The 72089-nt window shown below is 38.8% G+C and overlaps 4 protein-coding genes across 9 annotated transcripts in view; all 4 read left to right on the plus strand.

Moving 5' to 3' along the window:
* The first annotated feature begins 10398 nt into the window (after nt 1-10398).
* LOC126618037 (SPX domain-containing membrane protein At4g22990-like) lies at nt 10399-16725 on the plus strand. 3 transcript variants are annotated; one of them, XM_050286105.1, is made up of 11 exons: nt 10399-10734; nt 11751-11810; nt 12023-12143; nt 12765-13076; nt 13313-13417; nt 13551-14008; nt 14356-14657; nt 15346-15530; nt 15654-15844; nt 15960-16093; nt 16230-16725. In XM_050286105.1, the coding sequence occupies exons 2-11, from the start codon at nt 11758-11760 to the stop codon at nt 16466-16468; spliced, it is 2100 nt and encodes a 699-aa protein (XP_050142062.1). In that variant the 5' UTR covers nt 10399-10734; nt 11751-11757; the 3' UTR covers nt 16469-16725. The 3 variants fall into 3 exon arrangements, with proteins under 3 accessions (XP_050142062.1, XP_050142064.1, XP_050142063.1); XM_050286107.1 differs by lacking the exon at nt 10399-10734 and adding an exon at nt 10929-10952; XM_050286106.1 differs by lacking the exon at nt 10399-10734 and adding an exon at nt 11441-11464.
* Nucleotides 16726-27625: 10900 nt separating this feature from the next.
* Nucleotides 27626-33060, plus strand: LOC126618039 (protein HOTHEAD). 4 transcript variants are annotated; one of them, XM_050286111.1, is made up of 6 exons: nt 27626-27710; nt 28066-28330; nt 29025-29364; nt 29760-30061; nt 30804-31192; nt 31845-32617. In XM_050286111.1, the coding sequence occupies exons 2-6, from the start codon at nt 28249-28251 to the stop codon at nt 32496-32498; spliced, it is 1767 nt and encodes a 588-aa protein (XP_050142068.1). In that variant the 5' UTR covers nt 27626-27710; nt 28066-28248; the 3' UTR covers nt 32499-32617. The 4 variants fall into 4 exon arrangements, with proteins under 4 accessions (XP_050142068.1, XP_050142069.1, XP_050142067.1 ...); XM_050286112.1 differs by lacking the exon at nt 27626-27710 and adding an exon at nt 27844-27861; XM_050286113.1 differs by lacking the exon at nt 27626-27710 and adding an exon at nt 32820-33060 and having other exon boundaries at nt 27866-28330; nt 31845-32410.
* A 30712-nt stretch (nt 33061-63772) lies between these two features.
* LOC126618096 (uncharacterized mitochondrial protein AtMg00310-like) lies at nt 63773-64375 on the plus strand. Its single transcript, XM_050286193.1, has one exon. The coding sequence runs from the start codon at nt 63773-63775 to the stop codon at nt 64373-64375; it is 603 nt and encodes a 200-aa protein (XP_050142150.1).
* Nucleotides 64376-72002: 7627 nt separating this feature from the next.
* The window catches only part of LOC126618038 (uncharacterized), a 2181-nt gene continuing 2094 nt past the window's right edge, over nt 72003-72089 (plus strand). Inside the window, exon 1 of the mRNA XM_050286108.1 lies at nt 72003-72089. This exon is cut by the window's right edge and continues 2094 nt beyond it. The gene's annotated coding sequence lies outside the window, so the exon portion shown is untranslated.

Consider the following 72089-nt stretch of genomic DNA (forward strand, 5'->3'; position numbering starts at 1 on the left):
CGAGTCACACCTCAGTACAACATAAACTTGATGTTTATGCCCAAACAAATATCTATGACGAGCATCAGCGGTCACAATGGGCTTGGTGTGTGTGTTGTGTTGTGTTGAATAACTGAAAAAGGATGACTCTGAATGTAAACTTTCATATTTTCATTTTTTTTTTAAATTTTTGGAGGAAGAAAAAAAAAACCGAAAAAAAACTGAAACCGAACCGAAAAAACCAAACCGAAAAAAAAACCGAACCGAAAAAAAATTGGACCAAACCAAACCGAACCGAACCGAAATTTCGGTTTGGTTTCGGTTTTGACAAAAAACCGAACCGATCAGAACCGAACCCAGCCATAATTTAAATCATCCAAATTAACCACCAAAATATATCCCATTCAACCCTAAAAATAGGCAATGGCCGGCCACCTCCCTTTCTTCCTAACTTTTTTCATTTTTCTCCATTTTATTACCCCATTTACACAAATAATCAATTTTGTAACCAACAATTTATTCTTTAGGGTTTAATTAGCCAATAAATTGACTAATTAAACCAAAATCATAACCACAAAATCCCTTCAAAGTGTTCATTCGTGGCTAAGCCCGCAAGGAGCATCCTCCAACTCATATTGGAGTAGGCAACACGACGAACGGAGAGAAGCAGTCACTCAATCCAGCTCAAGTTCAACCAGCAGCTTGCGAAGAACTCGCTCGCCTGCTAGGAATGCATCATATGCACTGCTGCGACACAAACGAGCCAAACACATGGAAGAGCTGCCTAGACCAGCAAGTCATGGCTGGGGGCAGCCGAGAGTTCCGTTACCCCCAACAAAGGTAAATTCAAGAAGAAGTAGAAAGACTCTTGACCAAGCGATTGCACGATTTCTAATGTAACAAGGTTACTGATGAAGCACTACGACGGAACATGACCAACATAAGTAGGTCACCCTTCACGGACAAGATCGAGTAGGCAGAGCCTCCACGTGAGTTCAGCATGCCACATTTCACATCTTTCAAAGGGGATGAAGACCAGGAGAGACACTTAAAGCACTACCGAAGTGCAATGATCCTTTATCAAAACAACGAAGACCTCATGTGCAAGATATTCACCACTACTTTACAAGGCGAGGCGCAAGATTGGTTCTACATCCTGCTTCCACAATCCATCCGGAATTTCTACGAACTTTCTTTGGTTTTCACCAGAGAATATTCATCTTATCGCTCGATAAAAAAGAAGTCCAACCATTTGTTTGACATCAAGAAGAACCCAAATGAGTCACTTCATGACTATGTGAGGAGATTCAAAGCAGATAAGGCAAGAATAGTCGAAGGCAGCGACTCGATAGCTAGAGCAGCCTTCCAAAAAGGCCTTCCAGCAGACCACCCGCTATTCGAAAAATTAATCATGAAATAAGATCTAACTATGGCAGACTCTTTTGCTTTGGCAGAAAAGCATGCACTTTGGGACGAGGCTCGCCAATGCACATTCAAGGACTTGAAGAAGTACCCGACATCCCTCCCTAGAAGCAGTGGAAGACTTATTCGCATGTTTGATGGTATCAAAAGTAGCAATAAGCTCTACCATCATGCGAGAAGAGTTGGGGGCCCAACTACCCGTATTCTACAGTTACCTGTATTCTACAGTTCAAAAGCTCTCCTCGATGCTATTAAAAATTCAAAAGCTAACTTTGGCGATAGTTGTTGTAACCTAAAAGCTTAAGTTTTACCTTCAAACGCACGCAGTCATCATCATGACACACTATTATGCCGAATCCAAACCCACGACGATAAAGGCGTAGACCCTAGCAGATGTAAAGCTTTTTTACAAACGCAACAACTCGGCCCAAAAGACACGTTAAGGGCAGACGAACACTAAAAGGAACACTCAAAAGCAAGTTTTGTCCTCGTCACCCCAGAAGATTCTACGTAAAAGCAACATGTACTGGCAGTCAAGCACTACCTTCTGTTGCGCATCACATGGCCCTAGCCGACCCTTGCTCCATTATTCAACTCTAGAGTGGCCCAATATCGGCAGTTGAGCATCTCCTACCACATGTAACATGGCCCTAGTTCCACGGCTCCCTACCGCGCCTTCACGCTTAGCCTTGACAACGTAACAGAGCGGCCCAATGAAGCCCCGAAGGTAGCTGAGCACACTTCAACCGCGCCTGCTCCACTCAATGGATACTTCTGGCATTTGCATGTCAACAGCGCATCCAACTACAAAGGTTCAGGAGCAGACGTGGTCCTTGTCACCCCAGGCGGTTAGATGCCCAAGTAGGCGATCATTCTAGGTTTCAAAGCATCTAACAACGAAGTAGAGTACGAAGCCCCACTAACAGGCATTCGAATGACAAAAGACTTGGCAGTGAAAAAGCTTTTAATTCATTCCGATTCCCAGCTAATCACCAGCCAAACTACCAGAGGCAAATGCATGATGATCGTGGCAACTGACTACTTCACCAAATAGGTAGAAGTAGAGCCCATGGCAACCACGATTCAGACGGACATAGAGTGCTTCATATGAAAGAATATCATTTACCGATTTGGCATCCCTTAATCCATCGTCACCGACAACAGCCTGCAACTCATGGGCAAAGATTTGGCGAAGTTCTTCCAAAAATATGGCATCAAGTAGCACATGTCTACGCCAAGATATTCTCAAGGTAATAGGCGGGCCAAAGTATCCACTAAGATGATCCTCTACTACCATAAGAAATCCCTCACTAATAAGAAAAGAAAATGGCCAGACAAACTCCTTGGATGTCTATGGGCATATCGCACCACCAAAAGACGAGCAACCGAAATGAGATGGCCACAAGCTTAAATCTGGCAGAGGAGAAGTGCGAGCAGACTATCACCTGCTTCGCAGCTTACCAGCAGCAATTCCTTTCCAGCTACAACAAAAGGGCCTAGATCCGGCAGTTCCAGCCCAAAGATATAGTCCTAAGAAAAGCCTTTGTCATTGCCCACAAAAAAGGCTTCAAAAAGATGGATCTCATCTGGGAAGGTCCGTACAAGACCAACAGAATAGGCGGCAAGAGTAATTACACCCTTGCCACCATGAAATGATAAAAAGATCAAAAAGTAGTGGAGTGCCTACAATCTGAAGAAGTACCATGTGTGACCTCCCACTACATCAAAGCCCGAAGACTCAAGAAGCTCGACGGGCACCATCTCATAAGTCGACGACTATCTAGTTGTTATGCAGTTCCTACCTTACAGCTAAGCTCTCGTTCGTTTCACTCATTTTTCAATAAGGAATTCAGAAGTAATCATAACTCGACTTGGCTGCATGCTTACAACAACTGATCACTCCAGCACTTCAAAAGAAGACTGCACCCTTCTTAAGGACCTATTGCAGGAATTGCGCCTCCCGAGGGACCAACCATGCTCTCCAGTGTGAGAGGGTAAACTAATTGCTTGCCAGTGCAAGAGGGTAAACCAATTTCCCGACACCTATATGGGTTAGCTTTCCAAGACGAGAGGATAAACTTTACACTCCGAATATCCAGATGTGGATGAGCTTGGCTGCCCTAGTATAACTAGATGCATGATGGCTTACGTCGAGATTCCTAGAATTAGCCACAATGGTCTTTTTCAAGGTTTAGCTAACTGAAGGATTTTGGGTCTCTTGGCCTAATCTGCAGGGATCCGGGTCCTAGAGACGGAAAGGGCACATTACGTAGTACGCCCTATAGACAGCTGCCCTGGAACCCTAAAGCTGCTACCGAATGCACTAAGGTAGCCTACGGATTCTGGAAGACTGCCTACGGCTTGCCCTTTGAGCAGTAAAGTCGTGCTCGACTTATACAACCGCACATTCTTGTGAAAGGTTAAGCAAGCTAGCGCATATATACGAAGTTTTATCCACTGCCGACATGCTACGTAGTCGATAAGCTTCACCTTTGCCAAGCGCGGAACAACCTACACCAAGTCCTAAAGTGTTGTGATATTTGCTACCCAACCTACGGAATTAGAGAAAGTCAAGGTTAACAGCCTAGTGGTTACGCGGACTTGTCTGCTTCTGTAAGTAAGGCATTCGGCTGCCAACCCAATGACTAACAACTTTGCAAAGTTCTACACCAACACCTACGGCTGCATAGGCTATGCGAGCTTGTCTACTTATAAAAAAATAGCATGCCTACCACTGGTCTATCAAGTCTAAAGGTTAGGGCATGAACAAAAGAAGCGAAGATGAAGAAAAGCAAAGGAAAACATGTTTATAAACAACTAGCAAAGGCCGAAGGAGTTCAAGCAAAACAAGAGCTACAAGGAAAAACAAAGAAAATCCTAAAGGCTACCTAAAATACTACATTACAGTAGCTTGGACATCCTACGACTACTCAGTCGCCACACCTTCAGCAGCCGTAATGCTCTTAGCAGCGGCCTCATCCAGCGCTTCACCCCTACCTGCCCCAGCCTGGGCACTAACGTCTCCAACTACTTCACCAATTGAAGCTTCAAAAGTAAAAGCAAGCAAGTCTTCTGGAGAAATAGTGAAGGTCTTGAAACCTCAAGCCCATCATTCTCACCCTTCAGCTGCTCATACTTCTCAAGCAGACTAACACGAACGCGCTGTAGCTCATCCACTCCCTTCAAAGCAACAAGCTCATAATCCAACCTCTTGATCTCCTCGGCTAAGGAATAAGCTTCAACTGCCATAATCTTCGCCACATTCTTGACAATCTTGCTATATATGCATCATAGCAAGCAGAGTGGTCATTCTATATTGGGTTGTATATTTCACAAAGGAACTTGGGCAAACAATCTTTCTACCGCTATCAACAAACTTGGCACAAACGTCCATGACTTCAAGTAGATCTAGTTTTAAAAGCACATAGATCTCAGCAGCTTCCCCAGAAGCAGGTTTAGTGGATTTCTCATAGTTGCCCACGCAAGCAGTAGCTTCCTTCCTAGCAGGTGAATCAGTCTCAGCAGCAAAGGGAGTGGGCCTTGGCGCCACTTTAGCAGTATAGTTCACCTTACCACTCTTCATAAAAGCAAGTCTCTCCAAAGGTGAACCAGACTTGGCTCCCAACGAACATCCTGGTACAGACTTTGGCACCGGGGGCATGATAAAACCTTTACGCTGAGCAATTTTATCAACAATTGTACTAGCCACTCTCAACATGGAAGATGCCACATGCTCAGATCTCGCAGCCTCATTTTTCTTCCTATTAGAAGAAGTCATGCCAATCACAAGCCTCTCGATAACAAACAGATAATCGTGAGCAGCAGTGGAAAAGTCTTCAGTTTTCTCTTAACCATCATCTCTTTAGCAGGCGGGGAAGATCTCTTCTTTCCACCTTCATTCATAGTAAGCTCTACGACAGCGATCAGACGAGCCAATGCATTCGCCTTGATCTTCTTTACCTCATTTTTCGGGGGCAGCCTACCCTTCTCCCGACAAAGAGAACTAAGTAGCCAACGACATTCATGGTATTCAGCAGAAGAGCTCAACCCAGCATTCTAGCAGGTAGGAGGCCTGCATTCCCAGCATTACAACAATCCATGAGGCCCACGACCTTCTCATTTCTTTTAGCCGCCAGCCTGGCCCGAATAAGGTCCAAGAGCCCAAAGGACATGAGCCATGTGGCTCGCCTAGCATTGCGCCCCATCGCCACAATCCGCAACCCCAGCCGCATAAGCTGCCCTTGGCTCTAGCCAAACTGATCAGCCTAAAGCCGTAGTCCCTGCCACAACACATCATCGGCCTATGCCGAGCCGACTCCAGGCTCCTGCCAACTGACGTGCTGCACCATCTGGACGGTTACTCCGTGACAACACTATCCAAGAAGAAGACAAGAAAAAATTAAATTTTTCTTACATCGGTACGGCACATAGAAGACAAAGAAATCAACGAAAAACGGTCCTTTGCAGGGGTAAGATGTAGAAGATTGCTAGAGGAGGGGGAACAAATATCCTCTAAGCTCTATCTCTCTCTTGTAGGGTAGAATAAATCGTTCTCCAAAGTTGATTTAATAGCCCACTTAAGGTGGACTTAAATAGGCTTTAAGAGAAATTTATTTCCCTTTCCTAGAAGGACCTAATTTCCTATTAAAGAGAGAATCTACATCAAAATAGGAAGCAGTCCTACGTTTCCTAAAGCAAGGTGATCTCTACACATACTGCCCTTTTCTGGGAGCAACCCAACATGTGTGGGGGCATTTGTGGAGCAAAAAATATTCACTAGGCGACATGTGAATTTTGGACAAAAGAGGACAAAAATACCCTTGAAAAATACTGGGATTCCTACGCATGAGCAACGGGCAATCATCCTCAACCAAGTAAAAAATGCTCCAAAAAAGGGGTAAACAATTCAAAGTCTATCTAATCAAATCCCTTTTTGCAAGATAACCTCCAAAATAATGTTAATTGGTTCATTAATGGATTAATTACCCAATTAATCCATAAATATCAATTAAATCATCCAAATTAACCACCAAAATATATCCCATTCAACCCTAAAAATAGGCAATGGCCGGCCACCTCCCTTTCTTCCTAACTTTTTTCATTTTTCTCCATTTTATTACCCCATTTATACAAATAATCAATTTTGTAACCACCAATTTATTCTTTAGGGTTTAATTAGCCAATAAATTGACTAATTAAACCAAAATCATAACCACAAAATCCCTTCAAGGCCGGTCACACCTTGAGGGAAAAGAGACAAGCCTAATCCTATAAATAGGCTCCTATTTTCACCTAAAATTTATTCCAATACTTTGGCAAAAACCCCAAAATTCTCTAAACACTCTTTCTCTCTAAATTCTAACTTTGGCATCGGAGGTTCTTTGGCCAAAGCCCCTCCCATTCATCGTGAGCGCGTGAGGCTCTTGGCCTTAACCGAAGGTGTTAATTGTTTTGTAGGTGCAAAATTGTCCAAGATCAAGGAGGAAGAAATTTGCATCTACAATGTGGGATTTTTTTTTCTTTTTATTTATATAGTCTGGCTGCTTGACGATTAGTCAAAATAACTTTTAGATTCACCTTGGATATCATGTTTTTTAAGAACTTATGTTTTGATCAAAGTTTAATTCAAATAGTATTATCTATAGTTCTTAATTATATTTGATAGAGATTTACTTTCTTGAAAATAGAAACTTACTATATGAAAAAATTGACTCCATAATCTGGAGTGTGCACTTTTGTATTCATGTCACATGATCAAAGCAACTATTGTATAAAGAAAGAAAAGAAACTTACAGATTCTTGGTTGCTTTCCATGATAGAATTGTAGTGGGTGCATAACTTTTGTTTTGTTTTTTTTTTTAAATAAAGAAACTAAACTGAGAAAGAAAGAAAGGGGAGGGAGTACTGAAACCTAAGACCTACGGCAAAACAAAGTGGGGGGGGGGAGGGAAGAAATAAAACATAACATATATTAATTAGTTGAAAAAAAGGGATTATCGTCAACAAAATTTGAATCTAGACCTTGACCTAACGAAAAGAACGATTCTTATCAACTCAACAAACATTCGTTATTATCTCAGTTTTTTGGGTGTTATAGTTGAACTAAAAAATTAAATGATATTAGAAGAAAAATAAGACTTTTGTAATTGAATATATGTCCATTTAATATGCGCCACTGGGGTTCTTGGTTTATGACATGATGTGCATATGTGCGGTAAACCGACCAGAGTACTATGTCTACCTAAGCTTAATCTCTCTTTATAGAATGTAGTACTACTTTCGAATATCGCACCATAAGTTTGAATGAGCACGTGCCAATTATATTAGAAGAGAAATGTTAAGTAGATTCTCTTGAAAGTATGATTCTTTATGAATTATCTGTCACTTCATATTTTTGGCACAATATTTTATAATAGTAATACAAGATTAATGTTAAATTATGAGGTAGTAAAAAATTCATGGAGAATCCCAATTTTGAGATAATCTTATTAGCATTTCTCATTTTAGAATATTACTTGAATCTTGAGAATGCACATATCCTACTCTATGAATAATGTATTTTAACTATATAAATTTTATAATCGAAACCATTTAATTTCTTAATTTTTGTTCGAAGATTATTCCACAAAGAAAAAAAATTATTCAAATCAAATATTTCTAGTCATGCAAATATATTAAAAAAATGAAAAGTTCATCCTAAATCTGTTATTTGGTGCTCGCACTGTCTATTTATTTTATAAAATTTACACACAATTTGTAATAAGTTAAATATGTGCATTCCACTATGAAAATGCAAGTATTATCCAACATATTTTAACGATTTTAAAGTTAATAACATGAAATGTTTTCGGGTTCAAGGGAAATGAATACAAAAATAGCAAGTGACTTGTAACTCAATTGATTAATACTATCTTCAACTAAAAGGACTAAATATAGTCCCATCCAGAATTATAGCCCTACAACAAATTATTTTTAAATGAACAATGTTAGGTCATACTCATATACCATTCCAACCGAAATGGCTAAATATAGACCCCTCAATAATTTATTAGTTTTAAGTTTAGACTTCAAATTTATTGCTCAATTTAATTAAACTACTGTTTGATGTTTTCAAATATATCTGTTAAATTTGAATCACTTATTGCAAGTGAAGAGCTAAGCCCCATAAGAAAAGGGCTAAGAAAAGGGCTAAGAGGGGCTACGTTTAGCAAGCTGATACCCTTTGGCCAAATAATAGCCTAGTGGGCTCCATAGAATTATAACCCAGCCATGGGTTGGAGATGGATTTTTTGGCAAATCAGGTCATTTTTTGGCTTTTGGACCTTTAGCCTCTCTATTAGAGATGTCCTAAGATCCTTCGCCCTTACCCTCGAAATTATGTGTTCGAATTTCCTTCTCCTTAATGTAGACAAGGTTTTAAAATGCGCTAAACACTAGTCGGGCGGCTAGGCGGATTTGTATAAATTTATTTTATATCTTGTAAATAAGAGCCTATTTATACTTAAAAAAAAGGGTGAAGTGCCAATTTAATCCCTAAACTATCACCCCAGTGAAAATTAGGTCCCTGAATTATTTTTTCGGTAAAATAAGTCCCTAAATTCATTACAAATTGCTAATTTCATCCCTACTATTATATTCGAAGTTATTTTATCCAATTTTTCGTCAACTTAAGTCACTTGACACACTTTAGAGTGTAATACCATCATTTTCTTGTCTATAAGCCCTTAACATTTCATATAGGTTGCGAATTTAATGTTTAATTTACCCTTAAAAGTTAACTTACACTATTTCTTTATGAAAAACTATCAATTTATCCTCCAAAGTTAACTCCATACACTATTTTTTTATATGAAAAACTATCAATCTACCCTCCAATGTGTATCACATGCAAGTAACGTGACTTAAATTGACGAAAAATTGAATATAGTAGTTTCGAATATAACATTAGGGATGTAATTGGCAGATTTTTATAATTGAGGGACTAATTTTTCTGAAAAAATAGTTTAAAGACCTAATTTTCACTAAAGTGATAATTCATGGACTAAATTGGTTGTTTACCCTAAAAAAATATAATTGTATGGATAATAAAAGAATAATAAAATGCAAAAACGAAAGTAGAAGAATACATAAAGTAAATGTATTCAACAACTTCAATATTTAAAAAACATTAAGCATATAATCATAATGACGAGTATTATTGGATGATAGACTAAATTCTTCTTGTTCATGATCCTTGCATTGAATTGTACATAGACTAAATTATTTAACCTTGTTGTATCTGGTCTGTTCATTTTCTTTGTATGTATCCCCTCCAAAGTGCTCAAATTCCTCTCACAATCGGATGAACTCATGGTCAATGAGAGAATCTTTATAACCATCATTTGCAAATTAGGCACACAATTTTCACAAGTATACAACCATGAAACTAAAGAAGAAAAAAGCACACAATTAATAAAAAAATAAAAAATCCAAACAGCCGAGCTCCGCCTAGCCGCCTATCATCAGACCAATTTTTCGAAAAAATTTTCACTAAATCGTGGAGCTTAGGCGGCTGTTTAAGCCGATTTTTAGAACATTTTATGTTATCTTGTCATTTGTTAATAAATAAATAAATAAAAAATAAAAATATTTTAATTTATATTTGGTTGGAGACGAAAAGGTTAATATAAACTTTTAAAACGAATCCCGAATGAGTCAGTCTCCAATAATTGGAATAAAGTAAAAAAGAAATGTTACTAGTAAATGATTTGGCCTCTTCTAAATTACCTCAAAAAAGGTACACTCAATTCCACCGTGCCGCAGTCTACATTTCTCACAATTGGAAGAGGATCCTCTCCTCCTCAAGATGAGATCCTCGTGACCAACTTATCTGGACCGTTTAAATTTAATTTAATGATTGAAATTATTATAATTTTTAGAAGATTTTCTGTTTAGAATCGTGGGATTAAATTTAAACGATGATCAGAGGACCCATCCTAAGCCAGGAGAGGATCCTCTTCCCTCACAATTCTCATTCCGTACCCCAAGTGTCATAAAGATCCGATCTTTCTGTGTACACCACCATACACGACTCTCGGCCTCTCTCTCTCTCTCTCTCTCTCTCTCTCTCTCTCTCTCTCTCTAAGCTTCTTGTTCCGAGCTTTCGCCATCTCCTCCGTCGTCTTCGCATATACGTTTGTGATTCAAAACGTTTCCGTTGATTAGTAAATTCGAAAATATCGATTTGCGCGTGAACAAAGCATAGCGCCGTCGATTTGCTCTTTCGCGGCCGTGTTCGTTGATGGTCATCTAATAAGCTTCTTCATCAAGCAGCGGCGTTCCGAATTCACTTGGGTAATTCAATTTTCTCGCAATTTTTCTTGCTTGAATGCGTGGATACACACACACACACACGTGTGTGTGTATGTATATGCAGCTGTGAATCTCTCTGTATTTTTTTGGTTAATGGATTTGTGCTCTCTGTTTGGTTCCCGAGAAAATGAGATTCGAACTCATGCGTTGTACATCGCTCGATGAATTTTATTCGGAGCATGGGACCTGAGATTGTTGGAGTTGAGTTCGAATTTTCTTTTCCGAGTATTTTTTTTTTCTGAGCAACCAAACAGAGGGGTATCGGAAGCTTTTTGAATTTTAATATTTTTGTTCAATTAATTGGTGGAATAGTTTTTCTTTGTGTTCTTCCTCATCAGATTTATTATTCTGCTAGGAGTATTATTACAAATAATTAAATATTAATCATAAATGTGTGTGAATTAATTATGTTTTGTATGTATTTATCAATTGTGATAAGACGATTTTACGTGATAGGCGTATGAGCTTATCTTTTAGGTACGGCAAGTTGACTGATGGCTTTGTTTATGTGGAGTGTGGACTTGGTCAAATTGGGCGGTTTATGATTATACAGTGAGCGTTAGGATGGTGAAATCTGGATTACTAATCAATTCAAATTACTTAAAAATCTCTAATTATGTTATTCGAAGGCGTAAACCGACTACTGATTTCTGTGATTTGTGGCATGGCCGATCTTTATTCCACTGAAAAAAACCTTTTCTTGACTCATCTGGTAAATCTTGTTTTTGAATCATGTATATAATCGATTGGCCTGAAAATGTACAATCTAAATCAACATTGCTCAGGCTCGGAGAAGAATGCTAATTGTAGAAGCAGCTTCTCTGGCAGACGAGAATAACTATAATTGTTAGCGTTTTGGTGTTTCTTGTTTCTTGCACAATGGAACAGCTTGTGGAATTATTGAACTCGGAGAAATTGCATTCGTTCTCCTTTCTACTTTGTGGTAGTTTTCACTTCATCTTCCTCTTTTGCTAATGCAAGTGTCTTTTAATTTGTAGTGAGAAAATGGTTGCCTTTGGGAAAAAGCTGAAGGAAAGACAAGTACAAGAATGGCAGGGGTATGTTTGATCTATCTCACTTATTCAAGTATGCATCATCAATATTTGGTGCATTGTGATGGACATCTTGAACCTTTTCTCTTGTGGAAGGGTAAAAGAATTAAAGAACGGCTCTGAAGATGAGATTCTTTGATGACAAATGTGTTGTGTGTTCCATTGATAAATTTATTTTTATTGAAATGATTGTGTGCTCACACCTTATTTTCATTCAGGTATTACATCAACTATAAACTTATGAAGAAAAAAGTGAAACACTATTCTCAACAAATTAAAGTTGGAGCAATAGACCGGAGGCACGTCCTAAAGGACTTTTCAAGAATGCTGGATAATCAGGTATGCAGGTCATTAATGCTCGTTCACAAATACCATATGAGAATGTTAGAAGAGAAAGTTGTGCATCTTGGCATATAGATGCATTTCCTAAGCTGTCAAGGAACTGTTAATTTTTGGGCGGTTTGTAGGGAAGTCTGATTAATTCATTTATTAAAGATAAATATGCTTAGTGCCTTTCACTTTTCCTCTTTAGTAGTCTCTTTGGGGAAGTTGTGGGAAAATTTTTAGAGCCTCATGTAGGCATATCATAAGTGAATTGATATAAGTTGCTGTGGCTTTTGTGTATATACATTTCGACCAATATATGCACCCAAGAACTCAAATTCCCATTTATAGTCAATTTCTGCATCACTTTGCTTTTGTATATTTGTGTTTGTGTGTATTGCCCACCTGCATACTCTATATGCATTCACATATACTGATGCCCATTCTTTTAGGTGTGTATATATACATATATACCTGCATAAGTGTGTGTAGTATATATATCAGAAGGAAGTTTGTAGCATATTATGGTTCTTTTGAATCTTTATTCTGGTTTCTCTGACTTTTGCTGTTATTCATGACTCATGAGAGGTGGATAACGAATGTATTTCTCTTTCTTGTTTGTTATTTCAATATCAGATTGAGACTATCGTCCTTTTCCTTTTGGAACAACAAGGACTACTTGCAAGCAGGATAGCCAAGCTTGGAGAACAGCATGAAGCTCTTCAGCAGCAACGTGATCTATCCAAAATATCTGAACTACGAGAAGCTTATAGACAAGTGGGGAGTGATCTTCTAAAGCTTCTGTTTTTTGTTGAGGTGAATGCCATAGGTCTGCGTAAGATACTGAAGAAGTTCGATAAACGCTTTGGGTATAGATTTACTGACTACTACGTCAAAACTCGTGCGAATCATCCTTACTCACAGCTGCAGCAAGTGTTTAAGCATGTGGTAATATGTTTGATCTGAGGTCTTTCCACCCTTTCTCCTTCCAAACATTTAAAACATTTCCGTTAATGTATAGTATTAATTGCAGTTATAAAATATTGGGGCAAGCATGACAGAAAACATAAAGTAGCCATTATATAACTCTGCATTTTAGTCATTATATAACTTGGCTTATTATTAGAAACTGCAGCCTTGTAATTTCAGTGTAAATGATCTATCTTGGGCAAATAATTTTCCAGGGCATAGGGGCTGTTGTAGGAGCTATATCTCGCAATCTTCATGAACTTCAGGACCGACAAGGAAGCTACTTATCAATATATGATCAGCCTGCTCTTCCCCTCCAGGTTTATTTAGTAATTTGATGCCTCAATTTTGTCGTTTCCTTATTTTCTTCCATGAACTGTGATGTTACTCTTCGAGCAGGAAGCAGTCAAATGTTGGTAGTATATAGTAATGCTTACTAGGGTTCATGTGCAGGATCCTGTCATTGACTCTGTAAAAGCAGCTGTGGACAGGTTAACCAATTCAACAAACTTTCTTAACTTTTTGGGACAACATGCACTTATTCTGCAAGAAGATGTGCTGCCTGCTCCAGTTGAGGAAGAAGTTGATGATCAGAGATACCACTTTATGTCACTTGTCTTAAACTTAGTGAACACGTTCCTTTACATGGTCAATACATATATTATTGTTCCTACAGCAGATGACTACTCGATGAGCCTTGGTGCTGCAGCAACAGTTTGTGGTGTTGTGATTGGAGCAATGGCGGTTGCACAGGTGTTTTCTTCAGTGTATTTTAGTGCATGGTCAAATCGATCATACTTCAAGCCTCTTGTATTTAGCAGTATTGTTCTTTTTGCGGGAAACACCCTGTATGCTCTGGCTTATGATCTTAGTTCGATATGGGTACTGTTGATTGGTCGTCTTTTCTGTGGGTAAGTAATTCTTCTACTTGTTCCTCTGGTTCTTCTTTTGGATATGGCAATAATATTTATTAGAAGTAGTGGTTTAGGGAGTTTTGGAACTTCTTGGCTTTGATTAAAACCTGTACAGCTATACTTGCAACTCCTTGTTTCCAAATGTATAACTTAACACTAGCTGCCTCAGTAACAAATGACAGTTGTACCAAACCGTGCTCTAAAACATTTTTGTACTGTAGGTCTGCTCTTTTGACACTGCTTTTAGTTCTTTAACTTTTCTCCTTTGGCTTCTCTGGAACTTGGAGGAATGTTGATGTCTTTCATCAAATCAATTGACAAATTTGAGCTATCTTTTGTTTCAGGCTGGGTTCTGCAAGAGCTGTTAACAGGCGTTATATTAGTGATTGTGTACCTCTGAAAATCCGCATGCAGGCATCAGCAGCTTTTGTTAGTGCTAGTGCCCTTGGAATGGCATGTGGTCCTGCTCTTGCTGGCTTACTTCAAACTAATTTCAAGATTTACAAGCTTACATTCAATCAAGACACTTTGCCTGGTTGGGTTATGGCTATAGCTTGGCTACTATACTTGATATGGGTGTGCATCTCATTCAAAGAACCTGCTCGTGAAGATGAAGTGAATCCTGTACAAGAGGGATCTAATAGCGGTATGTTTACTCATATCAGCAGCGGTTTATCTTTTGAATAATTTATGTTTTGTGTCCTCCTCATAAATCTTAAGCTTCTAATGGCACCATGGATTTAATCTAATTGGACCAAATAGTTCTCAATTTATTGCTGTGTGCATTTTTTGGCTGTATTGAGAAATTTAATTACATCCTTAAACACATCATCAAATTCAAATGTCAGTCTCATGCTAATTTATTTTGATTGCAACAAATCAAAACCAAACTACCTATTTGACATTACTGATTTCAACAAGCTTGACATGTTCAGATTAAAGAAGAAAAAAACGTTAGTAACATGTTAGTTAAGCTTGGTATCAACATGGTTTATGGCATTGATGTAGACATTGTGCTGTGTACATGCATGATGTCTGCCAATGAGTGGATCCTTAAATCCATTAATGGGAATAGACCTCTCTCAATGAGTGGGCAGTTCTTGAACTCAAGTTTGTTGATTTCAGTATCCAGATCAATGTTGGTTATTAAGACATTGAATAATAATTCTACCGTGATATAAGTGTGTGTATAATGGGTGCGTAGCCCACGTAGCCATGATTCTGAATGTGCTGTATAAGAGTGGGATTGAGCCATTTCCTGCTGCATCTCGCCAATGCAAAGCATATGGTTGCAGTTCTAGGAGCTAACAGTTATCTATTCTGGAATTTGACAGGAACAGCAGTAAATGATGCACTCGAGAAAGGTCTTCAACAACCATTACTCATTAGTGCTGAAGACAAGAATGAAGATGAAGATGGTGACCAAGATATTGATGAAAGTGAAGAAGCTCCTGAGGAATCTCGTCAACCAGCCACTTCAATTCGATCCGCATATCGACTACTTACACCCTCTGTAAAGGTATTTCATTGATTTTGAAATTCATATATGATTTTTTGACAGATAATCCAATAAATGTGCCTTTGATGTCCGTGTTAACATTACTTTTACTTAACCCTTCCAACTTCTTTATGGTTTCATCAGGTTCAACTGTTGATATATTTCATGCTCAAGTATGCTGTGGAGATTTTAATTTCAGAATCTAGTGTTGTTACCACATACTACTTTAGCTGGAATACCAGCAAAGTCGCAATTTTTCTGGCATGTCTTGGATTAACCGTTCTTCCAGTAAATATTCTTGTTGGGAGCTACATCAGCAACATGTTTGAAGACAGGTAATCCTTTAGGTTCTCTCTTTACGTGCGTGCTGTTTTATAGGTGGTCGTTGATAATATCCATATTTATTTTCACTGCTAACTGATGGATTTGATCTTGTTGACATAATTGCAGGCAAATTTTACTAGTATCCGAAATAGTGGTTTGCATAGGCATAGTTATGAGCTTCCATATGTTTAATCCGTACTCGGTGATACAATACGTCAGCTCAGGGCTCATCATGTTTGTTTCAGCTGAAGTACTTGAAGGTGAGATATTTTTATTCAGTTCAATTACTTTTTGGTTTAATAGGAATCGAAGTATATGTTAGTTTCCTAAGTAGCAGGAGACGCACGGACAATTTCTGCCTCATTCTCAACATATCTTCAACCGCCATTTGTGCAGGTGTCAACTTGTCACTTCTCTCTAGGGTCATGTCATCGAGGCTTTCCCGCGGAACATACAATGGTGGATTACTTTCAACAGAAGCTGGGACGCTCGCTCGAGTAGTAGCAGATGCCACCATAACTCTAGCCGGATACTTGGGGGAGAGTAAGCTCTTGAACGTCACCTTGCTTCCTTCCCTCGTGATCTGCATTACTTCCATTATTGCCACCTGCTACACGTACAACTCTCTCTATTGATTCATATCTATACCTAATGTATCAGAAAATGCCCGTCTCTTCCCAATTCAAGTCCCCTCAATTCTTTTCTATCGAATCACTGTTATTTTTAGCCGCAGGTTTGTATATTCGTAGCAAACTAGGTCATTGTTTTTGTCTTCAATTTATATGAATTTTCTTCTCCCGTCAAGCCTAGCCATTCTGGGAAAGAACAGGGTCACTTGTGATACACCGCTGTTTGCCGTTGGATCCTTGAGTGTTTGATATTTGCCCGTGCATTCAACAGTTCATTCTTTTAGTTGCACCAATCGATCTAACGGCTTTTGTTCCGTTGTGCATGTTAACTTAGGATAGTGCTATTCACACACTTATATTTACCTCTCACATCCCCTTGTTAATTTTTTATCATTGATCTTCTTCAATTCATTTGTCATTCGACGACCAAAATTGAGAGGGATGTGTGGGAACCAAAAATGGGTGTGTGTCGACTCGACGGCCAAAATTTCAGAGAGGTGTATGAGAAGTAAAAATGAGTGTGTGGACAGTGCTGCTCTTAAATTAATGTGCAAACTTGATAGGCAGTAGTCTAGTAAAAGCGTCTAATTATGTACCTCCGCTTGCAATATTGTTTGAAAATGTAACCGGGGTGAAAAAATTTCGAGCCATGATTTCTAATTAGTTTAGCAAGGCCCATGGATATGAAGAGCAAAATGATTTCTAATTAGTTTAAATAAGGCCCAAAGAGATGATGAGCAAAATGTGAAATGAATTCTGCCTTGTGCGTGAATAGCAACTGCCCTGGTCCTTGTGCTTGCAAAGGCAAAACGGATGGAGTTACCCTAAACACTAAATCTTGAACATTCTCCATAAAAATATATAAAAAGGGTTTCTTCTTTGTCGTCGGTCAATACAAAGTGAACACAACTAATTAATCACCGAAAAAGATGGTATATGTGTTGTAGGTCCCAAAAAATAATTTAGGGTTGGATACAAACAATTCGTGGGTGTAGGTGGGAATCTGGTAATCAAAGTGTTCCAAGATTGTGAAGATAATCCGATGTAGATCATGCAATTATGGTTTCTAAGATCATATTAATGTTTGAAAAACTAAACGTTGTCTTCTTAGGCCAACTTTCATATTTCTTCGACGAACATAAATGCGTGGACGCAAATGATTAATTTGAAACGTGAGTGATCAAATTGATGGGTAATCCAAACGTCTGTTCATGATAATAACCATGAATAAAACATATAGTTAATTATACAAAAGTTTTTTTATTGTGTAAGGACCACCTAAAACTTGTAAGTAGATAATACCACATGATCTTTTAATTTTTATTTTTTACCACCTAAACTCTCTTAATTGTTGGAATCTACCACTTACGTTACTTGCCATCTTTCGCTGTTTAAACATGCCACTTGTAGGGATATTTTAGTGAATTAACTTCTTAGGGCTGGCTAGAATCAAATTGGCTCCAAAATAATACTGCCTGAGTCAATATGGTGCCAAAATTGGAGGTTTGTACCGCCTCCGTTCGACAATTCCCTCCACAAGAGTTTGAAAAATTAATATTTGAATAAATTAAGGTGAACCACACACCCACTTGCTGACCTACAAAAAAATATCTTGAAAACTCACTATAAATGAAAGACTATATTTTTGTATAATTTTCAGTTCTTCTCCCTTTCTCTTCATGACCTGACTCCAACATTGCTACAAAAAATGCCTTTGGCCTTCGTACAAATTGATTCCAGCGAGCCCTAGGAAGTAAATTGACAAAAATATCCCTTCACGTGAAGGGCAGATGGCATGTTTTGACGGAAAATGGATGGAAAGTAACGTAGGTGATAGATTTCAACAATTAAAAGAGTTCAGGTGGTAAAAATAAAAAAAATCAAAATTGAGGTACTGATATTGGTGCACATGCTTGCAAGTTTAGATAATACATGTACAAAATCCCAAATAAAAAATCTACCGATATTATACAATGAGTAAATTGTAGCTATGGTCCATTAACTTTAACTCAATTGAAGCAATGATCCCTCAACTAAAAATCCATTACCATTGATTCCTTAACTCATCAAAATGTGTAGCTATGGTCCCTCAACTAAAAATTCATTATCGTCGGTCCCTCAACTTTAATTCAACTAGAGAAATGGTCCCTCAACTTTAACCCAGTTGTAGCAATGGTCCTTCCAACATAACTCGTTTTGACAAAAAATTTGACGTAGTTGACGAAAATGACCATAATTACACACTTTGATGAGTTGAGGGACCATAATTATATAAATGGTTATTCCAACATAACTTATTTTGACAAAATTTTGACGAAATTGATGAAAATGACTATAGCTACACATTTTGATAAATTGAGGGACCAATGGTAATGAATTTTTAGTTGAGGGACCATTTCTCCAATTTGATTAAAGTTGAGGGACCATTACTACAATTTACTCTTATATAATTACTCCTCCCTTGGAGATATACAAAGCTTTGAGTAATGAAAGCATAGGGTCCATAACCTTCCAAAAATGTTAGTAAGTGGTTAGCAATCCATAGCTCTCACCAGTCACTAGACCTTCCAAAGTTCTGCACGATTATTGAGTCTGATTCGTGCGTAACAGGTTGGCACCGTAATAACTAAGCCCGATAGACTTTTGTGCTTACTGGCGATAAGAACAAGAATGGGTCGATTGGATTCGTGTTTACTCGCAAAACACGATTTTCGCATGACAATAATTGTACTAAATTCAGATAGATTTTTGTTTTATGTACTATGTTTTTTTATTGCTGACAAGAAAAATAGAACATTTGGACACATTTGTTGTGGTCTATTTTATCTGACAAGGTTAAAGGGGGGCCGACGGCAGAATGAGAGAGAATGAGAGAGATGTGTTTGTAGAATTGTAGGGGAATGTGTGTTGTTATCCCTCCTAGTTTAAGTGTGATTGTGTAAACTAGGAATGTTTACACAATCACACTTAAACTAGGAATGTTTACAACACTCCCCCTTGAGTGTGTAAATACTCAAGGTAGATTTAGCATCATGCAGAAGTTGAGGAAGTCAACTCGTCGGCACTGATTCTAAGGAACAACTCTCATTCTCAATAAGTTAGGAACTTGCATAAGTAGTAAATCTCACTAAAAAAAACCCTAAGGCTATGGCAAAAATTCGAGGAGGGACAAAATCCCTAGTCTAAGGAAAAATGTATGAGAAATGCATAGTCAAAAGAAATGTCTACGGGACGTCATCAGGGATATGACCAGCCCAAGGTGGGTGCCTCATTAAAACCTAGTTAGGTAGCAAAAACCCAGTAGGAAAAATTCTCCTAATCATAAGGAAAAAGAGTACATTAAGATCAAGCAAGTATCTTCAGGATACTCCCCCTGAGTTTGACACGGTTCCAAAGAGAAATAGCAAAGTTACAACTCATAAAGTTTACACATACCAATTCCATGAACAAGCTTCTGAAACGTCGTTATTGGCAGTGATTTGGTGAAGAGGTCGGCTAGATTGTCTTGTGAACGGATTTGTGTGACTTCAATCTTTTGATGATCTTGTTGTTGATGTGAAAAGAAGAACTTTAGGCGTAATGTGCTTGGTGTTGTCTCTTTTGATGTAACCCTTCTTGAGCTGTTCGATGCATGTTGTGTTGTCTTTAAAGATTGTCGTTGGAACATTAATGGCGGGATAAAGATTGCATAAGCTTCGAATATGGCCCACAACTGCTCTCAACCAAAAGCATTCCCGAGTTGCTTTATGTAAGGCGAGAATTTCAGCATGGTTAGATGAAGTGGCAACTAAGATCTATTTAGTTGACCTCCAAGAGATTGTTGTGTCTCCAACGGTAAAGACATAACCCATTTGAGAATGCGCCTTGTGCAGATCAGATAAGTATCCAGAGTCGGCATAACCAATAAGGCGAGAATCGATTTTAGGAGCATAGGGACTAGCACTATTCGAGGATTCGTTGGGATAAAACAAGCTCAAATCCGTAGTACCCTTAAGGTAACGGAAGATGTCTTTCACGCTAGTCCAGTGTCTGCGTGTTGATGCATTACTGCATCTTGCCAAAAGATTAACAGCGAATGAGATATAGGGTCTAGTGAATTGAGCTAAGTACAATAAAGCGCCTATCGCACTTAGATAAGGAACTTGAGGCTCCAAAATCCTCATTCGGAAGGAAGGGATCTCGTTTTGCATCTAGCGATCGAACAACCATAGAAGTACTCGAAGGCTTCGCTTTATCCTCATTAAAGTGACGCAACACCTTCTGGGTGTAGTTCTATTGATGTACTAGGATTCCATCCGAACAATGTTCTATCTTGAGATCGAGACAGTATTGAGTCTTACCTAGATCTTTCATTCAAATTCTAACTTCAGGTGCGTGGCAGTTCTCGCAAGCTCTTTAGGAGTTCGATGGGATTCATGTCATCGACTTATACTGCAACAATCGCAAATCTAGAATGTGACTTCTTAATGAACACACAAGGGTATAGTTCGTTATTCACATATCCCTAACTAGTCAAATACTCACTTAGACGGTTATACCATATTCTTCCAAATTGTTTCAAACTGTATAGTGAATGCCTCAACCGAATTGAAAGTGTGTTCCAGGGTTTGTAAATATTTGAACTAGTCAAGGTAAGTCATTCGGGAACTTTCATATAGATTTCCGTATCAAGATCTCTACAGAGATATGCGGTTACTCCGTCCATCAGCTGCATATCCAATTTTTTGGAAACTGACAAACTAATAAGATAGCGAAAAGTAATCACATCCATAACGGGTGAATACGTTTCGTCATAGTCAATCCTGGGGCGTTACGAGAAGCCTTGTGCAACAAGACGAGCTTTGTAATGCATAATTTCGTTCTTCTCATTACGCTTTTAAACGAAAACCTACTTGTAGCCAACAGGTTTCACATGTGGAGGAGTAAGAGTTACAGGTCCAAACACCTTACGTTTCGCAAGCGAATCGAGTTCAACTTGGTTCCAGTTTGACCAATCAGTTCTACGTTGACATTCATCAATGGAACGTGGTTCAATGTCATCGCTCAACATGATCTTAGTAGCTACTGCATATACTAATGCATTGTCGACAATCATCTCATTTCTACGCCACACATCATCTGAGCTAGCATAATAGACCGAAATCTCACGATTCTCGGGATGAGGATTCGTCTCTTCAAGGACGCTTCCATAATCTAGAATTTCCTCATGAGTTGGATAAAATGAGTAAGCGATAGTCGGATTCACAGTAGGCTCTTCAAGACCTTGTGCCATGGATTTCCTCTTTCGGGGGTGTGAATCCTTTGAACGAAGGGGTCTGCCATGCTTTTATGTAGGGGCAGATGATTGGCTAGCTACTAATGTACGTGGATCACCAAAGATTGGCGTCCCGAGCCTCCATGAAGGAAGTTCGTCGTACATTTGGTACATCCATCTTTGCAGGCGTATTCGCAGCTGGAATATATGATCTTGTCACGCGCGTTAGATCGATGAAAGCATCTGGCATGCTCTGGAGATCTAATATGCGATGCACTTCAGTTTCAGACTGAGCGGTGCGGGGATCTAAAAGAGACAAAGTGGGAGTCGTCCACGATAATTCTCATCGTTCTTCAAGAACGTTATGTTCTTATCTCCCTCTCACGATGGGAATACTGTCTCATAGAAGTGACAATCCGCAAAATGAGCTATAAACAGATCACCTATCAAAGGTTCTAAGTAACGAATAATCGAAGGAGAATTATATACAACATAGATTCCCATCCTTCGCTGAGGCCATATTTTTGTACGTAAGGGCGGCGAGATCGGCACATATACCGCACAACCAAATACGCGCATATGTGATATGTCGTGTTTGTATCCGGTAACCAATTGAAGGGCACTAAATGGTTGTGTCACAACAGGCCTTAGGCGGACTAACTTTGCTGCGTGCAATATTGCATAGCCACAAGCAACGATCGGGAACTTGGTATGTATGACCAACGATCAAGCAATCATTTGTAAGCACTTAATGAAAGCCTCTGCCAGGCCGTTTAAGGTGTGAACATGGGGTATAGGATGTTCAACTTCAACCCCAACCGACATGCAATAGTCATAAAAAGTTTTGGATGTGAATTCTCCAGCATATTCCAATCGAATATATTTGATCAAATAATCAGGGTGGTGGGCCTTAAACTTGATAACCTGAGCCAACAGTTTGGAGAATGCAGCGTTCCTTGTGGACAACAAGCACACGCGTGGCCAACGTGTGGAAGTGTTAACCAAAACCATAAAGTATCTAAATGGTCCGCATGGAAGGTAAATCGGTCCAAAAATGTCCCCTTGAATCCGTTGTAGAAAAATGGAAGGATTTAAATGAATCCTGTCATAAGAAGGCTCAGCAATAAGCTTTCCCATTGAACATGTTTGACAAGCGATTCCTTGGATCGAACCTAAACTTCGGGTTAGTGGATGCCCGTGTGATGATTTGAGGATACGGCGTATCGATATTTATCTAGGATGTCCTAAACGATTATGCGAAAGTGTAATTTTGTGTGTGGTCCCAGTAGTAGGGCCGGCCACATAGTGGCATTCGATGTGGCGTATGGTCGAAGTATATAGACCACTCGGGATACGCTTCGTGTTCTCTAGAATACGCTTCTAGCCAAATTCGTATGAAGTTATACACAAAAATTCAACTCCGTTTTCTACGTGGGTTTCAGCGTGGTAATTGTTATATCTAATGTCCTTGAAACTCAACAACGTTCTTCCGGAATGTGGAGAATAAAGTGCCTCAGCAATGGTCAAGATAGTACCATTGGACAACATTATACATGCCTTACCGTATCCTTCTATCAGGTTGGATGGGCCTGAGAGGGTTGTCAGATGTGCATTCTTAGGTATGAAGTTAGTGAAATAAATGCGTTCACGCAAAACTGTGTGCGTGGTTGCACTATTTGCCAGACAACTAACTTTCCCTCTAGTCATACCTAGAATGAAAAATTAATTTGAATCGGTCACATGCATAAAAGTTCATAAAAACAAATATCAATTCAAAATAATTTCATTTATTCAAGGATTAAACTTTAATATCCAAAAACAAATCACCAACTAATAATCCAAACATAAAGGAAAAATGTTCAAAAATCAACCAAAAACAAAAGAGGGGTTCGGCCACATAGTGAAATTTGGCCCCAATTGTCTTATTTCAACTAAAAGATAAGTCTATGTCTAAGATTCTAATCTTCCATAGGGGTGGTATCCATCTGAAAGTAAAAAACCTCCATCTTTGTAGTCTCTGGTTCGTCCCCTTGCACAAAGTTTGATTCAAATTTCTTATGACGAGAATGATATTCATCTACAACCTTCTTGGGAGCTCGGCAAACAAGGGACCAATGGTCCTTTAAACCACAGTGATAACGCATATTCACGTCCTTTGTTTCAAGTGCTTTGCTTGTATTCTTGAAGTTCGGGGCCTTGGGAGTGAGATTTGGGCTCTTCTGGGCTTTGTTTCCTCTCTTGGATGGGCCTTGACTCTGTTGACCTTGGTGGGATGACTTCTGGCCGCCCCTACCATGCCTCTTTTGGCGTTTTGGGCGTTGGTTAGTGATATAGTGTGCTTCAGGCACAACAGTCGCCCTAGTAGGTCGAGCTTGGTGATTCTTCATCAACAGTTGGTTTTGCTTTTCAGCGAAAAGTAGAACAGAGATCAAATTCGTGAACTTAGTGAACCTCTAAGCTCTATATTATTGCTGCATGACAATATGAGAAGCAGAGAAGGTTAAATAGGTATTCTCTAGGAAATCCTTTTCAGTCAAAGTTTCATTACAAAACTTAAGAAGTGATCGAATTCAACAAACTTCATAATTATATTCATTCACAGACTTAAAGTCTTGGAAGCACAAGTGCTGTCAGTCGTGTATTGCTTCAGGCAAGAATATGTCATTTTGGTGATCAAAACGATCAGCCAAAGCGACCCACAGTACACGTGGATTCTCCTCAGCAAGATATTCAGTTTGCAAAGCATCATGGATATGTCTTCGGATGAAGATCATAGCAGTGGCTTTTTCAGCTTCGCCAACAGGGTTGTCCGTCTCTTCTTTAATAGTGGGACGCCAACATCTTGGACCCACTTGAGGTAGTTCCTTCCAGAGACCACCAAAGTGGTGAAGTCGAGTTTGTTCAAATTCAACATGTGCCTATCACAAAATAGATGGACAAGATGTGGTTAGTGTAATGGAGAAAAATCAATCCATTTACATAGGAGTAGAACATACAGGTTCTAATAGACATGTATTGGTTTAATTTTGCATGAAAAAACTTCGGGTTTTCATGTGTGATGTTTTTAAATGGAAACTTCAGGTTAGAAAATAATTATGAACTTCAGGTTCATAAATTCCTGCAGGCAAACACAAATATATACACAGAAAAATGCAACAAGAATATGCAAAAAAATAGGATCTTTAGGTCTATAATTATAATTGAATTTAATTATTTGGACTTCGGGCCAAATTAAAGTGTGGGTGAAAAAATATAAAACCCAAATTATTTAAAAATATTAAATAATTGAAGCTGGGTGCCTAAAAATATAGGCCAAAGCCCACGGGTGGGCTGAGCAATTTTGATCCATGTCCTAGGCCCAAAAATTGGGTTGAGGGTCTCGAGTGTAGGGTGCAGGCCTACAGGGAGGACGGGACAAGGGGGTTGGGTTGCTGTAGGCAAGCCCAGAGGTTTTTAAAAAAATTATTTTCATACGGGCCGTTTCAGGCAAGCCCAAAACATATTTGTTTTGTTTTCATTTTTTTTTTCTTTGTAGGCCGGGGAAAATTTGGGCCAAAAGAAATGTTATGGGCTGCAAAATGCAGGCCCAAAACTGATTGAGGTTTGAGGGTTAGGCCGAGAAGGGGCCCAAAGGGCTGCAGTCATACATCCTAGCCATGCTGGGTGTGCGCATCGGAGAAGAATGTCGGGGTTTTAGTCAACAGCGCTGAGTCGGGCGGTGTTTCAAGGTCAGGCAAGCCATGGTTCGTCGAAGAAACAGGTGTTTATCGACGGAGAAAAGATCTCAACGTCGAAAGAGAGAGAACCGAATGAAATCAATTGAATTCAAACGAAAAACCCATGAAATTCTTCTGGAATTTCTAGAAATCATTGGTGAAAACGATGGGTTTTGTCCAATTTGCACGAATGCCGGTCGTGTTTCGTTGGAAAAGTCGACGGGGATGACCTGGGCTTTAGGCCGTGGGTCGAGACAAGGTGCTTCAAACGCACTGTTCTAGTTCAAGCTTGCGGCTGGGATTCAATGTTTAAGCTGGGCCATTGCAGGCTGCTGGCCTGGTTGCTTGCAGCTTGCATGGTGCAAGTGCACGGGTTCGAAGAACCCTAGGTTTACCCATTTTTTTTTCAATTTTTTTCAATTCAATTTAATTATATGCATATTCAAATTAGTAATATTTTAATTCAATTTATATATAATTCAATTGGATGCATATGCAATTCAATAATTTGATGCAATTCATGACCAATATCAAATTCACATAATTCAACAATTATGATTATGAGGCATACACAATTTATGTAGAATCTAAAATTCGTAAAACGTAAAGTTGGGTTATGCATCATGGTGAATGTTCATGCTATTAGGGCTACAAAAATATCGAGATAAAAACCATTGTTTTGAAAGAACCTGATTGTGTGATGATATGGATGAGCTGGTTTGATGCAAAAAAAATTTCAATGTCAGATTCCTAAGCGCAACGGTAAGAGCGTGCTGATAACATGTTGTAGTCTATTTTATCTAACAAGGTTAAAGAGGGGCCGGCGACAAAATGAGAGAGATTGAGAGAGATGTGTTTGTAGAATTGTAGGGGAATGTGTGTTGTTATCCCTTCTACACTGTGCCTTTATTTATAGTAGTAAAAGGAGAGAAGATATTCCTTCTTCCCCAAGTAATACAAGTTGTAATACAAAAGGATAACTAGAATCAAATCTAATCTAGGATTTACGTAATCACACTTAAACTAGGAATGTTTACAACAACATTGAAATTGTTAATGAATTTTGGTTTATATGTTGGATATAGTACGTTAGTAGGTTGTGTTTGAGGTTAGGATATATAGTTTCACACGACACAAATATAACACAACATAAACACGATAAAACGCAACACCTTGCTAGATGTAGCGCTGGCTACAACAATTCTTTAAACAAACTATGCACCAAAGCAAAGTCTGGATTCCTTAACAATTCTAATCAAGAACCGTGGAATGAAGGTAATGAATGATATTTGGTTGAACACATATATTACCACACTAGTGTACAATTGTGGGGAACTTTTAAATGAGACATTGAGATGCAACTACTTGTGCTGAAGTAGTTCAACTTCTTTAAAACTCCCACGATTGGCAGCTATTGAGCCACGATTTTTTTGACAAACATCACAAAACGCTCTCGTGTCTATATGGAAAGTATGTATAAAAGTTTGAGTGAAAATTAAACATTATATGCTTAGCCCATAAAGTTACAAAACATCTTAACGATATTATCTACACTAAGAGGAGTGACTTAGCCTTATAATGGGCTATCAATAATATAGTTCAAATTCGTTTTTTACGAGAATCGAATCTAAAACCTCTCACTTACAAGTGAAAATAAATACCACTGGACCGTAATATTAAGTAGCACAAACGTTTTATTTTAAAAATATAAATTATAACGTTATTTCATAGCGCTCCCATATACAAACACAAAATAACTTTTGACACTGCCGTAACATGTATATACAGAGGGAGAGAGAGAGAGGGTGGTTTTGCTTTTTAACTAATTAGTTCTTTGTCTAAGAATATTTATCTATGTCAATTAAGATACACGTGATATTGGAGGAGGAGGAAATGAACATATGATTTGGGTGCAGAAGTATATGGTTTTGAGCTGCAACTACTTGCTGAGTGGTCTCAAGTTTAAATAGTCACTGAATAAGAAGATAAAAATAGTCTTTTTTTTACGAAGTTTTAACTTTTTACGGAGAATGGTCTAACTTAATTACTCTCACATCACATGACCAACAATTAAGTTGATAGTGATTATCCACCAGTATACCTATCTAAAGGCCCCAGAGTTTAACAAACCCCAACTGCCCTTCTCCAACTGCTCTCCTCCCTCCCTTCTCTCTCTCCCTTCTCTCTCTCCCTCTCTCTCTCTCTCTCTCTCTCTGTGTTCAAACACACACACACTACATCTAGCAGATTAAGACCGACAGTTGCTGAAATAAAAGAGGTCCAAAAAACCAAATATTTAGCAATTTTTATATAGTTCATGCATGCATTCTTTTTTGGTCTATAAATTAGCCGAGCTAATTGCTTGCTTGCCAGCTTGCTAGGACACTACATCTAGCAGATTAAGACCGACAGTTGCTGAAATAAAAGAGGTCCAAAAAACCAAATATTTAGCAATTTTTATATAGTTCATGCATGCATTCTTTTTTGGTCTATAAATTAGCCGAGCTAATTGCTTGCTTGCCAGCTTGCTAGCTTCTATATATTTGATCACATCTTATGCATTTCTTGAATCTTTTTTGGTCCAGTGCTTCATTTTCTGTACACATGACTGGCTTTGTGAGCTTTGTTTCCAGTACTTCCAGCCGCTGATATCGTTGCCTTGAAACTTATATAAGGAAGGCAGGCACTAGGGTTTGTAAAGGAAGGAAGGAATTAGGGTTTGCAAAGCAATTAAGCCGGCCATAACATCTACACACAAAACCTCTGTGTACTTGTTTGAAAGTACGTGGGATATATATATCTTGATATTATAAAAAATGGGTTTTGGGTGGTGGAGATTGTTTGTTGCTGCAGTTGTTGTAATTCTCTTCTTTCATGGTTTTTCTGGCGCTGAAAGAGGTAACACTTGATCTTCTCGCTTCCTTCTTCCTTTTCTTTTTTGCGTTTTGTGAATATGTTGAAATTAATTAAGAAATTTGTTTGCATGAAATGAGAGCAGTGAGATATATCTGCGTTTGTGATGACTGTGATAAGAAAGATCCATAAGACTCATTCGGCTACTGCTTGCATAATATCATTTATGCAAACTTGTGGTAGATATAAGTTAGAGGTTAGTTGATTACAACAGTGTGTCCACCTCTTTGTACTTGAGTATGAATCTACCTCCCGCAAAAAATTGAAGTAGTTTAAAACGTCATATTGTACTGTGAATCTGAAAAATTATAAGATCATGAGCCACCTATAGCAGCAATCCAAAGGCAGCATAAGCTAAATTAATTTTTAGTTTCATTAGCCCAAGATGTACCAACTTCCAACTATATATTATACTGACCTTTATATTATTAGTGTCTTTTACACTTTGTAGTGAATGAGTGGGGACCTGATCCATCTACCATGCATACATTGAGAAGAAATAAAGGCATAAACCTAAAAATGTTGCCTGCATTTATTTGCTTAGAAAAGTATAGTTTGATATATGTGTATTATGTGACACGTATAAAGCTCCACTAATCTAATGACAAAGTTAGCCCTATTTCCATTAATTTACATAAGATGTGTAATCTATATACTTTTATTCTTCTCTAATTTACAGCCCCAAACTTCACCTTCATGCATAACGCAACAACAGCTCCAGACATATCATACTATGACTACATTATAGTGGGTGGTGGCACTGCTGGCTGCCCCTTGGCCGCCAGTCTTTCCCAAAATTACAGCGTTTTGCTACTTGAACGCGGCGGCTCTCCCTATGGCAACCCCAACATTACAAATTTGTCTACCTTTGGCAGTGCACTCTCTGATCTCTCCCCTGCCTCCCCTTCCCAGCGCTTCATCTCTGAGGATGGTGTCATTAACGCCCGCGCCCGTGTGCTAGGTGGCGGGAGCTGTCTCAATGCCGGTTTTTACACTCGCGCTCCCCCTGACTACATTAGGTATATATTTGTTTATAATATCTACATAGGTGTAATTAATGTTTACTTGTTGTCACACATTGTTAATTGTTGAATATCAATCTATACCTTGTTTAAAAAAAATATATATGAGGATTTATATACAAGCTTCTTATTTGCAGTAAAAAGTAAACTAATTGAACACAATATATTTTGTGATAAAAAAAGAATTGGTTAGTTCAAGTGACGAAGAATGGTAGAATAATGAATTAGGATTAGGACATGTCAAAGGTTCAATTTCCTTGTTAGTATTATGACACGAATTTTCAACATTGACATGATATATCATCACGTGACTTATACGTAGTTATGTTCATTCAACATATATAATCACTAATGAGTAAAAGTATGATTAAGAATTATGCTTCTGCAATTAGGGAAGCTGGATGGGACGGGAGATTAGTTAACGAATCATACCAATGGGTAGAGCACCTTGTGGCGTTTCGGCCGCCAATTCAGGCATGGCAATCCGCGGTGCGCAATGGTTTGATGGAAGCTGGGGTGATGCCTTACAATGGCTTCACTTATGACCATATCTACGGGACGAAGGTTGGAGGAACCATTTTTGATCTGGAGGGACATAGACACACTGCTGCTGATTTATTAGAGTACGCTAACCCCACTGGACTTACTGTGCTCTTGCATGCTGCTGTGCATAAGATCTTGTTTAGAACCAAAGGTTTGTGATGTTCGAATCTTCTAAACTCATCTTTTATTCATGAACAAATCATATTCTAACCCTTATGAGATTGATGGTGATGGTGGCTCTTTACAAGTAATTATGAGTTTCCCTCTTTGTTTATAAAGTAAAGTTATATATACTTTGTAGACACGATTCGTTAAAAAATTACATAAAAATTAAGTTTTTGCATGTTCACGTATTAAAATATAAATTAACGTGATAAAAAAAAAGTTTTTTTGTTGAAAAGAAATGATTGATGTATTCACACATAGATTACGATGTGACCTAATTCCATGTTTCTAATTTCAGGAATTTTATCATCCAACGAATATATTATTTCTTCGTATCTCTCTTATCATATGATAGAGAGATATAAATAAAGAGATATATCCGTAATTGCATCCAAAATTTTCTTCCACCTTAGCTTACATATCAACTTAATTATGATTACGACATGACATTGATATGGCTCTAGAACATTTTTTTTATATATAGTTTTAATTAATATAAAAGAAAAACTAATGAAAAGGGCTTGAAAACTTTGAGTTTTAATGATAAGGACAAAATAAAGGGTAAAGTGAATAGTACCAGGATTGACTTTTTAGTGTAAAAATGTGGTTTTTCGTTAAAGTAAACAGTACCGGGTGCTTTTCGTTAAAATTATCTAATATAAAAGGATTATTTCCAAAAGACCCTATGATCATTTTAATATATTTTTTGTCCTGTGATATTTAAACAGGAAAATCAAGGCCACTGGCCCATGGGGTGACGTTCAGAGACTCCTCAGGGACCAAGCACAGAGCCTATCTAAAAAACGGGTCCAAAAACGAGATCATTATATCATCTGGTGCGCTCGGAAGCCCACAGCTTCTGATGCTGAGTGGAGTGGGCCCAGCAGAACAACTTAAGGCCCACAACATCACAGTGGTGGTGGACCAGCCCATGGTTGGGCAAGGCATGTCTGACAACCCCATGAATGCAATTTTTGTGCCCTCCCCAATCCCTGTGGAGGTCTCACTGATTCAGGTGGTAGGGATCACCCACTTTGGAAGCTACATTGAAGCTGCCAGTGGTGAAAACTTTGCTGGCGGTTCTACTACCAAAGACTTTGGAATGTTCTCTCCCAAGGTATCCCTTTAATTGAGGCCAATAAATGGTTCTAAAAAAGAATTTGATCACCACACCCAATTATATTTAATTCAAACTTTACTCCCCTTTTTTTTTTTTTGTCAAACGATAGGTTTTATTAGATTAGCCACCGATATGGTTTGAACCCACTTCGTTATGCAAGGGCTCAACACATTTTTACCATTGTGGTAAAGGGCCACTTGCAACTTAATTTACTCCTAAAAAGACATCAAATTACTAAAATGACTAAAAGATATGTAGTTTGTTCCATCGTTATAGTTCATTTTAGTCTCTATTCTATTAGAGGAAGTTATGAATTCATATTTCGTAGATAAAAGTTTGATCTGTTGTTGAGTCGACTGTGAGATGGGGAGTCCCTCATCTAGACGCTAGTCAACCATGGTCGGCTCTCTTGTTTTTAGTTTTTCTATGACTTGATTATCGTTTCAACAGAAATTATCTACAACTTTGATCTCATTTATAGACATGTTTTGTTTAGTTATCTAGGGTATATGATGGTCGTTTAGAGCTTCGTTTTAGGGTTTAAATATCCAATTTGGGATTAAACCCTCATGTTTAAGCTTAGTGATAGTACAACTAATAATAAAATTTATACTTGTAATTGTGGATTAATTTTGTTCATATTTTGCAGATTGGTCAGCTCTCCACAGTGCCACCAAAGCAAAGGACCCCAGAAGCCCTAGCCGAAGCTGTAAGATACATGGACAGTCTTGAAGACGCAGCCTTCAAAGGAGGGTTCATTCTTGAGAAAGTCATGGGTCCAATTTCCACAGGCCACATGGAGCTCCGGACCCGAAACCCGAACGACAACCCGGCGGTCACATTCAACTACTTCAAAGAGCCCCAAGACTTGGAGAGATGTGTCCAAGGCATTGAAACCATTGAGAAAATAATAGAATCAAAGGCCTTCTCTAAGTTCAGATACGAGGGTATGTCAATAGCAGCTCTGCTGAACGCTACTGCAAGTAGCCCTGTAAATTTGTTGCCTAAACATGCCAATGCGTCAAGGTCTTTGGATCAGTTTTGCAAGGACACTGTCATGACCATATGGCATTACCATGGAGGATGCCAAGTTGGTAGGGTTGTTGACCATGATTACAAGGTTCTTGGTGTCGATGCTCTTCGAGTTATTGACGGTTCGACGTTTAATTATTCCCCCGGAACCAATCCTCAAGCCACTGTTATGATGCTTGGAAGGTACGTATGTAATGTTAAGTTAATACGTCATTCTGATGCAAGTTATACATTAGGGAATGGGAAATTAAATTATGGACCTCAAGTGTAAGGGATGAATGCTCTTATTAACTGCGATACAGGCTTTGGACAGTTTTAATTAAGGGAGTTTTAACGAAAAGCCCACGGTACTGTTCATTTTAATGAAAAACCACATTTTTACACTAAAAAGTCAAACCTGGTACTATTCACTTTACTCTTTATTTTGTCCTTATCATTAAAACTCAAAGTTTTCAAGTCATTTTCGTTATTTTTCCTTTTAATTAATCCATAGTTGACTCGTAATTAGGTTACTCAAAATTTAATATTAGTTATATGTCATGGATATGTCACGTTGATGTTTAATGGTCTGTTATGATTTGTGATGGTGCAGGTACATGGGAAAAACAATATTGGATGAGAGGCTTGCTAGTGATGTATCAAATTAAGTAATTTATTATGTCTGATTGTATGAGTGCAAAGATTTGATCTTCTACTATGTATAACTACCCTGCTAAAATGATTGCAGAGATGGATGAGAGGAGTATGTATTAGGTTATATATTTCTTTAAACATACAATGAAACATTTCCTCCCCAAAATAATACTATTAGAATGATTCTCTTTTTTCAAAAAGGGTATTGTAGGATAATATCTATTAGTGCATATCGATCATAATTGGCAGCTTTCTAGCCTAAATTTTTGTGTACGATGAGTCTTAGATGTTAGGATTGGTTCTACTCAAGCTATCGAAGATCAAACCCAACTGATGATCATTGTTCTACGGTAACTAAGTCACAATCTCAAGTTTAGGATGGTAAGACTTAGAGACCTACATATACTCTTAAGTAGTTTAGATGCATACAAATGTATTTTTTTTTCTGCGTGTGTATGTTTGAAGTGTCATTTTGAGTCTTACTTGAATTAAGTTAATCAATATTAGATTTCCTTTTACGACGTAGATTTTAGTCGTGGGTTAACATAAGTGGTTGGTCTTTGTTTATTTCATTTAGAGCAGTTCCACTCTTAAAAAAATACGCCAGCACCCAACCCATTTAATCCACTCAGTGAACAGTGATAAACACCAATGAGCAGTAATAGGCCAAATGCATCTCCACCCTTAAAACTAAATAGCCTAGTTAATTTTATTAAAATATTATTAATTTTTATTATAAAATAATAATTTGACGTTTATTTTCTAACTCGGTTTCTCTCTCTGTTTCTCTTTCTCCGTTTCTTTCTCTCTCTCTCTCTCTCTCACTCGGCTCAGTCTCTCAATCTCTTTCTCCCTTGTCCGACTGTTGCATCTGCATTGCACATGCTTTTACCTCAAGGTCAAGGTAAGAAACTGCACCTTCCTATTTGAATTGGGATTAGGGGGTTGGGATTTCGAATTCAAAATCAAAGGTAAAGTTAAGGATTGTGATTTTGAATTCGAAATGGGATTAGGGATTCTAAATTGGCATTAATCAGTATATGTTATCAGTTTCAATTGGCATAGGTTTTGGCAATTTTTCAGTCGTTCATTCATCCCTTAATTATGGGATATGCTTGTACATCATGCATGCTTTCCCAAATGCTTTCGATTCGGTTTTCAAATGGCCCTTTCATTAGAAACACAATCACATAACCAGCTCCCGTCCTTCTCCCTCCGTGGCTCCTTCCCTCCCGACACCCTCTCCCACCTCGACCAGCTTTGCTCCTCAGCCTCCACAACAACTCCCTTTTTGGCGCAAAAAAAAAAAAAAAATAAATAAATAAAAAAAGGTGGTTGATGTCATGTAAGTCGGGCCATGGCTTTGTCGATTCTGGACTGGCCTGGAAACTAGCTTGGGCTGGGTGATAGCCTATCTGCTGGGCTGGAGTGGATTGGCTGGGTGCCGGCCTAAAGAGTCCCCAGTGGAACTGCTCTTAAGGCTTTCAAAATAAAGCCCATTAGACTTGACATTATGTGATAGGGTTTTGTAAAGATTCATTATAGATATGTTGACTTGTATTGCCGTAGAAGATACACACAAATAAACAAACATACAAGATGGGAAATATTGAGAAACTCACATATCATGTCGTAGAAGATATGGTCCTTGTTTGAGATCTTTCTAGTGTTTCGTCACAATTCCATATATATAGATTGTGTGTGGAAGATCATGTGGAGAAGAATCGTGAAGCGAGATTTCCGTTATGGTGAAAGATGACACATTAGTGTAAATTGTCACACCCCAATCTGGAGATACACCCAAAATTGACACGTGACAATAAAACATTATTTGTACAAAATATATTACATAGAATCATTGAGACTTAATCATACATACAATATACATCAAAACTCAGCGAAATATTTTACAATAAAAGGTAATCATCCCTACTCTCATGACCATTGTTCACACCAGTCACACAACTTAAAATCCTCTTCTCTAACTACTACCTATTACTTCACTAAACAACCCTAGGTTGTGGAAATGGTGCACCAAGCAAAGAAAAACTCGGATAAACTGTGAAGCTTGTATGAGTGACAATAATAAGAAACATTTGAAAGTAAAATCAAATTATCAGAATATAAAAGTACTGATTGCGCTCACATAGGACTTTTCTCTGAATAATTGATCACTCTATCACTTTGATCATTATCATTGATTCATTATCATTCCATCATTCTTCTTCGCATTGTGACTCACCACTCACCTTTCATCATTTTTTGAACAATCACAAAGATCCAATCGCCACTTACTTTATAATTTAATCACCGTACGCCTCATTACATACGTATATGAATGATTCTTCAATTCCGTATTTCACCAAACGTCTTTCGAGATAATAATTATTCATCACGTAAGAATGACACACCATCATAAGTACATTCACGTGTAGGAATGAGATCGGTATCTCTTTCATCATTGCATCTCTTTTTGTATCAAGTAGGAATGACTCACATCTAAATCCGTTCACTTTAGATACACTATCATGTAAATTGTTTTCAATCGTCTCTTTTTAGATTGAGCCACATATGTCTTTAGTCTCTTTTTTCATATGTGTAAAACCATTCTAGGGTTATAGAGAGACACAGTTTTGCCAAAGCCTACAATAGGTAACCAAATCAAAAGTGGAAGTGGTCCCCTAATATGGACCAACCAAGCAGAACACTCATGAGTGCAATGGTAAATAGTGATCACCCATTGAAGATTAACCAAGCATTATCACTTCTAAAGTACAAATGACCATACATAAGTAATAAGGATCACACATAGCGGATTAATCAAACACAATCCTTGGGTTGCCCAATGTGCATTAACCAAGCACAACCCTTATATAATATAGTCCCCTAATGCGGATTAGCCAAGAAGGACCATCCACGTACCACACACATATGGTGCAAACTCAACACCATATCACCCCATAGGTCTGGGTTAGCGATCCTCTATAAGCGCTCGCATTTCATAATTATTTGAAACATAGCATAAGTATACAGTAGCACACATTTTCTATAAAATCATTTGTAAATCTATGTTATATCCACATAGTATATAACAAGAGAGTTTCCATTGTAATAACCAAGGTTCTAAAAAGTGCTAGGCACTAGTCGGGCAGCAAGGAGGGGAGCCTAGGCGATTTTTTTAGTTTCAACTGAATTTATTATATGACATATATATAAATGCCTACTTATACTTAAAGAACATAATTGTATTGGGATACATAAGTTTCAAAATATAATGACCTATATAAAGTATTAGAACATATTGAAAACATGAGGAACAAACATATAATGAGTGTTCATCCAAGTATTCAACAAGTCTCTTCTAATTTATTGGAAAAATAAAATGCAAAATGAAAGTTATCTATTTTCTGTCTAAGTGAGAGTTGCAACCTAGGTGGGTGCCTACGTAGGGGATTAATCGGGCTGGTGGCCAGCTGCCTAGTGCCTAGGGGGGCCTAAGTGGCAGTAACATATCATATAATATTAAAGTCACTCACCTAGAGTCTGCGCTATAGCACCCCTAATACATGATCGAAGTGCTCAAATACGATTAACGCCTATAAACAAACACTAGTCTCGTCTTAGAACTCCATAGACAAATAATACATAATTCTAGGAAAATTGAGGTGCATATCATCCGAGATGGAACGTCATAGACCCACTAAGTCTTAACAGATCTCTAATCATTCTACTAGCATGCTTAAGCAGTTTCATGTCAATCCAACGATCGAATCTGCGCTAATCACAAAAGTCAAGTGCACGATCAATTATGAAACTATGCTCAAATGATGAAATCTTGCCAAACGAACAATGAAAATGAAATCAGGGCATAAAATTTCGCTAACGAAAACAAGCTAGGTCATCGAGTAATGCATCATCGCACATGGCAGCACATATATTGCCAGAATCAAGCCAACTCCAAAATATACCAAAACATAAATCTCAGCATAAGGATGAGATGTTTTACCTCCACCAGAGTCAAGATATGGACGAAAAATAGTGAAATTTGCCGTAAAAGGTCTAAGTGGCAGAAAAACTTATGAAGTCGTCGCTACCCTAACACCCAATCCAAAAATAAGGTTTTGTTGCCCAAATTGAGTTAAGTGTACTAGTGGTGGTGTGCGACGTTGGGTGGTCGAAAATGGAAGATTGTTGGTGAGGAAGTTGAATCAAAATGGCAAGCTTCAAACCACCTTCTGTTATGGTTAAACGAGGATAACTTTGGGTGGAAAGTGGTCGTGGTGAGGATAGAATTCGTTTCCAGGTGGTGACAAAGATCGTTACCGCAAAAAATTGTAGGAAACAGTGTCGAAAAACTCACCTAGTAACTGGTTAGATCGTGGGTTGATAAGGGTAAACGGGTCAACCCCTAGGCTAGGTTTCTAAATGAGGAAATGCTGCTCCAACTTTCTGGGACCTTCCATAAATATGAGGTGTCGAATGAAAAAAAGTGACCCTAACTTTAGTGGCTCGTAATTTTCCTTTAAAGTTATGTTTCGCCAACGTTTTCTTCTACGCATTCGTGTGATTGAGCTCTATCTAACTAACTCAAGAGTTGACCAAAACAGTTAAATAAAATTCGAAATGACCAAAATACCTCTAATTTCACTTTTTCTCAATACCGGAGAATTTAACTAACTTCAATCAAATTTCTAAAATACTTCAATAACGAAATATACCACTAAAATTCAAGCCAAGATATCACATAATTCATTAGGTGTCTTCGAGGGTGTCCTTGTTTGCTAGCCTAAGATTGCGTTATGGTGCTTGCGTAAGTTTATTGGGTGAGTCTTGTAAAGTTACTTTTCTCATATTGGATTTGATTAATTGGTTGTGTGCCTGAGGATGTTTCTGCATGGAGTTTTACCTCATCAAATCCTTGTGTTTTGTGATTTATTTTTATGCAATTTATTTATCTACACAACAGGATTGATATTTGCTTTGAATCTTGCAGTCTGATTGTTATTTGCATTCGCTCATTGACATGCCCCGATCCCAATATCCCTAATACCAGGATAGGTATGTGCTGGCCAACACCCGAGGGTGACGAAGCCATTTTTAATCATGCATACAAAGAAAAATAGGTAATTAGAAAGGAATGTATCAACACGGAAACATGTTTAGAGCATACAACTAATAAAAATAATGTGAAAGAATTACAATAAAAATGTATGAATAACGGAGTGGGTTCTACATTGGGAAAACTCGATGATACCTATCCGAAAATGCCCTGACGCCAGGATCGAATGCCTCGATTCTAACTCCTGAAGGGGGTGCAAAACAAAAGAGTGAGTGGACAAAAGTTTATATATAATACTACATATAGAAGCCCAATTTCTTTCTGAACATATTAACCCCCTGTTTTGAAAACATATAAAATACTACATATAGTAAGTTTTCTGAAAACTCTAGCATGCCATGAAATCGTTCATAAAACAAGTACGCGTAAAACAGAGCTTAATAATGGTGATGTCGTCGCCCGAAGGCAAATCCATAAATCTCATCCATATTGTACTCTCTATGGATATCATAGTTGCCCGAAGCAATGCCTATCCATCACCCAAAGGTGAAGTTGTACGACACTGAGTTACGCCAGTGAAGAAATATGGCAGGCCCCATTACCCGAATGTGAAGTTGTACGACTTTGTGTTACGCCAGAGAAGAAAATATATACATCACACACCAATACTAGCCATGGCTAGTGAAGCTGTCCGACACTGGTTTCGCCAGTGAAGTTGGGGGGTATAACATAAATATCCTCAACTGTATCCTATGGCCATAAACGTACGTACCCATGTTGTGTGGATGCGTTGTATGATAACCCACTAGATATTTACCGAAAATATATCTCAAAAACTCATGCCAAAACATCAGAGTTTAAAAGCTCAAAACCTCGTCGAATAAATTCATGCAAATCCATATTCGTAAAATCCACCAAATTTCATACGTATAAAACCAATAGTTCATAACCTCATAAAAATGTAAATTCAATAATCATAAATATTTCATAAAAGCAATCTAAATAAATCATAAATTCTCCGTAATCATAAATATGGAAATCCATAAAGCATAATATAAAACGTGTTCAAATCTTGAAATAGGAAATGCATGCTAGACTGATAGTTGTAAAATATCCAATTTAAGAAAGGGTCCATTCACAGATATTCCATTGTCTGGGAACTGCTTGAACATTTAATGAAACTCTACTAAAACGTTAGAATTTGAGAAAACGGACGGCGGATTCTGATTCGGCACGTCGAAAAACCTAAGGAGGGACATCGGGTTCCCCTATGCGCCGCCACAGGACGACGACCCGGGAGGCCATTTGCCAAGTTGGGTCGTCAAAAAAGTTGTTGGCACTGCCATGGTCGCCGTCGTAGACGGTGGTAGAACATCGACAACCCCCACAAGCGCCGACCATGAGATCTGGGTTTCATGTTCGGGTCAGGTCGGATCTGATTCGGATATGGGCTTAGGTTGCTAGGTTAGGTCTAGGTAGTGTTAATGGGCCAGGTTATTGGATTGGGTTTGGGCCTGGGGTATTGAGTTGGGCTTGGGTGAGGGTTAGGGTTAGGGTTAGGTTTAGTGGTTTTGGGTCATGGATTTGGGCCGGATATCATATTGGGTTTAGGCCGAGTTAGTTGGGTTGTGGGTCGGGTTGACCTGATTGGGCTCGCGGGTCACCGGAATTCTGGGATTTTGGCCGAGAAACTTCCCCGGCTCCAATTTAGGGTCAAATCTCAATAATTTTCAACAATTCGAAAGCCAAAATAAAGGTAGGGAGGTAAAGAGTGAGATTATACCTTCGTGGTCCCTCGCTGTGGCTGGAGTTGGGTGGAAAATAGCTCGAAGGTTGTCGGATTTCTAGCAAAAACTAGAGAAATCACCCATCTGCAATAACTTTCCTCCAGCAAGGTTATAAATGATTCCAGATCATCGTTAAAATAGAATTTGAGGAGTTCTAAGGCTTACCAAGGTCAGGACTACAAGGAATTCATTAGGAAATCCTTTGAATAGTGGCAGTGTCACTGTGAAAAGAGAGGGAAACCGTTCTGAGCTCGAGGTTCATGAGTCTAACTTCAATCGATGGGGAAGGTTAGTGAAGGTGGTGGCATGGTGATCGTTGGAGCTGCAAAGGGTGGGGCTTAGAGAGAATGAAAGAATGGTGAGATAGAGAAGGTTGCAGAGAATAGAGGTGAGGGAGAGTTCGAGAATGTCTGAGAGCTTGAGGGAGGGAAGGACACAGGGACAAAGTGGGGTGTGGGCCCCATGAGTCACCAGAAAATAATAATAAAATAATACAAATATCCCACCCCAAAATCTAGAATAGTGAATTAACCATTTTACCCATCGACTTCAAAATTTCGTAAAAAGTTCATTGTAACTCCAAATCTAATTCTGCTTGCGCCTACATGCTCGTAGTGACAAGTGCTACAAAGATACGCCAAGAAAATGAATCTTACGTAACACGACAAGGTGGTCAACAAAAGTCAATGTTTTTTCCTCGAAGGTCATTTTCGTAAATTCACGCTATAAAATTATAAAAACCGTAGTAATTGGGGACGGGTTGTTACACTCATTGCACATATTGTTCATAACCTATTCTGCTGCATGCTCAATCAACGTGATCAAGAATTAAATTTTGTGAAAATTGGATTAAGCCTATTCACCCCTACCCAGACTTTGTGTTACCGCATATTGCATTTTCAATATCCTTTCAAAATGGACTAGTTTTCAAACTTCTAAAAAGATGGTTGATTTTGCAAATCCTAAAACGTAACCTAATTCTAGCTCTACATTGGTTCAGGGAGATGATTTTAACCGTCGGAGAATTCGACTCGATACTACATGCCCAAATTGTGAGGATGCGGTGAAAACACAAGAGCATTTATTTTTCCATTTCCCATACCCTTGAGTGTTTTGGTTTGGGAGTCCAATCCAACTAGACTCTACTTTGGTTCAAGGAGATGATTTTTTGAAAAAATGGAAGTGGTTATCCAATCGGTATGAGACCGTTGAAGAAAATGGGAAAATAATGAGATGGGTGGTGTGTGGATTATGGAGACTTTGGAAATGCAGGAATTGTTTGGTTTTTAAGAAGAATATTGTTCAACCAATTGAAGCTGTTAGGATGTTACAACAACAATGGAGGGAGTCAGAAGATAGCCAAGGGGAACAAGGTGCACGATTGGTGGTGGGGCATTGGCAAGCTAGGGTGGAGAGGGTATTGTCATCGTGTTGGTAGCGGCCTCCGTTTCATACAATTAAAATTAATTGTGATGGAGCTTGGGTTAGAGAAACAGGACAAGGAGGATCTGGTTGGGTGGCACGATATTTTGCTGGAATTTTTTAAGCGGCAGGAGGTATGGGTAACATTCTTTATGAATCCAATCTTATGGCGGAGGTGAAGGCAATACGAGCAGGATTGGTGCCATGCATGGATAAAGGGTTTGATGTTGTCCAGGTGGAATAAGATTCAAAGGAACTTGTGGATATGATCAGCGGAATCACTCAACCAAGCATTGTGATTGAAGGTCTTCTATTTGATATTAACTGTATACAAATGCAAATGAGGTGAATAGATTTTATTTTTGCTCCCCGAGTCTGTAATTGGACAACAAATCTAGTGGCGTCTTTTGTCTTACTTATGGGAGGATTTCAAATATGAGATTCGTTTGAACTAGAGTGGTTGTTCAACACTTTGGCTTTTGATGTAAACGTTTCTATTCGGGTTTAATAAAATCTTACTTTCGACATTAAAAATAATAAATAATTGTTGGAACTTGAGATTGTGAGGGACTTACAGTCCCACATCGCCCAAACCTTTATTGCAAGTCACCTTTATAAGTGAGTTCACTCACTTATAGTTTGAAAAGAATTGGGCCAAAGCCATGGACCTTGGGCCTTACACTTGGAGGGTTTGGGTGTAAATATTAAATGTCAAAGATGGGCCTTGGGCCTTGGGGCTTTTGGGCTCGAATGGACGAAAAGCACAAGTTACAGTTTTGATTTTTTGGATTCAGTTTTTCTGAAAGGATAAAACTGATTGAACAGTTATGTCCGTTTTAAAACTGATAAGAATGAACAGTTACATTTGTTCAAGGTAGTCCATTATATATATGGCAATAAGATCATAAACTTAATAATCAAATTTCCTCCGCTTCCTTTTCCATATTACATAGAGAAACGCACAACCAATTCGCCAAGAATCCAAGTTCAAGTGCAAGAACTTGGATTAGATAGTTGTATCCTGCAAGATAGACGTCCATTGAACTACTGCACGGGTGTATGGGCGAATTTCTGTCTTAGGTGATTGCATTTGCACGCCTCTATCTTCAAAGAACAAGTTAGGGATTTGTGATTTTATATGCAATTTACTTAAGTGTTTATATTTTGATATTTATTGTATCTGTTGTTGAATTTTTCATTCGAAATAAACTGTGCAAATTATATATATTGTATAAGTGACATTTGATTGGTTTCTAACAATAATAAATAATAAATAAAATACATAAAAATAAATTAAAAAAAAAACCCTAATCCTAGCTCACTCACATAACCTTCCTACCTAGATAACCCGGTTCACCCAAATTTGAGGGAATGAGTTCGTGTTTGGTTACTGATTTAGTAGCATTTATCGGATAGAATATATTTTATGGCCGTATCTGATATGTTCAAATCGCATATGATAAAAAGGGGCAAGAACCATTCAAATTGTATGTAGATAACACAATAAAAAATTTCTTTATCAATCAGATAATACAAGTTATTAGAAATTATTCTCTTGCTGCAACAAGAAATTTCCGTTAATGGGTTGGCATTATTTCTTTCAATAGATTTTAAAATAAAAACCTATAAAAATCAGAAAAGAAAATCAAGTATACCAAAAGAATATGACATGGATTGGAGAAAAAAAAGAATATGACATGGGATATATCTCGCTGACCCGGTTTTTCTGCCCTCTAACAAACAAAAAAGAAGGCATCTCTCGCCTTTTTTTCTTCCTCAACCCTCCCCATCTCTCCATCTCCAAAAACATGAAAATAATGGAGAGAGAGAGAGAGAGAGAGAGAAAGAGAGAGAGAGGAAACAGAATCTAGCTAGAAAACATTAGTAACAAGAGCTTTTCAGATAAAAGGAAGCGCAGTACTGCATGGGAATGCGTAGAAAGCAGGCACACAGGAGGATATCCATCGCATATGCTATTTTTTGTGAGCTCTTATTCCATTTTCTGAGCCTGAAGGTTACAAGAGCATGCAGCTGTATATAAAGCAGTTAGTGCCTCGGCTCGGTCGTCAGAAACCAGTGTGGTGGTTAACCTTATTTAACTGGTGAGTAGATCGACGACATGATATATACGCGTAGATTGCGAAAACAATGAGCGAATTAGTTGTAGGGCTTCTCTCCAGTGGCAGGAAATATAAATGGTCATGGGGCATGGATTTTCTGTTCTCTCGTGAGCTATAACCTGCCAAAGGAGAGTTGCCCTTCGACTGCTTCTGCTTAGTTAATGTGATCATCTGAAGGCACAAAGACGGTGTTCCATACATACGAAAGGTATGATCTGAAAACAGAACGTATGTGAATTGAATTGTGTTTAATTAGTTGACTTATTATATCTGAATTCTTGCATTTTATATTTTTTTTTTCGGGTGTAATATCCACACACCCCATTTTACTTCTCACATACCTTTTTAATTTTTGGCCGTCGGATCGGATGAATTGAAGAAGATCAACAGACATAAATTTATATATATATATATATATATATATATATATTTAGGTGAACTGCTTCACGTAAACAGAGAAATAAAATGGTATGTGTGGATAACACACCTTTTTTCTTTTGGTTGGTTGGAAAGCTCTCCATTGGAAGATGTGTAAATAAAAATAAAATTTTATATATATATATATATATATATATATATATATATATATATATATATTTAGGTGAACTGCTTCACGTAAACAGAGAAAAATAAATGAGATCATAAATTTGCATCTCTTCCATTATAGTAAAATTAAATATAAATCTCATAAAACAAAATGTAAATTAAAAGAATTAATTAAGTCCCTAGTTTATGCATTTTTTTTTATTTGATTTTGAATTTTGAATCATTCCTTTGTAATTATAAAGGACATGCAATCACCCTAATGCATATATGTCAAAGTTACAAGCATACATATGATACACTTATCTATCTATGACGAAGAGACTAATTGTTAGAAATAAAAGTGAAAAATTATGGATTTGACTACAATACTTACATGCATTTAATATAATCATTATCTCAACGATCAAATGATGATTGTGTTAAATATATATATTCATATAAATTATATATGACCACTGATTGTATAAACTACATGCAAGTATTGTAGCCAATCTCAAAAATTATATATTTATGACTAAGATATAAACTATTATTTACCTATTATTGATATCATTATCTGCCTATAACAAATTATATATAAACACACTTTTGTACCTATTGCAATGAAAAAAAAAGAAAGAAGAAGAATTGGGCATTTACTAAATAGGTTGCAACGGGTAGAAATACAAGACGAAGACTTGATATGTATGTTGATACAAGATAAGGCCCGCCATCATTTGAATCAAGTTAGAAAAGAGATAAATACGAATAAGATAACCCCCTGCATATCTATTGTCGAGGTAAATACCATCAGTGGCGAAGCTACATAGGGGCGAGGAGTGGCATCCACCACTCCCCTCGCCGGAAATCAAGCCCAAGAGCGGTGGTTCCGCCCCTCTGGTCCCATCGGAAGTGATGAAATTCATCTGTGTTTGCTGGGTTTGTTCTCATTTTTGTTTTCTATAAAAACCAAGCCAGGGAGACCACTCGTCCCCCGTAGCCTTCACTATCCCAAACCCCCCCCGGGGGTTCCTTCCCACTTTCAATGTCAAACCAATCAGAGAGGAGCAACTCTCCAAATCCCAGCAACAACCAGCAACCAGCAACATCCCGTTAGCTTTCCTTGATTCCAAAGTTCAAGCCACCTCCCAACCCCCAGCTTCCAGGCCCCATCCTTTGGTTTGGTTGGCCACTTCTCTCCAAATTTTTAGATGAAATCTTTAATTTCTAAATTTATATTATATATCTTGTTTATACCATATTTAGGGCCTCGTATATTTGGGCCTTGGGCCTTGTATTTGGGCCTCACACTAAAGCCCATACTTTGTAAAAGAGGAGGAGCCCCTTATTCTATAAAAGGGGACTCATCCCCTCATTCTAGAGGAGGCAAAAGAGCCAAGCCTAAGAAGGCTAAGAGACGCTCTCATTACATTCAGGAGAGACCTCACACCACCGAGGCTCTCCTCTCCCTTCTCTTCTTTCTCTGGGGGACTTCCCCCAAACACTTGTATCCATACACTTACAGAGAAACAGAATCAACTACAGTGTGGACGTAGCCCAAACATTGGGGTGAACCACGATAAAATCCTTGTGTTCTTTGTGTTCTTCGTGTTCTTGAGCGTTTGTGCAGATTCACGGTCGGATTTACGTTGTTCCAAGACATCCGGTTTTGTGCATCAACATTTGGCGCCGTCTGTGGGAATCGATACGAAAAGCTGTCTCGGTTCTCTTTCATTTTTTCATCTCCGTCGTGAATCTGCAAAAATTTGCAAAAACCCAGAAACCAGATCTCAAAATCACTCGTCTCTCTCTCTGGAAAACACATTGAAGCTAAACAAAAACCCCACTTCTCGATACACAAACACACTTTGTCTCTCTCTCTCTCTACCATCATTTGTCAGTTACAATCACACCCATCCAATCAGCAGAGAAGAGAGAATAAGATTTTCCGAGAGACCTGGGTTTTCTCGTCGTGACTCTGGTTCCATTGATCGGCGCGGCGCTGGCCATCTCCAGCTTCTGCCAGGTGACACCTCTGTCCTCTACCCCATCGCCGATCCAGATCCAGGCCATCATCCACTACGCCACGTCGCGCCAAACCACGCAGCAGTCGCGAAAAGAGATCGGCGTGTCCTTCCAGGTCCTCAAGTCCCACGCCCCCTGCAACTTCCTGGCGTTCGGCCTCGGCTTCGACTCCCTCATGTGGGCCTCCCTGAATCCACGCGGCACGACATTATGGGGGACTCCAGTGAAACCCGAGAACACATTCTTCTCCATGAAGAGGATCATTGGGAGGAGGATGTCTGAGATGGACGAGGAGTCGAAACAGGTGGAATATTATTCAGCGATGAAAACTTGCCCACTGTCTCCACTAATTTCCGATCCCGACCAACAAGCTAAGAAGCAGAGAGAGAGGTAGAAAATCAGATCTGAGCTCCATGATCTTCACCTGCCTCTGCCTGCTCTGCCTGAGCAAGAGCATGTCGGCCACCACGTCACCAGTTCATCAAAGAGGAAGGGAGATGGTCAGAGCTATGTCCCGTAAAGAACCGAGCAAGAAAATCGACGGTAGAGTCAGCGTCATGCAGTTCGCCTCCACCGGATTAGCGACGTCGTTTAAACAGCAGCAACCCCAACGCTGCTGACGTCTCGGCCAGGAAGATTTACGTGGGGAACGTCCCGTTTGATATCTTTTCGGATAGACTGTTGTCGGCTTTCTCGGCGTATAGAGAGATTGAAGAGAGAGATAGAGGAGGACCAGGAGAGAGAAATCAGAGAAAAGATAAAGATTGGAGTTTGTGTGGTGCAAAAGCAGTAAAGGTAAAGCAGATTTTCTTTAAACACACGGCTGGAAAGTAAAGGAATTCAGACATCTAATGATGCCAAGCTGTTGCCATCCCACTACAAGGTCCCAGCATCCCCTTGTGTCAGTGCCTTGGGACGTTGGATTGACAAGACACCGAGCACCATTATTCCTAAAAAGCGCGGTCCTCCAAGAAAGCGAAAGCACAGTGAAAGCAAAAGCAAAGCAAAGTAAAAGAGCAAAGCAGAAAGCATGGCTACCCTTTCAACATGAGATTTGCGGTGGAAAAGAGCAAAGCAGAAAATATGGCTACCCACTGAGATAATTACAAAAGTAGAAAAGAAAGAGAAAAACAAAAGTAAAGAATAAACATTCTACCAGAATGATGTAATTTATTATCTTTCGGAGACATATGTATAAACCCCATCAGTGGGTAATATGTATAAACCCATCAGAGGGTAAAAAAAAAAAAAAAAAAAAAAAAAAAAAAAAAAAAAAAAAGGGAAAAGCCCAAAACAAATGGGCTGACATGTTGTGGAAGGCGAAGACCCATAAGCTTGAAATAGCACCAACCAGGTGACTAAAAGTACGCCCAGTACTCCACAATTATTCGGCAACCTGCCGCTATTACCACCAACTAGGTGATCAAAAGTACGCCTAGTACTCCAAATTATACATGAGCACTACTCATGTCATTCATACATAAACATTCATGAGCATCACTCATGACAATCATGCATAAACATTCATGACCATCATTCATGTCAACATTCATGAGCATAACTCATGTTAACATTCATGAGCATCACTCATGACAACATCCATGAGCATCACTCATGTCAATCAACATAAACATTCATGAGCATCACTCATGTCAATCAGCTTCAAAAGTTTCATTTACAAAAGCTCTAGCTTCAAAAGCTTCATTCACAAGAGCTCTAGCTTCAAAAGCTTCATTTACAGAGCTCTAGCTTCAAAAGCTTCATTTACAAGAGCTCTAGCTTCAAAGACTTCATTTACAGAGCTCTAGCTTCAAAAGCTTCATTTACAAAAGCTCTAGCTTTCAAAGACTTCATTTACAAAGCTCTAGCTTTCAAAGACTTCATTTACAGAGCTCTAGCTTCAAAAGCTTCATTTACAAGAGCTCTAGCTTCAAAGACTTCATTTACAGAGCTCTAGCTTCAAAAGCTTCATTTACAAAAGCTCTAGCTTTCAAAGACTTCATTTACAGAGCTCTAGCTTCAAAAGCTTCATTTACAAAAGCTCTAGCTTTAAAAGCTTCATTTACAGAGCTCTAGCTTCAAAGCTTCACTTGCAAAGCTTCACCTACAAAGCTTCACCTACAAAGCTTCAGTGCAGGGTATACAAATACCGCCTCCGAACAACCGCCACTTCAGCCCATACATGGATTCAATTTGAAGTCTCCAGCCAACAGACTCTATTGACCGAAGACTTGGGGGACTACATTATGTACCATATATTGGGCCTCAACTGGGCCTCATGAAAAATACTTGGGGGACTCTAGCCCATTATTTATGTATTAAGGAGCGAACCCTTATTCTATAAAAGGGACTCCCTCACTTTCATTGAAAGATCACCCATGATTTATGTATTGAGGAGCGAGCCCTTATTCTATAAAAGGGACTCCCTCACCACCATTAGAGAGCATCGCCGTCTACTGAGCAACTGTCTCACTGCAAGCATCAACTCTAACCCATCACTTATGTATTGAGGAGAGAGCCCTTATTCTATAAAAGGGACTCCCTCACCTTCAAACGCCACAAGCCGAGCCAACCAAGGCAACACAAGCTACAAGCAGAACGGCCTCGCAACATGTGCTACTTCTAGTTGAGCATCATTTCAGATTGGGCACCGCCTCATATCAAGCATTAGTTCTAGACGACATCTAGTTACTTCGGCCCACACATGGACTGAATTTCAAGTCTCCAGCCAAAAGACTCTCTTGACTGAAGACTTGGGGGACTACTATTTATACCATATTTAGGGCCTCGTATATTTGGGCCTTGGGCCTTGTATTTGGGCCTCACACTAAAGCCCATACTTTGTAAAAGAGGAGGAGCCCCTTATTCTATAAAAGGGGACTCCTCCCCTCATTCTAGAGGAGGCAAAAGAGCCAAGCCTAAGAAGGCTAAGAGAAGCTCTCATTACATTCAGGAGAGACCTCACACCACCGAGGCTCTCCTCTCCCTTCTCTTCTTTCTCTGGGGGACTTCCCCCAAACACTTGTATCCATACACTTACAGAGAAACAGAATCAACTACAGTGTGGACGTAGCCCAAACATTGGGGTGAACCACGATAAAATCCTTGTGTTCTTTGTGTTCTTCGTGTTCTTGAGCGTTTGTGCAGATTCACGGTCGGATTTACGTTGTTCCAAGACATCCGGTTTTGTGCATCAACATATCTAACCCTAATTGATTATTTAATACGAAATTTTGTTTAATTTATATAGAATCATAGAATAATTGATCAACATGACTATTAATTATTGATTATTGATAAGAACTTCTATAATTATTGATGAACGAAATTGTTATTTAGGGTATAAATTTAATTCTTGATTATAGATTAATTGATTAATTGAATTTTTGTTTATTGAATAAATTATATGATATTGATATTGATTAGTTGAAATTGTTGGTTTAATTAGTTATTAGTCAGATAGTATATTCTACTCTAAGATTAAGAATCTAAGACTTTTTTTCTTCGCATTATACAATTACGTAATGGAACGATACTATAATGAGCATAATATGCAAAGTTTTCATGATATGAAACGTCTTCGGCAACAATTGTAATTTGTTTGTATTGATAAATTATGGAGAACATTACCATAAAAGGATTTGATTGTTACGATTTTTTTAACCTTGCACTCTTTAAGTTCGCCCCTCCCCCCAACAAATTCTGGCTACGCCACTGAATACCATAGTAGTTGTGAAATCCCGTCCCTGGATTTCACTATTTAAAATTACGTATTTCGTATATGTATTCGTAGTTTCAACGCTTATATATTTTTGAGGCGTATAAATTTTTCTATAAGTAAAATGATGAAAATGCCCTTAATGAACTAAACAGAATTTTCGCGGACGTATTTGATCCTTTCATAATTTTTCAGATTTCTTTACATATTTGGATAATACATGTCGATACGGACGCATGACCGCAAACGGATTGCAATCTGGAGCATTGAGGAAGTGATACGTGGACGGTTGAGATGAAAAGAAAAGAAGAGAAATGAGAGAGGAAGGAACTGCTTCCAATTCGGCCTGGAAGCTTCTGATTTTGTTTCTTTTCTAATCTCCCAGAGTAGGGGAATGGGGGGAGGGGGGAGGCCTTCTGATGGGTGTTCTCTATTAGATCGACCACTCTGCTCTCTAGCATAGAGTACTTCAACTGCTAGTATATCAATCCACAAGTCTGTTTATCGATTTTTATAAACACCCAGTCTTGTGAATTCTTCTGGGTTAGTGTCCACCCATGTCAATCTTCATGGTAAGCCTTCAATCTTCACATGTTGCAAAATATTTAGTTTTCATTATAAATAAATCAGTTTTCGTGGAATTATAATAGGATGTGTGGTTGGCCAATTAATATTTTTTCTTGTAATGATATGTTTGACTGCTATTTTTGTTGAAACTCATTCAGTATTATAATTTCTCATTTATGTATTGGAAAGGATGAATGCTCATATGTGCTTTTGACGAATTGGCATGTGTGCATATATCTGTATTCATATGCTTTAATTTGTACTATTTACTTGGATGAAAAATATATGCAAGACTTTGGCTATTTCCTGGATTTTAGTTATGTGTTTATGAATACAAGAACTCCGGCTATGTAAGTTTATCTTACATTGCCGGTCCCAAACCCAGATAAAGAATAAGGGGGAGGGCGTCAGGTAGTCGACAGCCGGCACTCCTAGTTTACGTCGAATCCTTATGAAAATGAATCCACTCAAAGTTGTTTGGGAGCATATGCTCCTATCAACTTTACATAGGACACACAAAAGAAGTACTTTGATCCTATTAGACGGGGGAGGTTGAAGAAGCTAGGACAGAAGGGTAGAGTTCAAGAGAGTAGAATGCGTTTAGGAACGTGGAATATAGGAACCCTAACGGGAAAATCTATAGAAGTAGTGGAAGTTATGGTGAGGAGAAGGATAAATATTATGTGCCTACAAGAAACTAAGTGGGTTGGTCTTAAGGCAAAGGATCTAGAAAACTCAAGGTTTAAACTCTGTTATTCGGGCACAAATAGAACGAGAAATGGTGTTGGCATCATCGTGGACAAGACCTTGACACAAGATGTTGTAGATGTCAAGAGGGTAGGAGATAGAATCATGGCAATCAAGATTGTAATAGGACAAGAACTCATCAATGTGATTAGTGCGTACGCACCTCAAGTAGGGTTGGATATGAGTTCGAAGGAGAAATTTTGGGGAGAGAAACGAGGATGAGGAAGCTATCTAGGATTTTGCAATGGCATATGATCTCTTCTTAGCCAACACCTTCTTTAAGAAGAGAGAAGAACATGTGATCACCTACAAGAGTAGGTCGTCAAAAACACAAATAGATTTTCTTTTAATGAGGAAAGGGGATCGTATAACTTGTAAGGATTGCAAAGTTATACCGGGAGAGAGCTTGGCTAATCAACATCGCTTGTTGGTGATGGATGTACATATCAAAAGAGTGAGAAAAAAGAACAAGACTTGGAAGTGCCCAAGGACTAGATGGTGGAATCTAAAAGGAGAAAAACAAGCCATTTTCAAAGAGAAAGTAATCACCCAGTGTATGTGGGATAGACAAGGGGAAGCTAACCAAAGGTGGGATTCCATGGCTAGTTGTATCCAAAAAGTAGCAAAAGAGGTATTAAGAGAGTCCAAGGGCTTTGCTCCACACCAAAAGGAATCTTGGTGGTGGAATGAGGAGGTACAAACAAAGGTGAAGGCTAAGAAGGAATGTTGTAAAGCCTTATACAAGGATAGGACCGATGAAAATGGTGAAAGGTATAGAAGAGCGAAGCAAGAGGCGAAGAAAGCTATGAGAGAAGCTAAGTTAGTGGCTTATGACGATATGTATAAGCAACTAGATACCAAAGAATGAGAGTTGGATATCTATAAACTAGCTAGAGCAAGGGAAAAGAAGACAAGGGACCTAAACCAAGTGAGGTGCATCAAGGATGAGGATGGAAAGGTTCTTGCTACAGAGAACGCGGTCAAAAAGATGGAAAGGTTATTTTCATAATCTTTTCAATGAAGGACATGAAAGGAGTATTTCTTTAGGAGAGTTGAGTAACTCAGAAGAGTGTAGAAACTACTCCTTTTATCGTCGAATCAGGAAGGAAGAAGTGGTTGTAGCTTTGAAGAAGATGAAGCATGGAAAAACAGTGGGCCCAGATGATATACCGATCGAAGTGTGGAAAGTCTTGGGAGAGACAGGTATAGCATGGCTCACTGACCTTTTCAATAGGATTTTGAAAACGAAGAAGATGCCAAATGAGTGGCGAAAGAGCACTTTGGTGCCTATCTACAAGAATAAGGGCGACGTACAAAATTGCATGAACTATAGGGGTATTAAGCTAATGAGTCATACAATGAAGCTCTAGGAGAGAGTAATTGAGCATAGATTGAGGCAAGAGACACGGGTTTCGAACAACCAATTCGGGTTCATGCCAGGGCGCTCAACCATAGAGGCAATCTATCTCTTACGAAGATTAGAAAGATATAGAGAGGGGAAAAAGGATTTACACATGGTCTTTATAAATTTGGAAAAAAACGTATGATAGGGTCCCAAGAGACATTCTCTGGAGGATTTTGGAGAAGAAATGAGTACGAGTAGCATATATCCAAGCTATAAAGGATATGTATGACGGAGTAAAGACTGCCGTAAGAACTCATGAAGGACAAACCGAAAGCTTCCCCATAACTGTAGGATTACATCAAGGCTCATCCTTAAGTCCTTACATTTTTGCATTAGTAATGGATGAGTTAACAGGACATATTCAAGATGATATTCCTTGGTGTATGCTTTTCGCAGACGATATAGTGTTGATAGATGAAACTCAGGAAGGGTAAATGTGAAGCTTAACCTTTGGAGAGAAGTGTTGGAATCTAAAGGTCTTCGCCTAAGCCGATCAAAGACAGAATATATGGAGTGCAAGTTTAGTGCAAATGAAAGCCAAAATGAGTTAGGGGCAAGGATCGGAGATCAGGAAATACCAAAGAGCGACTGTTTTCGCTACCTAGGATCTATCTTGCAAAAGAACGGAGAATTAGATGGAGATCTCAACCATAGAATACAAGCATGATGGATGAAGTGGAAGAGTGCATCCGGCGTGTTGTGTGACCGCCGTATGCCACTGAAGCTCAAGAGAAAAATTTATAGGACGACAATAAGGCCGGCGATGCTGTATGGCACAGAATGTTGGGCGGTGAAGCATTAACACGTACACAAAATGGGTGCAGCGGAGATGAGGATGCTTCGTTGGATGTGTAGGCACACGAGAAGGGATAAGATTAGGAATGAGGATATCCGAGGTAAAGTAAGAGTAGCCAAAATTGTGGGAAAGCTGAGAGAAAATCGGTTACGGTGGTTTGGACATATGCAAAGAAGGCCTACTGACGCTCCGGTTAGAAGATGCGACTATGGGATAGAGGTTCAGGGCCGAAGGGGTAGAGGAAGACCTAGGAAAACTTTGGAAGAAACTCTAAGAAAAGACGTAAAATACTTGGATCTAACGGAGGACATGACACATGACCGAGCACAATGGCGTTCTAAGATTCATATAGCCGACCCCACTCAGTGACTTGGATTTTTCAAGTCTCTAACCGAGAAGTTTTCCTCACTTGAGAATTTAAGGGAACACTACCTCAACCTACATGTTTCACTCACAAAGCTTCAACATACAAGCTTCAACAAAAGAAAAATTCAAAGAACTTAGTGAAGAAGGCTTTGGTGTATTTAACACAATACGTTGAAATGAAGCAAAGCTTATTTATTGATATCTCTGATAAGTTACAAATATGTACATATACATGAGTCAAAATAAACAAACAAGAGGGGGTCTTCACAAAGGTTGCTTAGGAGAAGTCTCAGCAGTCGGTAGAGCCCCAGAAAGAGAAGGCACCGGAGGGTGATCATTTGGAGTCTCAGTACTGGACAAAACCCTAGAAGGAAGAGGCATCAGAGGCTGATCATTTGGAGCTTCATTACGCGATACAGCCCCAGAAGACGAAGGCAATAAATGCCTTTGGAACAAACCCATAAACCTCTGATGATCAAGTAAAATCTGACCATCAGATTCCTTCATCTGATCAAGCTTCCTCTTCATGTTTGTAGCGTAGTCATGTGCGAGCCTGTGCAACTGTTTATTCTCATGCTTGAGCCCTCTAATCTCTTGCTTGAGACTCATCACTTCAGCCGCCAATGATTCAACTTGGCGGGTTCGAGCAAATAGGCGTTGGGCCATATTCGACACAGAACCTGCACACTGAACACTGAGAGCCAAAGAATCCTTAACAGCCAACTTATCAGACCGTTTGGAAAGAAGTCTGTTATCTTTGGGAGTGAGAATGTTCCTGGCCACCACCGCATCGGTCATATCATTCTTCATCATGAAATCCCCAACGGTAAGAGGACCAGTAAGGGATAAGAAGGATGGGCACCATATGTTGTCTAGAGAAGGTGCGGCTGCCTCTTCACCAAGGTTCAAGTCAAAACGATGGTCGGAAGGGCCAAACATTTTCAAAGATGTTGAAGAGAAAAGAGGTCGGACAAATCAAGATCTTAGAAGTGCAAGAATGGAGCTTCTACTGGTGGAGATTTAAGTGTGCTTTGGAACTTAATGTCAGCCTCTATAAAAATATACACTCGACGGAGCTTCAAAAATCGAAGAGGCGCTTGCTCAGAAATCGAAGAGGCGTTTGCTTTCTCAAAAGTTGGGCTGCTCAGAGACCACGAGGGCCGATCTCAAAGATCGAATAAGCGTTTGCTTTCTCAAAAGCTGGGATGCTCAAAGACCACGAGGGCCGATCTTAAAAATCAAAGAAGCGCTTGCTTTCTCAAAAGCTGGGCTGCTCAGAGACCACGATGGCTGATCTCAGAAATCGAAGAGGCACTTGCTTTCTCAGCCTTGTCAGCACCTGTCACATGCACACTCAGCTTTGCGGAAATTACGGGCAATCTGTCGAAGATTTCTGGTGAAGTAGAAAGCACGTGAATCTTAATGTTCAATCATCCACTTTCCACACGCAACATCAGCTCATGGGTACCACAGATAACTTTGCCAAAGATCTCTGACAAAGTTTAGACACGTGAAGCTTGCAGCTCCCACTACATCGCTATGACCAAGAAGGGTAAAAGAATAGCAAAGAAACAGCACTAACAAAGTTTAGACATATAAATTTTGAAGGTTTAGCTACCATAGTATTACCCACAAGGGTAAAGGAACATACCACTGCTGGATAATTGGAAAGTCCCTGTGTGTCAACCTCTATGCTCCGTGGCAAGGTAGACTAGCAAAAATGCCCAACCTTTACTCACATCCGAGAAAACAGTCCCAACAAGATTGCTTGCTCCAAAATCGAAGAGGCACCGCCCTCCGAATCTTGAGAGCCAGACTCCCAACAGGATTACTTTCTCAAAAATCGAAGAGACACCGCCCTCCGAATTTCAAGAGCCAGACTCCCAGCAGGATTGCTTTCTCAAAAATCGAAGAGGCACCGTTCTCCGAATCTCGAGAGCCAAATCCCTGACAGGATTGCTTGTTCGAAAATCAAAGAGACATCGTTTTCTCAACTTCGAGAGCCAGATCTCCTTGGATAAAGCTTGTCTGTAATCTTCACACGTAACATCAGCTTTCCAGATACCACAGACCACTTTTTCAAAGTGCTCTGACAAAGTTAAAACACGTGAAGCTGGCAGCTCCCACTACAGTGCTATGACCAAGAAGGGTAAAGGAATAACATTACTACTTGTTGTTAGGGAGACTCCTATATATGTCAACCTTTATCCTCAATAGACATGCAGACCTACAAAAATGCTCAACCCTTCCTCATATCTGATAGGGCACTCCTAACGAAGCCTCTCGAAATACTCAGCTTTCTTTCCCCCCCCCCCCCCGATAATACCTCTGCAAACAAGCTACACCAGAGCAAGAATATCTCATATCATCAGGGTTAAAAGCAAGAGTATCTCATATCATGCTTTTTCCTTGTCTTTTCCTTTGGCCTTGTTCTTACCTGCAAGACAAGGAAAAAGAGAGTAATCAGTCAGCACTTGGAATCAAGCTTCCAGTCAGGAACTGACTGCCTGGAACCCCTTACCTGATTACTTACCTGGCATTGCTCTCGAGTACTCATCTTCAACATCTTATGTTTCCAGAGAAGATACCACATCTGTCTGAGGAACAGATAGGGCAAGTGAGAAGGATACAAGGAAGCATGTGGAGACAAGTGTAACAGAACACGTGTCGATACTTCCACTACTTTGTCAACAACAAAAGTATCCCATATCAGCAGAGTCGAACGTACTCTAGATTTGATGGACTTGTTTTGACCCTCAAATTCTCAGTCGGCCTTATACTCTGGAGGTAACCAGAAAACCCTCCAGCCCAGTTCAAGAATAAGCCTGTGGAAAGTTACTTCTTCAAAAGCAAAAGTATCTCATATCATCTCTTCTCATTTTCTTCTCTTTTTCCTTCATGCTGCCTGCAAGATAAGGAGAATGAGAACAATCAGCCGGAACTCAAAATCAAACTTCTGATCTGGGACTGATTGCTTGGAGCTCTAATTGCTTACCTTGTCTGTCACCTCTTTCAACAGATCCCCTAGCTCGGCGACTTGGGGGACTCCTACTACATGGTTTATATCGCGCTTGACCAAGCCTGAAACTATAAGTAAGCTTCAAGTGAAATTGATACATTACCTTGTGCATCTCCACCGGTTAAAGATACCACCCTGGACGGAGGAAGAGTACTTCCAGAGAAGATGCCACATCTACCTATGAGACAGATAAGGCAAGTGAAGACGATATCACACTTCGGTACTTAGAAGTTTCGTGATTACTCAGCGGTTTGGATCTTGCAAGTCCTCAACCGAGGAGCTTCCCCTCCAACTAGGAGGCCAATCACAGAGTGACACGTGTCGACATCAAAAGCCAATCATAGCACGACACGTGTCAACATCAGAAGCCAATCACAACACGACACGTGTCAATGTCAGAACAAGGTTAGAAACTCTCTTCTATAAAAGGAGATCATTCTCCCAAAATATTTCCTAATGCCATTTGTACTAAATCATTCACTTGTACCCACTAAAGGGGAGCTTGAACCTATGTACTTGTGTAAACCCTTCACAATTAATGAGAACTCCTCTGCTCCGTGGACGTAGCCAATCTGGGTGAACCACGTATATCTTGTGTTTGCTTTCCTGTCTCTATCCTTTTACATACTTATCCATACTAATGACTGGAGCAATCTAGCGAAGGTCACAAACTTAATACTTTTTGTTGTACCAAAGTCCTCACTGATTTTGTGCATCAACAATCCTTAAGTCCTTACCTTTTTGCATTGGTAATGGATGAGTTAACAGGACATATTCAAGATGTTATTCCTTGGTGTATGCTTTTCGCAAACGATATAAGGTTGATAGATGAAACTCAGGAAGGGGTAAATGCGAAGCTTAACCTTTGGAGAGAAGTGTTGGAATCTAAAGGTCTTCGCCTAAGCCGATCAAAGACAGAATATATGGAATACAAGCGGGATGGATGAAGTGGAAGAGTGCATCCGGCGTGTTGTGTGACCGTCGTATGCCATTGAAGCTCAAGGGAAAAATTTATAGGACGGCAATAAGGTCGGCGATGCTATATGGCACATAATGTTGGGCGGTGAAGCATTAACACGTACACAAAATGGGTGTAGCGGAGATGAGGATGCTTCGTTGGAGGTGTAGGCTCACGAGAAAGGATAAGATTAGGAATGAGTGGGTTGGACATGTGCAAAGAAGGCCTACTGACGCTCCAGTTCGAAGATATGACTACGGGACAGAAGTTCAGGGCCGAAGGGGTAGAGGAAGACCTAGGAAAACTTTGGAAATGACCCTAAGAAAAGACTTAGAGTACTTGGATCTAACAGAGGACATGACACAAAACCGAGCGCAATGGCATTCTAGGATTCACATAGCCGACCCCACTTAGTGGGAAAAGGCTTTGTTGTTGTTGTTGTTGTTGTTGTTTATAAATACAAGGTTTTGAACATTGCAAGGCTAAAGCAGTAACTGAAATTCTCATTACTTTCAATTCTTTTATGGGTGTGTTGATCAAATATCACGTCCTTGGGTTTGGGTTAAAAGGTCAATTCTTGCTAATTGTTGGGAAGAATATAAATAGAGGTTAGAAACATGATATATGGATTGTTTGGAAGTGTTCTGATGATGTAATTTGAATTAAATGAGTATGGGTTCTAAAATTGCATAAAACTTAACTATGTTTTCAAGTAGATTACTTTAGCTCTTGATTTCCCGGGCTTTGTGATTCTATTTGGTCCAATTTTACGTACTTTAAAACTAGGCATGTCCATGATTAAACTCATCTGATTTCACTAAATTCCATTGAGTTTTGATTGATCAAAACCAAGTCCAAAATTGAGTTGCAGAGCTACCAAGTCCAAAATTGATTTGCAGAGCTACCAAACAGCAGCAAGTTCTGCATTTTCAGTTTTGGGACCCCACTTTATATCTAGCATAATTTTCAATTTAGAGCTCTGTTTCCTACAAATTTTATATGGTTTTTAAAGTACACAAAACGAGCTTCAAAACTCTTTTAAGTTTGTACCATTTGGTCTAGTTTTGAGTGTTTAAAAGTGAGTGTTAACTTGGCAATCAAAACAGTGGTTTCTATAGCTTTTGTGCAGAGGTGAGTGTTGTTTCTACCTTACTCAACTCTTCCGCCAATTTCTTTTAAATTACCATTGCCTTATATCAATGTTGTTATTTGAATTATAAGTTGTACTAAAATAATGTCTATGTTAGGCATGTTTATAATTTGTAATTAGTCACTTCATTGCTTAGTAATATCCATGATTATTGTGTGTTACTATTCGTTCGTGCTTTTATAAATTGGATTGGGTTCAGGTCTTCCTAGAAACTTTGGAGGGTGTGAGTTAACCAAACTAGTTGATAAGTGGAACCGAAATGCATGTGCTTATGTTGTAAACCATAGGGGTTGAAGTAGGGGTAGGTTGTGTGTTAGTCTAACTGCACCATGTAGCAATGGGACATGGATGGTCCTACTTGGTAAATCCGCGATAGGGGACCATACGTATTTTAGGGGTGATCATGCTTGGTATATCTGTGATGGGTGATCACTGCCCACACGATTAGACTATGCTTATGGTTTTGCGTGGTTTATCCACAATAGGGGACCATACACATTCTAGGAGTGATCATGCTTGGTATATTGTCGATGGGTGATCACTACCTAGAGTTAAGATGTGATCCTGCTTGGTATATCCACGATGGGGGACCATACGTATTTAGGGGTGATCATGCTTGGTATATTCGCGATGGGTGATCACTACCTGCACGATGAGATTATGCCTATGGTTCTACTTGATATATCCGCGATAGGAGACCATACGCATTCTAAAAGTGATTATGGTTAGTTATACTTGGTACATTTCAATAGGTGATCATATTTTAGTTGGATATCATTTGATTATATAATGTGAATCTATTGAAATGTGATTAGTCATTGATCTATGTTTATTAGTCGTGATTTGACTTGTGTATTGATGATATAGGTGAAATGTGAGTTGAAGTGCTTGTTGAATTGTTCGATGAAAAGTAATTTGATGTGCAAATTTGAAATGAGATTTGATTTGCATGATTGGTATAATGTGATGGAATGTGAGGGCTAGTAGTGGACTGTTAACCCATTGTTATGGGGTTTATTGCTTCAAAGCTTGTTTCATAACCCATTTCATTGTTTCATTCCTCAGGTCGTCGATCTGTTCTAAATTTAGTACTTGTGTTTTGTGTTCATTTCGTTGGGCCTTTGCAAATTGAGCGCTTGGTTCATGTTTTGTTTCTTCGAGTTGTTGATATGTTCCTTGGCATTCCGCTCGGTTCCGTTGAGTGATCTGGAATTGGGTATTTGCTAGGGTTCCATTGAGTGGTCCAGTTCCTTGCTCCGTCTGGATTTCGTTAAGAGGTCCGGAATCCCTCGTGCTCCGCAATTTCGTTGAGTGGTCGGGAATCATATCATGTCTTGTATTTCATTGAGTGGTCTGATCCATTGTACTCCACGATTCCATTGAGTGGTCCGGAATCGTATCCACTCAAATTTCGTTGAGAGGTACGGAATCCCTTCTACTCCATGAATCCGTTGAGTGGTTCGGAATCGTATTCTAGTTTGGATTCCGTTAAGTGGTTCGGAATCCCGTTTGGTATTTTGGTTCCGTTGAGTGGTACAGAACCCGAGGTTGTTGGATTTCATTGAATGGTCCAAAATCCCATTCTTCAGAGATGTAGGCTTCAGCTAAACTGTGTGGCTCTAGCCTTGCATTTTGGTGCATTGTACATGTTATTGATTGATATGATTATGGAATAGTGTTGGAAAGCATATGTGTGTGAGTGGCATACCTGCATTGTTGTTTGGCTTGTGGCTGATGTGTAGTGTGGTACTCTATATTTTCTGCTATAAGTGTTTTACGGAAAGTTTAGAGTTAATAAATGACGAACTACGGGGCTTGATCCCTGTTTAGGGTACATAGGCAGTCTAATGAGGATGTTAGATGCAGCTATAAAGCATACGAAAAATTACTATGTGATTCGATTCTTGAGTTGTGCCCATATCCCGGAGGCGGGGTATGTTAGATATGGATTTTTGAAGGCGTCATGTGTGGATCTTGGACGTATGTTGGGATCGGACCATGACAGTAGTAGTATGAAAGAAAGAAAAAGAAGCATCCCAAATGAAAATATAATTCAAGTTAAGAATAAAAAAGACATATATTGAACCAATATGGAGATTTACTTTTGCCAATTTGCTTGGATTACGATTTTGTATAAATCACAGTAAAAAAAAATTAGGAGTTTTTCTTTTAAGAAAAAACAAATTAGGAGTTACAAGTTAACTCATTAACTCAAGGGCACAGTGGAAAGATTTGTTTTTTAGTGAAGGTACGATATTATTGATAGAAAATTGAATACGTACAAACAGGATAGGGTGCATATAGTGGGCCTGGATAAAAACCTTGTCAGGGATTTCAACCCGGACAAAGGGAAAAAGAGTGTCTGCACCATGAGAGATTACATATGATTACTGTCCTCAATTAAAAGGTCTGTTATTACATCAGGAGGTTCCTCGAACCAAGCTACCAGAGTATCAAGGCCTAAACCCAATCTAACCAACCTACGTGCCACCTTGTTAGTCGAGCGTTGGCCAAATGTAACCTTGCACTGAGAAAAACCATTTAAAATATGTCTAGTATCTGCAATAATGTGCTCAAAAGGAGATGAATCCTTTAGGCCCTCATGTTGAAGTGTCGTGGTCACCATCAAAGCATCTCCTTCAACTTCCATGTGTGTAGTCTGCTGATGTTGTGAAAAAATCATTGCTTCCCTTGCTGCCATAATCTCTGCCAACAATGAAGAACCAATTCCCTCAACTCTCATTGATACTGTAGCCATGAATTCCCATCTATCGTTCCGTATAGTGATCACTATCCCCACTCCTCCAATCTCTAACTGTTCATCCCATGCCGCATCCATATTACTTTTAATCCACCCATTTTCTGGCGTCTTCCATGGCTGCCCAGTGACCATGTTGGTCTTCTTCCTCGGCCCATGCCTTTTATGGAATTCATGTAGCCATGTTTGCACTTTACAGTGCATTTACGAAGGCTCCAGAGCCTTTCCATTCCACAACATTGCATTATGTTCTATCCATATGCACAAATTAAAACCATTACCAAGTCAAAACTCTCCCTCGACATCAAACAAGCAATGGCAGCTATCCATTCCATCAAGCTCTGCCGCCTATCCCCTTGGCTTCTGATACCCATAGGACTAGAAAACCACACCACCGTCGCACGGGGACAAAACCTCATCACGTGATCAACCGTTTCCACATCCCCGTCACAAAACAAACACGTTGTCAGTATATTTATTTTCTTTTTCATTAACTCAAGGGCACAGTGGGAAGTTAACTTAGTGAGAAATATGGTCTATGAGTTTGTATAGAAATATAAGGGTTTCTCCTAAAATATGCTTGTGAATTGGGTTAATATAAAATTTTGTATTAAATATTTCAGTATAGAGAGACTAGTGAGAGTTTGAACCTAATAAAATCTGGTGTCGAATCTGGCCGTTCCCATGGAAAGCTTAATTAGTTGATTATGTATGGAAAGGGCTCCAGCTCATGCTTCATCAAAGAGTACAGATTCAATTCAAGTGCCTGCTTTTACTTGACGTGTGTCTAACCATTGTGATCATGGTGTATTAATTTGTGCAAGACGTATGTAAGAACACCATGTTTGCTCGAAAAGCATGTTCATTTTTTCCTAATAAGTTAGTCTTTGGGAGTAATTAATTACTAAAATTATAGTGGTCAATGACTCAATACACTCTCTGCGTGATTTCATCTCTCTATAAAACTAAAGACGTACTCACTTTGCTCAATTCAACAGAAAGTTCGATGGAGTGGCTACAATAAATTTAGTAACACGTGTAGAGCTCAACTATGAACACTATAACTAGTAAATTAGCATAAAATAAAAATAGGCATATTATATAAGTAACGGCGGAGCTAGGGTTCTATTGATTGTTTAAACAATCAACCAACATGTAGTTAGGACAGAGCTTGGATTCGAAATGTAGGGGAAGGAAAATTCAACAGCTTCAAAAATATTCCACAAAATGAAAATACGGAACAACTAGAAACACCCCGTAAGATTTCTAGTAGAAGAAGAAACTACATATGAGATGTAGTCAAATTAAGAATTAGAAAAGATTCAAGATAAAGACTTTAAAATTCTAAGTTAGTCAATCAGAATTTTAAACGACATTTTTAAAGTCCTTGTAAATCCAATTGTAGTGAATTACTATTTTAATGGATATTTTTTTTTTTTTGAACAAACGATATTAACTATACTAAGGGTGAGAGGCGGACTTAGACTCTCAATGTGGTAGCAATAATGTGGTTCAAACTCGTCTTTGACGAGAATCGAACCTAAGATCTCTCACTTACAAATGAAGAGAAATATCATTAGACTGTAGTACTAAGTGACATATTTCAATGGATTTTAAGCAAGTGTATAAAAATGTAGGTAGTAAAAAAATTACAGATTTAATGGGATTTCATTAAATTGTGAATTTTGGTGCATTTTTGTGAATTCTAGGATAGAAAATATACATCAAAGCCTCTTGGCAAATAGGTTGAAACCTATGTTGGATGTTTTAATCTCGCCAAGTCAAAATGCGTTCGTTAAGGGTTGGCAAATTCAAGACAATATCATTGTGGCTCATGAGATCTTTCACTACCTAAAGTTGAGGAAAACTAAGACCAAGTTTGAAATGGGAATCAAACTAGATATGAACAAGGCTTATGACTGGGTTGAGTGGGATTTCCTTGAGGCGGTGATGGTGCACCTTGGGTTTCAGAGAGGGTGGATTGATATGGTAATGCGATGCGTCAAAACAATGGAGTTCTATATTCTTATTAATGGGAGGCCTAGGAAAGCTTTCAAACCTACAAGGGGACTCCGACAAGGGGACCCCCTATCCCCGTATTTGTTTCTCATAATTAGCGAGGTCCTATCCTTGATTATTAGGAAGGCGGTTCAACAAGGTTACTTGGATGGAATCAGGATCTCAGCCTCGGGCCCAGTGTTTTCACATCTACTGTTCGCAAATGATACCCTGGTGTTTCTTATGGCGACTAAGTAAAACTGCCGAAACCTGTCTACATTGATGCACGGGTATTGCACTGCATCTGGGCAACAAGTTAGCCCTCAAAAATCGATTGTTTACTTTGGTGCAAACGTACCGACCCATGTGGCTTTGGAGCTCAGTAATATTTTAAATATGCCAAAGGTGGACGATCCGGGTAAGTATTTAGGAATTCCAACTATTTGGGTGCGTTCGAAGCATGTGGTTGTGCAATATATAAAGGACCGGGTAATGGAAAAAATTGTAGGATGGAAGAGGCGATTCTTATCCCAAGCGGGGAAGGAAGTTCTTATTAAAACGGTGGTCCAAGCTATACCAATGTACCCAATGTGTGTCTTTCTACTTCCGGCCACCTTATGCAATGAAATTGATGCGGCAATGGCTAGGTTTTGGTGGGTAGGGGCCGATAAAGATCGAGGGATGCACTGGATTAACTGGAAGGAGTTAGGTCAATCAAAAAATGAGGGAGGTATAGGTTTCCGTAATCTATATGATTTTAACATTGCCTTGCTTGCGAAACAATGTTGGCGTTTGATTCATGATCCTGACTCTCTGTGGGCGCGTGTTTTAAAGGAAAGATATTTCCCAAATGTTTCTTTCCTGGAGGCAAAGAAAGGTGGAAGGGCCTCTTGGGCATGGGCAAGTCTATTAGAAGAGAGGGACCTTATCTTAAAGGGAGCTCGATGGCAAGTGTTGGGAAGGCAGGAGGTTAGATTTTGGAAGGATAATTGGGTCCCGGGCATCCTTGGGGGACATCCCACCCCTCCCTCAAATGCGGATATCAGTTGTGAGTCCAAGGTCGCGGAATTCATTGACCCGATTGCAAGGGAATGAAAGTTGGATCTCCACTCCGGTTTCGTATCGGTGTCGAAGAGAGTTGCCATTACTAATATTCATATGGGGCCCCATTCTTGACAGGATAAGCTGGTTTGGCTTCATGAAATGAATGGTCTTTTTACTGTGAAATCCAGTTACATGCGGAGTCACAACCGTCACTCTTCATTGAGCCTCGATTACCCCTCATCTTTTAATGCTATTGACTCCCGGGTGTGGGCTTGGGTCTGGAGATGTAGGGCTCCCCCAAAGATGAAATGCTTCCCTTGGAGAGCTCTCTGTAATTCTTGTGCCACATACTTCAATCTTTTTAGGCGACGGTGTGCTTCCTCCCCTGTTTACCCCTTTTGTGGGGATTATGATGAGACTACGAATCACCTCATTCTTCTTAGCATTTGGGCTGTTAGGGTGTGGAAAGAAGGTCTTTTACACATTCAAATTAATCAAAGTGTAATTACTACTTTGGGCGACTGGGTTTGCTTAGTAGTCAATCGGTTTCAGGGCTACAAGGAGGATCGGATTCGTGCCCTATCTTGTTTAGCTTTCTCGTGTTGGTTTATTTGGAAAGGCTTTTATGACATAATTTTTAATGGGATGGTGCTCTCTCCTTTCAAAACTGTTAGGGCAATTGCCACCGCCCTAGATTCCTTTACTTTTGCCTCCTCAATTACTCGTGTCCTGGTGGCTGCCAGCAGCTTCAGTCCATCTACTGGGGTGCTATGACCTTCACTTTGGTCGCCTCCCCCTACTAATTGGCAGAAGGTTAATGTGGATTCTTATTAGAGGAGTGACTCTTTGTGTGGGGAAATCGGAATTGTGGTCAAAGATGAGTCATCAGGCTGCATCGTGGTTAGAAGTGTGAGGATGCATGCAACCTCTGCAGCGATGGCTAAGGCTCTTGCCATTCTGGAATGATGCGTAATGGCAAACAATTTACACCTGAATGAGGTTATCATTGAGTTGGATGCACAAGGTATTATTCAGTCCCTCATTTCTCCTTTTTTGAGTTGTGATTGGGATTTGCTCCCAATTCTTAGCCGTGCTGTGGAGATTGGGAAAAGCTTTCAATCATGCTCATGGTCGTGGGTTACACGATCAGCAAATAGGGCGGCAGATTTTGTCACCAGAAATATATCTATGCAGATGTGTGGCTTCGGCTAGGTTGTTAGACCTTCATCTTCCCTCGTGGGTGTTTTGAACAAAGACGGTCTCCCGTGTCCTCCGTTGTAATGGGTGGGGTGTTTTTTTGCTTGGGTAGATAGGACGACGTTGGAATCTTGTATGGTTGGCATCTATTTGTATCTTGTTTATCTGGTCTTCGGCTTCCTGGGCTTGTGGGGATGCTCTCTGCTATTTCTTGGCCTAGTGCCTCTCTATTTATGTGATTAGCTCTTTCGACCAAAAGAAAAAAGAAAAACAATCCCACCATTTCCCCGAAGATTTCCTTGAATTTTCCTCCCACAAAGCTTGCTGCGTTTGAACCTCAAACTTTCCAGCGTTCTCTCCCTAGGGTTTTTCTTCAGTTCTCTCCCTGTGTTGTATTTGAATTTTGAATAGTTGCAACTTCAATCTTATTATCATAAAAAGGAAAAGAACAGCGTAAATTGTGTGTATGGGTGAGAGTGCAATCAAAGCAACAACAACTTTACCATCAAATCAATGGCACCAAAAAATTCAAACCCAACCAAAAGAAGACACCCATTTCCATGTTTCTCCATTGACGCATCCAATGGAAGAAACCCATTTCCCTGTAAAGTATTACCACTTTGTATTTTGGATTTCATCGCCAATTTTCTCCTCCTATTGTTTATATTATATTCATTTTTGTTTTACTTTATGGCGAGCAGAAAATCACAATCTGTCTGTAATCCAATATCCGAAGGATTTTCTCTGAAATCATTTTTTCTAGAGGGACATATTTGTGGAGAGAGGTAGAGGCTGGGGGTGATGGTATTGGTGATATTTCACGAAAAAACCTATCTAGATAAGAATCTGTCCAAATTCTCAAAAATCCATTGAAAAGTTATGGATTCTGTCAATCCTATCAAATATACCATTTCGACAATTTTCCATGTTCTGAAAATGTTTTTTTTTTTTTTTTTTGTCAATAGATTTTGTTAGATTAGCCACCAACAGAGTACTAAAAATGTTAATAAGCTCATTCTCAATCCCATGCATTAAATATTTCTTTCTTCAGATAGATAGAGCACCAAACAATCATATCATTCATTGATCTCCAATCCATTCAATTGCATATTTTATTTTTCACAATGTTCATAATAAGACAGAGAATGCTCTTTCGAGAAAAGTTGTTTCAACTAGCGAGCAGGGTAAGCCAGTGGATATCCCTCATTTTTTTCTCCTCTGTTCTTTTCCTTTTTGGTCTAGACTAGTTATGTTGCAAGACTAGCAATTCCTTGTAAATCCAAAAATTTGTGTTATAAATTAGAAGCTTAACTTTGGGTGCCTCAAAGGGTGCCTCAAAATCTTCTATAGAAAGTACTTTTATGCATTCAAGTCATGCATACCTTTAGTTTAGTAATATTTCTTTTTTAATATCAGAAGAAGTTTTAAAAGTTTGAATCTTTTTCTCCAGAGTCTTCACTAATAAAAAAAGACTTTTTTTATTAGTACCCCACATAATGTTGAATGCACCCCACGTTAAAATTTAATATTAAGTGGCCTATGTAATGACAATTTCGACCTTACTATGCAATGATAATTTCGACCTTATGAGGTTTAAAGAAAATAAGAAATTTCTAAATATACCCCAAATTACTTTTAACATATTAATTATCTTCTTCAACTATCAAAACCCCTCTCACACTCCACTCCATTGTTGAATAAAATTCTAACTATTGAAACTATAAACATGTTGATCGAGAAAAAATTTAACAAATAGAACACGATATCAATATTTTGGAAACTTTACATGAGGTAAAATTTCATATTTGTTATTGTTTTAATTATTCAATGACATTGGTAATTATTTAAGCCTGCTTTTGCTTTCCATACTACCCAATTTCATAGGAGGCCAACCCAGCAACGCCTTTTCCCTTCTTATTCATCTTCTGGGGTTTACTTTTGCTCTATTAGGTTCCTCCCAGTTGCCATTTTTTAGCAGAAATCCTCTTTTTTGTTAGCAAAAGGCTTAAGAGACAATGAAAAGGAGATTGGTTGTGATGACCCAATGAAATTAAAGCTCAACAGACCGGATTGTATACTTCTCTTTTTAGAGAATGTTAGGGTTTTAATTGTCACAGCCCGTCCCGAATATTTAATTTCGACGATGTGAATTGACTATTATACCCTTGGACGTGAATGTTGTGATGTGTGTTATGCATGATAGGGGTGGTTCAAACTTGCATTTTTCCTTAATTGTTGGACAAAAATTGGACTAAGTTTATGTGGTTTTGGTTAGTAAACCACGTGGACCACTCACACACACACACACTTCCTATCTCTTCTCTCCCGTGCTCTCTCCTCTTTCAGACTCACTCTCTCTCTCTCCTTCCCTCATGTACGGACAACATCAAATTCAGAAGAAAACTTGCAGATCGAAGGTTTAAAGGATACCATTGTGTTCCTGAGGTCCATACGAGTTGAATGGTACCAATTTCAGGTATGAAAACCTTTGAAAACCTCATGAACCAAGAATCTCTTATTTGAACATTGTTCAGGCTAACGTAAAAACATGTGTTTTTGGAAATTCTAAGCTCACAGGGAGCCTTGGGAGGCCCTCTAGAGGCTCGGAGAAGTTCATTGGGTGGTTTTGGACGTCGAAATCGAGAGGTCGAAGCTTAGCCGATTTTTCTCGAATTTTCCCGGCGAGATCCCGTGGTTTTGAGGCTTGAAAGAGGTATAAACTTATTCTATTCGCCATGCACTTCGTTTTGGTATAAAGATCGTGAAAAATGGTGCAAAAATGGCCAAGATATCACGGTTTAAAATTTTCCCAGTTTTCTAACGCCGACAACGGTCGCCGGAGTTCAGAGGTAGGAGACGACGGAATATTCTGACGCCGTCAGTTAGTCTGGACGGATTCCGTTAGGACTTAACGGAATATTCCCCGATATATTCCTGACGACGTTGATTGACGCCATCAGTATGCTTGTCATGTGGCCGCGCGTGGGGGCGCGTATTACCATGCCTAGGCCGGCATGTGGCGGCGCGTGGGTGGTCGGAAAATTATTCTAAAAATATAAGGATGTTCGTGGAGTTGTGTAAATCACGTTGGTATATTTAAACACTCCATTTGAGCATTGTATGAGAAGTTATTAGCTAGTTTTTTCTATGTGCTTTAAATAACGTTTTTATAGTTAATTCGCATATAGGTGAGACTTATCCTGAGGACAAGCGCGTTCAAGGGCAACTCGGGGGCTACGACCCTTCGACATACCAGTGAGTGGGCTTTTGGTTTTTAGTATATATTAATATACTTGATATTTTCCCAGAAAATATGTTTAAATGAGAGTATGCCTTGAATGCCATGCATATAAATTTATAATTCGTATATGAATTGATATATGATGCATTATACATATAATTGTGGTGATGTGGACACTCAGGTAAGCTCAGGTGAGTTATGTTGGTTATATGAATTATCGATGATGTGATATGTGATTGAATAACGTTGAGCTCATAAAACTACACCTAGGGTGATTAAGATTTAGCCAGAGATATAACACAGGCCTGTTTACAATGTCACTTCCCGCACCATATGCTCATATTGGATCCAATTTAGGCGCACAGTCTTGTCGTATAAACCTTTACTATGGTTCCGACTCGTAGGTGACTAGCGATTTATCGCCCAGCTATTATGTGAGAGTAGTATTAAGTATAATTATATTACACCCAGTATTGTCGTACAGACCCTTTCATTTGGTTCCGACTCTTGTGCAGTATATTGCTGTATGGGTCATTGTAGTGACTCCAGCTAGATTGACTTTTGAACTATGAATTCAGCCGTACAGACTACCTCAGGGGTTCCGGCTAACATGTTACATTTCTATGAAATTATTCTCACCTGAATTACTTACTCTGTTATATCTTAGCTTGGCATACATATGAATATGATTATGTGAAGCATGATTTGAAATGATATAATTATATATATATATATATATATATATTTATTTATGTATATGCTTATATCTTGATTCTAGGAAAAATTATACATGTTTTACAGCGAGGGGTTAGATATGTTGATAAATGAAATGGTTTTGTAAAACATTTGTTTTTGCCCACTCACGTTTTCTGTTTTGCGCCCCTCCAGATTTTAGGTAAGCTTGTTGTTGGTGGTCTTGAGGATTTCGGCGGTTCTGACATATCAAAATAATTGTAGGACATTTGATGGTACTGTACAATTAGTACTTGTCCTACTGGACTGCACCTAGACTTTCTATGCTCTGATTAGGAGTATTTACTCTTGTATCTTACTCCTAACACTTCCTGTTTCGTAGTGCACTCTAGTAGTTTCAGTTTTTAATTATTCGTATATTTCTTATCTTTAATGCTCCCGCACTGTGCACATAGCTACGTCACCCTCGCATGACGGCCAGCATGCCTTGATTTCGGTCGAGGTGTGTCATTAATCCTAAGTCAATTAATTTATAAAAATTGGAAATGAGTATTATAAGATTTAAAGAATGAGGGGTGTATAAAAAATGTGGAGTGTATGTGGAAAATATTAGGTGAATGAGAATGTGGGGTGTAAGAGTATTATGAGAAAATATGTGAGGTGTAGTAAGATAATTTTTAATTGAAAAAACAAATATGAGGTGTATTAAGTATATGATATTTAATCAACAATATATAAGGTGTTAATAGAAAAAGCCATAAAAAACTATTATAAGGGTTTTCGAGATATTATAATACAATCCAATAATTTAGAAAAATATAACTTAAGTTCACACGTAATATATTGTAATTTGTCCGTATCTTGATGGTCAAAATTTATATATATGCAGGTGGTGAATTAAATAAGTAGACCTGGAAAGGCCACATCAGTCTCCTGAATCAGAGATAACAAATGCAGATAAAATTGGTTATTATAAATGAATTCAAGTTACAGACGTTTTCCATTTTATTAGGCAGAAAAAATTGGTTATTATAAATGAATTCAAATTATAGACGTTTTCCATCTTAGTGCACCCCATCCTCATGTTATGTACGCATTCCTTTTTTTTTTTTTTTTGAACAGAAGATATTATCTATACTAAATGGGAGAATAGTAGGTTTAACATCACAATGTGCTAGTAATAATGTGCATATTGCTATTATCTATGAATGAATATCGTACTTTACCTAAAAATAAAGAGAACTGTTATTAGCATTCTAAAAATTTGATTTGACAATTCTCACAAGTATATTTTTCTTTCTAAATATAGAAAATTTGGAATGCTATATGAAATTTTTAGAGTGCCAATAACAATTCCCAAAATAAAAAAATAAATAACGCATTACCTCAACTCCACGCAATGCAAACTCCATTCTAATCACCTTAATTAGCAATTAAGATGGAGGAAAATCAGCCAAAGTAAGGAGTCGTTCAACATCAACCGCCAGCCTTGGGAATTTTCTGCGTGGTTCCAAAACTTAACACGCCTATAAAATCCAAGATGGAGACAAATCAGTCATATTTTTGTTTTCTTCAGAAATTTCATGTGCATGACCTAAATTGATTTTGATTATTGTTTTTATTGTGATCCGGTGAATCAGATCATCTAATGCATACGTTCATAGTATTTAATATTACGTAGTACGAAGGTGAAACCCCTCTGAGATAGTGGGAGGGTCCAGAAGGGCCTAATTGCATGTCACAAATTGGAACAAAAAGGCATATATACACATCACACCAATTTAAGAGGTGCAACTACTGCTACTAATATTAGTCTTTGAGCTGCAAGGTGGCCACTCAGAATAATTCAAAGCAGGTTTCACCCTGCAACAGCCAGCGCAGCCAGCCACTATCACAAAGCTCTACCCTTGCCCTTTTCTCCTTGTTTGCTTTTCATTTCAGCATCTCAAAGGACAAAAAGTTTGAAGGATGCCAAGAAAAATCCATTATCTCTTGTGGAACCACCACAACCACTTCATTTTTCGTTAGGAGGGTGGACCTGAAATGAATTCAACACAACCATGTATTTGAAATCAGCTACCAAAATTAATTAAGGTCATCTCCAATGGAGAGGATTAAAAGTCCAAAAGGCAAAAAATAATCTGATTTGTCCAAAAACTCATCTTCAACCGATGATTAGGCTATAACTTTATAGAGCCCACCAGACTATTATTTGGCTAAAGGGGCTTCTAGCCAAACGAAGCCCTCTTATAGAGCTCCTCAATTACAATAATTGATTCAAATTCAACGATTAGATTTGAAAACATTCAAAGATAGTTTAACTAAATTAACCATAAAATTTAAAGTAAACTTAAAACTAATAAATTATTGAAGGGACTATAGTTAGCCTCTTTGACTGGAGATAGTATATGAGTATGGATTGACTTTGTTCATTTAAAAATAAATTTTTGTTGGACTATAATTTTGGATAGGCCATGTTTAGCTCTTTCGGTTGGAGATGAACTAAATGTGACAAAGATATCAGAGAACTCATAAGAGCAAGAGACTTCATGGAAGAAAAGGTCAACTGAGTGCCAATGACTTGTCGACCACTATTGCCTTCTAAACAAGGTATACACACCCCCACAAGGTCAC

Source organism: Malus sylvestris, chromosome 4 (genome assembly GCF_916048215.2).
Source record: "Malus sylvestris chromosome 4, drMalSylv7.2, whole genome shotgun sequence".
NCBI classification, from domain to species: domain Eukaryota; kingdom Viridiplantae; phylum Streptophyta; class Magnoliopsida; order Rosales; family Rosaceae; genus Malus; species Malus sylvestris.

What these genes read in the sequence shown, in the direction of transcription:
- LOC126618037 (XM_050286105.1), top strand. Translation starts at nt 11,758, where the DNA reads ATGGTTGCCTTTGGGAAAAAGCTGAAGGAAAGACAAGTACAAGAATGG. An exon ending in CAAGTACAAGAATGGCAGGG is followed by an intron (nt 11,811 to 12,022) that starts GTATGTTTGATC and finishes ATTTTCATTCAG; the next exon opens with GTATTACATCAACTATAAAC. An exon ending in ACAAGAGGGATCTAATAGCG is followed by an intron (nt 14,658 to 15,345) that starts GTATGTTTACTC and finishes GGAATTTGACAG; the next exon opens with GAACAGCAGTAAATGATGCA.
- LOC126618039 (XM_050286111.1), top strand. Translation starts at nt 28,249, where the DNA reads ATGGGTTTTGGGTGGTGGAGATTGTTTGTTGCTGCAGTTGTTGTAATT. An exon ending in TTTTTCTGGCGCTGAAAGAG is followed by an intron (nt 28,331 to 29,024) that starts GTAACACTTGAT and finishes TCTAATTTACAG; the next exon opens with CCCCAAACTTCACCTTCATG. An exon ending in GCTCCCCCTGACTACATTAG is followed by an intron (nt 29,365 to 29,759) that starts GTATATATTTGT and finishes TTCTGCAATTAG; the next exon opens with GGAAGCTGGATGGGACGGGA.
- LOC126618096 (XM_050286193.1), top strand. Translation starts at nt 63,773, where the DNA reads ATGGAAAAAATTGTAGGATGGAAGAGGCGATTCTTATCCCAAGCGGGG.